Source organism: Poecile atricapillus, chromosome 1 (assembly GCF_030490865.1).
Source record: "Poecile atricapillus isolate bPoeAtr1 chromosome 1, bPoeAtr1.hap1, whole genome shotgun sequence".
Lineage (NCBI taxonomy): Eukaryota > Metazoa > Chordata > Aves > Passeriformes > Paridae > Poecile > Poecile atricapillus.
In genome coordinates, this window is record NC_081249.1 from 128,714,546 (window position 1) to 128,778,954 (window position 64,409).

The window sequence follows — 64,409 nt, forward strand, 5'->3', positions numbered from 1 at the left end:
GCACATTGAACACAGGAAAGAAGTGAACAGCTTCATTCTCATCTCATTCCTTTCCCTTCATGCTCCCAACAGCAAGCAGCCTAAATCAGGATTAAACAAACTAATCCTTGTCACACTCACTTTTCTTCCAGGTGTCTCCATGGAATCTGACTACATCCCAGCCTTTGGTGTATTTTTCAGATCTACAAGGCAGGAAGTAATGGTCTTCATCAAGAGAAGAGGAACAAAGGTTTAGACTAGGAAGTTGCTAAAAGTCAGACATGAAGGTAGGCTTTTGAAAGTAGTTTCCTAATTCAAAGCTTAGTGCTTCACCTGTTGTATCCACCTGCATCCCAAAAGCCTGAAGGAGGTAATCTGGACTCAATGTGGATGCCAGAACCACCTTGTATTAACTCATATCAGCCAAGCATAAGTCACTAAATGATAAAAAACTGGGCCATTGTCAATTAATTGTGGCATTTATTGTGCATTTGATGCACAATATGTTACCTACGTTTGGTTGATTTTCATATTTGGGACAACATAAGTGTGCCATACTGGCATGAACATACAAAAATAACTTCTGCAGGATCACAGCTGCCGTGTGAGTTTCTGACAAGCCAGGGGTATTGACCAAGTGTCCATTGAAATCATGCTCTGCACACTCTCATACCAAGCATTTTATACATTGTATAAATAAAACTGAAAGGATAAAACTGAAGCCTGTAGAAGGAACATAAATGTCTTCCACAGAAAATATGCTCAGCACACCAAGGGTGCCATCATTTCTTCTTAGGCAGTTGCACATTGCCCATAAACATTGTTAGAGTTTATGTGCACACAAATGATCTCTGAATTATTTGCCGTTAAATTTAATTAAAATCTCCTGTCTGAAGGGAAAAATAACAGGACCTGGAAGTGCATTTGGAAGCCATTATGGACAGCTTTTGTGCTCAGTGGAAGGGCACATTGCAGCTGAAATAGCCACGTGTCAGTGCAAGTGTGGAGGAGCAGGGAAACACATGGCACTGCAGAAGGGCAAGGGAAGGCAGAGGAGAGGGGCTGCAGCTTCTGCACTTCCCAGGGACCTTGGATCTTTCTGCTTGACATCAGGTTGCTGGAATTTTCATCGTGGCAAACATTCTCCAAAAGGAAAGAGCAGGTTTGATCCTGCTGCTCACTAAGCCCTGTGAAGCTGATCTGCCTGAGGAAGGACAGGAGGGCACTTTCCGGGGGAAGTCAGGAAAGCACAGGCATTTCCATCACATTTGTAGGAGCTCCTGCCACAGGTATGTTAGGGTCACTGAGAACTTCCTCCTCCCTTCCTTGTCCCCATTCTTCCAGCAGGTCAAGTAAAAGTCTGTTGCCCTGAGTGATCTTTCTTAGCAATCTGATTAACATATGGACATACTCTAGCTTACTAAAAACAGGAAATCAATTTGAAAGGCAAGACAAATAATATTTGCTTTCTTCCCATCTGCTGTGATATGTGAACACACCTGCTTTCAGCAGTGATATGGGATTATTGATATAGGATATTTATAGTGTTTTTGCTGTTATCAGGCCAGTTATCAGAATGCTGTAGGAAAGGCTGTTTGACCCTACAGGCTGTTTAAATATGTAGTTGCTTTAAAAAAGTCATATTTTCTTATTCAAGTTGACAGCAATACTATTTCATGTCGTGCCTAAAGATACCATTTCCTGCTTAGCCATTCACTTTTGTTTGATTGCAAGTCAAATTAAATGTAATTGTTAAAGGTCTCTCCTCTCTGTATGGTGACCCTGATGTGTTTCCAAGCTACTGCTCTGGCCCTCTGGTTCTGTAAAAAGCTGATTTTCATGACACCATTGACTTTTTACCCATAATCAGGCTGAGTCACTTTTCTGGAGGGAGCACAGAAAAGGACCATTTACCATAAGCACAGACTGGCTCTTAAACAGATGAGCTTTAAGAAGTCTCTCCATAAATAATCAAGCAAAACAATTGTGAAGTGGCCAAAGATAACTATCTAAAACGAGATAGCACTGTGTGCTTCCAGCAGTAGCCCAGGCCAAAATGTGAAATATCCAATTGGATTGCTGCTGAAAGCATATAAGAAATATCTTTCATAATATTGCATCCAACCCATAAACACTTCACATTGCTCAAGCCTTACTAGAACAAACACAAGTTGTCAGGAGGGCTTATTTTGGAAATAATTAATGAGAGCCTGTGCTCACAGAGAGATGCATGTAGCAACATGCAGCTCTGTCAAGGGGCATGGTCCACACAGCAATTATTCTTAGGAGAAAAAGCACTTTCTACAGTCACTCTTAGATCCTAGACCTGTGTGCTCCCTGTGTGTGGTCATTGACAGGTAACAGAGCTGGCACTGGAACAGGGATTCAACTAAGCTTGATGGAAGCCTGGATCCTTCAAAAGATCCAGACAGGTCAAACTAAGACAAATCCCCCAAATCTAGAGCAGGGACAGTTAGGATCTTCCCTATCATGAAGGATTTGGGGGCCTGAGGCTTTCACAGGAGAAAGAGTGGGGAAAACTATGGCAAAAATTACTCCAGGGATTCAGACAGGTCAGAGCAGACTAATGGAGAGAAGTACTGACTTACAAAGCTACATGGCTTGAGGTAACTCAAACAGAAATGTAAGCTTAGGAAGCAATTCTGTGTTTAGAATCTGGAGGAGCTACAAGGTCATGAGAAAAACTCGCTTTAGTTCCACCACATCAGCAAACTCCCTTCTGTGGCAGGTGATAACTGGCTCACAAACATCTGGCTGCAGTTCTAGGGAAGTCCAAGGAGAAGGAATTGAAGCAGCAACGGTGGATGAAATCATCTGGGGTTATAACATGTTACAGGGTTACTGAAATGCAGCAGGGATGTTGGAAGACACTTTGCAGCATCCTGGCAGGACAATTCCAACTCTGTGCACAGTGTGCTCCTGAACAGCCAAGGGTTCTGCTGGGAGTTAATCACAGTATTTTCTAATAATAGGCATAATTTGCAGCAAAAGTTACAGAATTAATCTTCGGGGTCGGGTAACCCTCATGTCTCAAGGCTCTAACACACTATCACAGGCACCACTCCTCCTGACCAGAAGAGGCATTTAATAGGAAATAGAACATCTGGAAGAGCACATCTGGAAAACATAATGTTTCCAAACTTGCTAAGAGTCCTTTTACATCAAATTATTATCAACTTCTTTGTGTCATGTTCTTTCTTTACAAGCTGAGCCTGTATCACCCACATTTATCCCACACAGCAGCATCAATTATATAATAATCACCTGTTTATCTGTTGCACAGTGAAACTTTTAAGATATTCCTGGTGCTGGTGAAAAGTCAGGAAGTTTATAGGTAGGTGTCTTTTGGTTGTTCAGTATTACATGGCAGTTGAAAACAACCAGTCCAACCTAATAAAAGGAGCACAGGAAGGAACATAAAATCTTCTGAGTCAGGCTTTAAGACAAGCTCTGTGTACAGGGGATAGGAAGGAGTCTCTTGTATTTTCACATCTACTTGACATGAGATTTCTTGCCCTTTTCTCTGGAGCAGTCTGGGATTGCTGCTGTCAAACGTATCCAACAACATGTCTGTAAAGGAATCCCTATCATACTCTGAAGCATCTTTCCCACATTGTAGGATAAATTCACAGGGGAAAAAGGATGTCTGAACAGTTACAGAGGCTACCAAAACAGTGTAGCATTCAAAAAGATGTTTCTGCAGCCCTTTTGCAAATATAAATATCTTTCTTCTTCAAAGGCACCTCATCTGCTACATTGTTGTGATTTTTCCTCTGTTCAAGTCCTTTCTTGTGACCTTTTCCACTTATCAAACCAAGAGTCTTCCCTACAGTTCTCTACTGACATAACTCAGAGACCATCACCACATAAGGCCTTGGAGCTCTCACTCATCCAGCTTGTCATTGCCTTCCAAACCCATCTTTTCATTCATTGCTGCTCTGTCTTGCCAGTACTTTGCAACTGGAACTGTTTGTTCTCTGCACTTGCTGATTAAAATCTTTTTGTTGGGAAATAGCTGATATATAAAATACCACATAGAAATAATTTTACAGAATCACAGAATCATTAATGTTTGAAAAGACCTTTAAGATCAGAGATTTCAACCCTTAACCCAGCACCATCCATGTTCACTACTAAACAATGTCCCTAGAACCATATTCCCATGTCTCCACTTGCCATGTGCACAGCAACAAAACATATCATTATTGCTCCAAAAGGGTATCAAATTAGGTCAAATCATAATTGGGTTTTCCCACTTTTTTAAACTCTTATTTAATAAGGTTTCGTGTTAAACCAAGAACAAAGTAGAACTTGAGATTGGATGTCTGCTTGTCTGGTCCAACAAAAATTATTTTTCTAGGATGGACTTACACTTAGGGGAAAGGAGTTATATTTACAATATTCTGTGCATCTGTGCAAAATTGCAATATTTTTTTTGCAATACCTAAAATTGCAATAACTATGTGATTCTGACTGTTGAATCACAGAGCCCTGGCCCAAATGTTTGGTTTTCACTCTGCAATCCCAGGTAATTCTACTCACGCATTACCTTCAAGTATCCATGCCTTGATATTTCAAGAAATACCAAGGATACTTTCCCTGACTCAGTGTGTGTTCCCTGTACAGACAGAGGGCATTTCACAAGAGTCGGTGGAACAGAAATATAAACAGACCCAGTGCCCCGGTTAGGCCTCTGATCAGGAATGCCGAGCACCTCCCCCTGCTCCCTGTCACTGATATCTCCAACCCCATGGGTCACTGCTGGTGGCCACAGCTTTTAATCACATGCTGGGCCTCCAATGATTTATCACCCCTTAACAGATTTTGTGTTGAAGATTCCCAGTTGGAAGCTCCGTTCCCCTTCACCCCCACCATGAAGTATTACCCAAGAGCATCAAAACCAAAGCAGGAAAACACACTGCTCATGTGGAAGCAGAGTTAAAGCTGTTTAAGAAAACTATCCGTTACCAACAGGCACTTTTAGCAAATAATTAGTGAAACCGTGGAATATTTTAGGAATTATGCAAAGGTTAAAAAGTTAAAGACTTGAAATCTTGTACAGTATTTACAACAGACTACATGGATATCTGTTTCTCTCTGCACATCCCATTCAAAAACACAGTCAGTCCTGCTTTTGATAAATCCTTGCTATGACATACACCTTAGTTTTCAGCCTCCAGCTGCTTCTGTGGAACTTGCTTCCAAGTTTATCATGAAAAGAAAAACTGTGCACAGGAAAAAAATCCATCACTTAAAGAGTGCCAGCATGTGATGTGGTATTTTCTGGTCTGAGCACATAACCAAGATTTGTCTCATAGGAAACACTGCAGCACTTTTCATCCAAGGTCCACAAAGTTTCCTGCACCTTCATTCCAAAGCCCAGCTGACTTTCAAATTCACAATGTGGGATGCTGCCTGAACCTGGGTTAAAGCCAAACTTTCCTAGTCCCCAGCAAAAAGGCTCTGGGACTGACTTACACAACTCTCAGGAAAAGATAAACTTCCTTTACTTGATCAGTCTCACTGGGAAGTAACAGTGATACAAAGTCCTCATGTCTGTATCTCAGATCCTGGCAGGGATTCCTTCCACTCAGCTGGCAGTAACTCCTGCAGGTGGTGGTGCTGGCAGTGATGAGGATAATATTCATCCATCTCCTTCTATGTTGGAGCTCTGATGGATCCAAACAATCCGTCCAGGTTATTTTTCTCTAAAAGAAAAGAAAGCAAAACAGTAGGCACACTAGTTATGGGCTCTGAACACAGTTAAACTACCCACTGTGGATAGGAGCCACATCATTTCAACCACTGAACAGAGTTTGACCATTTATTACTATTTGTTTCAGTGGAAAAAAGGCGGGCCCTTTGAGCAAATGGGCCACATTTCACTCCTGCTTCTCTCCCTCACACCTCTACTGTCATTCAATGGTCTAATCAAAAACACATAATGCCAGCAACAGAAGAATCAGGTTGGAAAACAAAAGAAAGTGATACCTTTGGGTGACACAAGGAAAATAAAGTCCAAAAGGCAAAAAATCCAACTCATCAGCCAAATAAGGATCTTGGAGGGATGCATGGGAGGCCTCCTGTTGCCCAGGTCAGAGACACAGCCTCAACACATCCTTTCTCCATTCTCATCGAGCTCTCATGCTCATGGAAAGCAGTGACAAGAGAGAAAAAAGGGTGCCAAGAGAGAAAAATGTGGATGGAGAGGTATAGGTGTCATCCTGGCATGGAGCTGTAATGGAGTCAGGGAACACACACTGCTGTGAGAACTGAGAAATACCTGCAGCTGCCTGACTTCATGTACAGCTTTATCAACTCCAAATATTTTGAAGGTTCTTTACTTGTAAAACACGCAAGCAGGAATTATTACGGGGATAAAGTGTATTCTTGATACATTTAATCGCAATCTCCCTGAGCTAAATCATAATGATGCTGAGCACTCACAGCCATAACCAAAATCATGCCATTCTGGGATTATCGTCTCTAAACACAAGGCACCCTGTTATATGTAAAGTTATAATCTGAAAAACGATAGCTCAGTGCATATCTAAAGATGTCCAAATATAAATGTACAATTCATAAAGTACAACCTGCAACACTACCTTACAAACAGGTAATTTACCTGAGAAAAAGGGCAATCCACCACTAAAACAAGGTTACAACACAATCTCTCTTCTCATTTCCTTTACAAAGGCATGAAATGATAATAACCAAATGTGATCGTCCAACATAATTGCTGGCACAGTGTATAAATAGCATTTTTGCATGATGTCACACAACTACCACTGCCCTACATAACAACAGGTCCTTAATAAATAGGTGTCTGTGACAACAAGGGGCAGGCCAGAACCCTTACAAAGCAAATTTCTTCCTTCTTGTAGTTCTACCACTTGCAATAGACTGTGAGTAGAAGTATTAAAATCTAAAGCTTATACACAGGAGGTTTGTTTATTGCACTGTATGGACCAAAGAGGAGTTTCCGCTATATGACACTGAAGGCAGAGGGCACAAAAATTCCTCTGAAATCTACAGAGAGCATTGAACAGACCCTCCTCTGTATTAGACTTTTTCTCACATATCTGTGATTTGAATTCTAACACAGCTGTGAAAGAAAAAAATAAAAGCCCCACCAATAAGCTTTGCAATTAGGCATTCAAATGTCAGAGACAAAGTAAAGTTTGGGGAGGAGATGAGTTTGCTGTGGGCAATGACCGTGTCAGAACACCAATGAAATCACTGCTTGTGCTGTCTCCATCACAATTTTCCAGAATAGGATTACAGCAATGACAGATTCCATTCCAAAACTCTCAGGCAGCTCTTTACATAGATGTTAGCAGAACAAAAGCATTACACAAGATTTCTTCTCTCTGTCAAGCAGCATTTGATGTTCTCTAATCCTCACCTTGGGAAAAGCACTGGAGAACCATATGGACTTCCTGAAATTACACAGGATGTCCTGTCTCATAGCTCAAACTCATGAGTTAAGGAATCTCTGTGGGCCACACAGAGCAGAGGAAGCGTGTTGTGCCTTTTATTTCCAAGAAGAGAGCAGGGATAGCATCCAAAGTTATGCACATCACTTCCAAGTCCAATGGCCACGTGTTGCATAGAAGATTATTATGGTGGCTTATTTGAGCATAATAGGGAGTAGAAAAACAGAAAAAAAAACCATCAACACTGTGGGCTGTATTAGAGAATTCTTCAGTAGCCACAAATAAGTAACGTAAGTTTTTTTAGTTCTTCTACTTTCATCTTTAAAAACCCAGTTCCCCACTTGTATGGAATTCTGACCATAGCTGGTTGCCTAAGGAAGTACAGGAAGTCACAACTCTTGATATTTGGATGTAACCTTTCATTTAAAATTAATAACCATCATTGTCATGTATTTCAACTAAAACTGCCCCAGTAGTTAAAAATTTATGTGCTCAATTAATCTAGTTCCCTTTTCTGATTCAATTATTTTTTTGCTTTCACCATTGGCAGGAAGTTATTAAATTAATATCCTTTTTTTTTGTGTGGAAATTTAATCTGATATGTATCTACTGCTGATTTCATCATCTTAAAGAATATTATAATAATCCACTGTGTTCTGTCTCACTTGTCCCAAGCAGAATTTTTTTCTTCTTCACAGAGCAAACATTTTCAAAATTTGATGCATGCAATTTTGCACGGAGCATTTATCTAATTTGCATATTCTGTATATTAGAGGAATTATCAGAACATAAAAGCATATAAAAATAATAATACACATTCTTTTGGAGTTGCCATTTTTTTAAATCCCTCATAAAATGATATAGTTTTATCTTTTTCCCAGCCTTCCTTATGCATGTACCTCTATGTTGGTATTTACTTAACGTAAAATCAAAGGAAATTTAACAGGTGTTGGTGTAAGGAACCCCTTACACTTGAGATAACAGCTTCATGGTCATTATCTGGTTGGTGGTTTGGAGTCACACTGGAAGGTTTGGATTTCTCACCTAGCTCCATTCCCTGCCTCAGCCTGTTTTATTAATGCCAGTGAAGACCAGGCATATGTTTTAGACAAACTCAGTGAAAGTGCCTCCTTCATAGCTACTCAGGCCCATCCCTGCCTGCTGTATAATCCCTTTGTCCCTTGTTGTAGGCTGGCATTTCTGCAATGTGATGAAATTAATTCAGATGAAGAGCACAGTTACTGACATGCTTCCCACCCCAAGCGACTCAGGCACATTCAGCTTTGTTACTGTGACCTCCCAGGTCCCCAGGATTTATCTTTGTAGACAACACCATCACGAGGCATCAAAAAGTGCAAGGAATATGCTGTGTTTCAGAAACAGTTTTTTTATTTTAACTTTTAACTGCAAGCAAAGGGTTGTAATAAGAAAGTATTACATTGCATTATCAGGCATGTCACTGCAAGCAAAACCAGTTTCACATCTTGGGTAGTTTGAGAAGCAGATAAATACCGTGACTGTCTTTTTCTTCTTGATGTCCTTGTATAATTGATCTTGAACGAGGAACTTTGCATTCCAGCAGAAGCCTGGATTAAAAACCTAGATCAACAACAGTCAGCCATCAATCTTGAGGCAATCTATCCTATCTGCAACCATTTGTATCAGCCATTAGCTATTCAGTAACTCAGGAAGAGATCATCTTTCAAAGAGAATAAACTCTCGGTGCATATCCCTATTCATTCCTCCTGTTCTTTTGCTAATACCCATCTATTACTCCCTCAGCACTTGCAGTGAAATCGCATGCTCGTTGCTTTAGTCATATTTATATAACACATTACTAAGCATCAGAAAAGAAGAAATAACTGCTTCAGGTTTTTTCCACATACAGTTTCCAACAAAGATTTGAGAGAGAATTTTCCAAAAATATTGCAGACCAGGATGCTCCAGCATGCATCCATACCTACGTGATTCTCCTATCTACGTATCTACGTGATACGTTTTATCCATTTCTCCTGACATCATTCCTGAAGTGCAAAGTAGTACCAGGAGCAACAGCATTAAATTAAATTAAATTAAATTAGATTAAATTAAATTAAATTATTTAATTTAATTTAATTTGATTAAATTTAATTTAATTAAATAGCACACCCTCACTGTGAGGGTCCTTTCTCACTGCCAAAACAGAGTAAAATGAGAAGATAGGTAAGATAAAGGAGACAAAGGCTTTGTATTCAAAAAGGCATCTCTTCAGAAAGCATCTCCTCCTCAAAAACTTTGAAGCTGCCTTTCCTGTTTCTGAAAATGCTCTCATTTTACATGCCAACATTTTACGGAGAAAACATTCAAAATTCACCTTGAAAGTCAGTTTTGCTGTGTGTCTGTGTGGGAAAAGGGATGCCCATTGCTGGATCTTTTCATTGTCCCCCTGCCTCTCCCAAGGTAACTTCCTGTTTCATCTACTGCCCCAAAACAGTCCCATCAGACGAGTTTCTGGCTGAAGTTGAGTCAAGATTGCAAACTCAGCCTCAATGTCTGCTCCGCTCCACTCCATACATCAGTACAGAAGAAGTAAGAAACTATTTCCCTTTCCTGGGCTGAGACAGACTTCTTGTAGCCTGCTGGACATAAGCACATTATCCAGTGTGTGTGTCTTCAGAGCACCAACCTACAGCATCCACAGCCTGCTGGACTTCCTAAGTAATTCTGTTACTCAGGACAGTCTTCTTAATTGTTGCAGGTAAATTTTTCCAATTCCACTTTTTCCAGGTTTTTTTCCGTTTCCAGTTTTTCCAATTTCCACTCGTGTGGGGTATTCCCATTAGAATTCTTGTTCCTAAAGACTAACAATAGACTAAAGCAAATTTTATTACTTTGGGACTGGTCATTAAGGCTGTTACATTGTTTTTCGTTATTTTTAGATAGGAATTACAGGCTGTGGAGTTTTATTACTATTTTTTTTTCTTTTACTACATTGCACTGAAGATCTTCCTGACCACATGAAGATTACAATTAATTAGCTCATGATCTTTGACTTAGTGAACTTCAGAAACAGCATCACATTCAGAACTTCAATTATATTTTTAAGCCTTCAGGTTTACAGCATTTTGTATTAAAGCTAACAAATAATTTCAAGACATGCTTTTTCACTTTTTATAAATTGAAGTCAATTTGATCAAGCCACGAGAAATGTAATTTTCAAAGTCCAGGAAAATAGCATAGTGCCTAATCATGGCAGAAGAGTCAACCAATACAGACTCCTCTTTAAATGCCTAGTCTAAACAGTCATATTTGTTAGCCAGAAACAGCAACACTGAAATAAAAAGGTGTAAGTTATTTGAAGGGTTTTTTTCTAATATAAAAAAGTGAATTAGTTTTTTTTTAATATAAGAAGCATGCATTTTCTAGCCAGCTTCACTTTGAAGGAATTTCATATGCACAATTAAGATATTAAACATGGGCCCAACCATGTTATGAATTTAAGTGTGCCAGCACTGACAAATCATTGGCACTTAACTGTTCTGTCTTTAAAATCATCATAATTTGACTTCAGAGCACTGAAAAAAGCTAAAAAAAGATTTTAAGAGCTGGAAAATTACTTTTCCTTCCAGACTGTTCAGAGAACTGTACATTCATTGTACTTTTGAAAGCAATGTGACTCGTGAAACTGGCAACTTTCCCATGCGTAACGTCTTAGAGATGTTTATAGCACATGATATTTTAATTGCCTGGTGACAAAATTATTTGGAAATAGATCCGTTTCACAATGCATTTTCTTCATATTTGAAACAAAAAAGCATGAGGTCTGAATATTGCTAAGGTCTGGACAAAAGCCTGAAAAAACAATGCAAATGTTTGGGGAAGATGTCCATGATCCATCTCCCTTAGTGAATCCATGAATCCATATCCACAAGCTTAGGTGTGGGTAGGAATTCAGTCGGGCCAACTATTATCCAGGTGCATCACAGATTCATAACTCTCAAGTTTAACCCAGGCCATGTCTCCTTAAGGATGATCTTCCCAAACAAACAGTGGCTGCTCCAGACCAGCATTTCTCTTTTTTTTTCTGGTGAGTAACACCACTGTAGTTTCTAAACAACTACTGTCATTTGAAATAGGGAGCTACTAGACAAAGAAGACAGTTATTCAAAAAATGTATCAAGTCATTTTTTAGTCAAATTACAACACTGTGGTCTGATTTACATAAACAAGGCCACAGAATTCCATCCATCTGACAAACTGATTTTTCTTTTTTTTTTTTTTTTTGGTGCATGTATAGAGAAGTATTTATTACACAGAGTCTCTCCCTGAACCTACAGAACTGACTGGATGTGAATGGGGTGTCTTCTGCCTTTCTAGCCAGATTTACCATCTTTGTTTTGGCATATAAAATACTCAAATGATCTTCAATACACCGCTTGGGGGACTGGCTTTGACTCCATGTTGCATCTCCAAACCTGGACTCTTCTTTAATAGAACTAGTATCAGATGTGGCCATGTAGCCAAACTCCTGCAGTTTCAGAATTTGTGCCTCACTTTCTCTAAGCCCATGCACAGAGAAAATTCTATCTGTCAACCACACACCAACAAATTTCGTCTTAAGCAATCCTAACTTTTTAAGAGGTAGTCAGGAAAGTTGATTCATTTGGTGAATACATTCAGCAGAGAGGGAAAAATAATAAAGGGTTTTAATGTTTTTCACTGCAGCTTTTTAATTTGGAAGCTCCTTCAATTTCCCAATATTTTGGTTTGTTTATCTTATTTTTAAGTTATCATTCCAGGGTTCACAGGTAACCTTACAAGGCATTTTGAAGTTAAAAATCAAGGGGAAAAGTCTTCTCAGTACAATCCACAGTTTCAGACTCTTGAAACTGTGTGCGCAAAGGGTAAAGAATTCTCTTTTTATTTTATTTTACAAAGCACACAAAATATACACTGTACTTGACACATGCACAACTCAGGGCATTTGATCCAAGTCCCATTTACTGCACTTGGTAATTTGCAAATTTAGGTCCTGCTGAAATATCAGAAAGCAAACCCTCTTATGAGCATGGATTTGATTTACAGCAGCTAAATTTCTAAGCTGTAGATAAGTCTTTCAAATATCTGTTTATAAGAAAAATGTGGACCCCACTCCTAAATTGGGATTTTACTGGAATGCTGTAGTGGAAAAAGAGTTACACCAGTGTTCCTTGCCATATTAGAGATCGTGTTCTGTAAATGGGGACTAACTAGTGACACTAGTAGGTGTCACTGTAACTTATTCCTTCATGGGATTTCCTCTCTAGTACTTCCCCAGCTCCATGGTGTGTTTATCAGCTCAGTAGTGCTTGTAACAAAACATGCCCATATATTCCACATCACATCCCTACCCCGAGCAAGGGGAGCCAGACACCCTGAAATATGGAATGTGCATTAGCAAGCATGCTCCATAAAATTTCAAAGTCTGAGACTTTTTCACAGCCTGACAGATTTTCCCATATGGCTTTCCACATTCCTGGAATGTAACCCAATACAGGCACTGCAGGCTGAATGATAAACAGAGACTCCTTCAGGAAACCTTGGGAAAGTAGAGCCTCAGAATATTACACTGTGCTCTGAATATTCCACAGGTGACCAAAGGCTGCACAGGCCATTTTTTCAAGGCTGGCAGAAAAAGTTAAAAAAGGGACTTAAAGTATCTGGCAATGACCTAGCACCATCCTCAAACACTATTTTGTGAAAAATAAAAAATACTTCAGTACTTCCTGATCCTGGAAAAAGCAGAAGCAGCATTTCAGCAGAAACATGATTTCATACTAGTTTTGCATTAGGTACATCAATCAATTTTATTGTAAATAAATAAAATTTAACTGCAAATCATGAGACGCATGAAAAGGCATTTCTGCTAATTGACTCACTTTCTTTTTTGCTGTTTACCTGCTATGGCTTATACATATATCCACTGCAGCCCCAGTCACAGGCAATGTGCATTCAGCACTCAGAAAGCACTCAGAAAACATGAGCCTTGCCACAGGCAGCACACACCCACTGAGCCAGGCTCTCAGCAGCATTTAAACCACACAAAAACATCCCAGAGTGGAGCCAGGGCAGGTACACACTACCAGGCTCCTCCAGGTCAAACCCCAGGGGAAAGCAGAGCATCTTCAGAGCTGCTCTACTTCCCATCAGCTGTCAGGGGCTCAGAGCTGGCGCAGGTTTCAGGCATTGTTGGGATATTTTGACCACGCTTATGGCTTTGCAGCCTATGGAGCACAGGAACAGAGGGGCAGCAGAGGATTTCTTCACTCACAGAATGACTTTCGTGGTGCAAATCCAGAGCAAAACCTCTGACAGCACATCCAGGAGTCCTGGACAGGATGAGTAATAAGGACCTTCTGTGCAGCCACTGCACGTAGTGAGAGTACAAAGTACACGGGGTCTTCAAACAAAATAGGGCATAATGGACCCCAGCCACTGTGCCCATGTTAGAGCTGAGAAAGCTTCAGCTGGTACTGTTCGAAGTAGATGTTGGGATCAAAAGTAGGAATGTGTAGCTCCCAATGTTAAAGAAACCTGTCCTATCTGTTAAAATAAAACAAACGTGCAACCATGTTTCTGACCATGGATTCTGGCAAAGCACTGGACAGGGTCATACTTTCATCAGCTGTTATCCTTGTTTATGACTGGATAGCAAAACCAGATCCTATTGCCTCTGCTCCCTCCTTACACTACCCTGTGATGCCAACAAGATGACAGAACAGTATTTCCAGGCTGGATCTTTAGACAGGCAAAATCAGCAGATTATTTTGAAGATTTCTGCCACTCTTGGTGATTTAAAAAAAAAAATGTTTGCAGGAAATAAACTGGAAATGCTGAACAGCAAGAAATGCTGTGCCATGAAAAAAAAATTCATTTTGTGTTCTTTAGCATTCACTTAACTTTAAATTCTATGCAAAAGGAGAAAACAGGTTTGTTAATTAATAGATACCAAATGCAATGTGACATCCACTCTATTGAGGACAAGGTGCTAAATGGCTACGCTGAAATTCTGATACTTGTACAAACCATAGACATAGCAACACTTGATTTAATCTAGGAAATTATATCCCCTGTACTACAAAACAAAACAAAACAAAACAAAACAAAACAAAACCAACAAACAAAAAAAACCCCTATGATTTCCCCTGGTGGAAGTAAATATTGGGAAGTAACTGACAACTGAGGAGACAACATTTTTTAGTAATTTTGTTCACCTATTGTATGCAGTGAGCTATGAGTGGTGCAAGAACTCTCGGGATTTCCAGTTCTCCTATAAATGAAATCAGGGCGATCTGAAGATAAGGAAATAAATATATCTAGAAATGGTTTCTTCCTTTCCACACACAACACCAGTAGCATTGATCCTAGCCAGTGAGGAATTTCAGGAGGTAAAATTCCTAGGTAATGGGCTGAGGGAGAACTTGGAAAGAACCACCACCTCAGTTCTGCTGAAAAAATGTTAATATTTAAGAGAAAAAAAAAAAATTTTTACTTCCCAAACACGTCTTTTACATTCTTGATCTAGAGACATTGATAAAGACACAGATTGCTCAGAACACATCCATTTCTACATATATGGAAAAAGGTATACACTTCACTGTATAACTTCTGTATAGCTTCTGTAGAGGTTATTTTCTTGTTAATAATATTACTCTAACATGTAGATGACAAAAACTGAATTCATCACTAATAATCATGCACTATTTTGCACCAAAAGTAAATTTATCTGGTTTTAAGGTAGAGAACAATAGCTTGAATAACTACATTTTTGGAATCTAGCCTGAAACTTCAAAATTTTTTCCAAAATATAAGTATGTTAATAAAAATCTCAAACTAATCAGCACAGAAGTTACATATAGTCTTAGCTAGAGAAAAACATCATGAGTAGCATTTGAGGGAGACTAGTTCCCCCATGCACACCAGAAATGTGGTACGCATCTTTATCTTCATTTCCAGTAAATCTTTTCCAGTCTTACTGAAGAATAATCATTCTTGCATGATTGAAATAGATTTGAAATCACTTTGGTTTTGGGTTTGTTTGTGGTTTTTTTTGAAGTAGTCTAACACGAACTTTCCAATTAATGCCCAGGAGCCACAAAAATGCCTGATACAACACAATTTTAAAATCATCTGTGGTCACTGAAGCTGACTAAGCCACCATGTGTGCACACAATCTCCATCAGCAGTTGAAGACCAAGCTGCAGAACAGGTGATGCCACCATGTGGGGCCTTGACTGCCAAATGAGGTCAACTGACAGGCATTATTCTGAAGGAAGTGGACAAAATGGAAAGAAGAGCCAAGGCTGGAGAGGAAGCTTTGGGAGGCTGAGCAGCAGCCTCACGAGCAAGCTTCTATTGTGCTCAGAAAGAGAAAGAATTTGACATCTGACCTCTCCTAGGAGAAACCCAAGCAGCATTTCCAGAGTAGGCAGTGAAGCATGGAAGTGCACTGTCCACACAACAAAGAACAGATAAACCAAGACACACTGGATAAACAGATAAACAGGGGCTTCTTGGATGTCTCTGGGAAACCCGCAAAGATCCATGCTTTGAGAAACAGTGTTCAGATATCCTGTGAAAAGTTCTGAAACATCACCGAGACTGCTCCAAAACCCTCCAAATTCACACCTCTTTTTAGAGTTTTGTGACTTGTTTCTCCATAAGACTGATTCTTGTATCAAGCAACATTAATGTTCCCCTTTTCCTCTTTATCAGATAGGTGGCATTTTCTGTTGTGCCCACTTGTGGACAAACAGGCCATTTATATTTCAAAAGAGCAGTCAACAAATGTTTCCCCCCATTAGCATGGCTGCTAAAGACTTCAGTCCAGAAGCAGAGGTGGAAGCATTGATCACAACCATTTCTACTGCAGAGAATGAATCTCCATGACATCAGAATTAATTCAGAATGACTTTTTTCTCCAGATGCATCTACTGAAATGGGCAGCTTTGCTTACCAACTCTCCCATCAGACATTCCCCATTCAACAGATTTGTGCAGTAGGGAATGCTTTCCTTGTGTGGAACACTTTCCACCACATTGTTCCATTTCCTTCAAAGCAATTTATGTCCCATTTTGAGCTTCATCCATTGTATGCAAGCTGAGCATCTTTATCTCCTTTAAAAAGAATCTTGTGTGCCTGAACTCTAGAAACAAATAATACCCGAGCCTCTGGAAGCCTGCTCAAGCATATATATATATATATATATAATAATCTGAGCAGAATTCCAGGTTGTGTCCTTGCCTGGTTTTGGACTAGCAAAGAATGAACAATCAAACCCCATTAATCAGGGCTTTGTAAAAAACAGTCTTCAAAATGGGATGGATTTCAAAGTGACCGGTTTTCCTGCACCGATACCTTCACTAGCAGCTTCTTCTATAAAATACATGAGGGCAATTCTATCTATTATAGGGGCAGGTGAAGGGAATAGACCTGACTGATCTGAGACCACTGATGATGAATCCTGTCAAATGGATATTTCGTAATAAATTTCTCCTCCTTGCATTGTAAATTCTCACATGCAGCCTGAGGAGAGGTAAGTAGGTTTTTTACTTTTTTTCAAGTTGGCAGTGGATCCTACTTATGGTCAGTTGCTTGGTAACAAGTTTCGCTGGCTACAAAATAAATATTCCACATCAGAAATATTTGAGAAAACACTGTTTTTCCTAACTACATTCCATAGTGCTTGGGCCACAGGGTTTCCCAGAATACTCCAAAATGTTAACAGGGTTACACAAAGGATGACCTCCAATTAGATTATCTCTCTAAGGCAGATACAGATCCATCCTGTAATATATGTTGGTATAATTTGCATTTTATTGTAAATGTATAAAATCAGGTATAAAGCATTTTTTTCATGTATAAAACACAAACAATTTGAGATTGCAAAAGTGGCTCCTGGGAACCCAGGAAGAGGAGTAATTTGCAAAAGAACAAAGATAGCACCGAGAAAAGATGGGTCCACACAAGCAAAATGAGCCTACTGACGACCCAGTGATTAACACCTGATACCGATCTAGTTGAAATCCTCAGGACTTCCCAAGGTCCAATTCCCAAAAATCTACTCAAACTCTCTTCCCTTCTTGGAAAACTCATCAACAGACCAGCAGCAGAAATATGAGCACGTAACAACACAAAAAGAACAAAAAACTTAACCTGCATAGCCTCAGGCTGAAAAATCCTGTATAAAACTCGGCTCTCCAAAAGACAGTTGGTGAACTTGGGGGAACCAGTGCGACAGAAGCTGGCTCAGAGTTCACCCAGCGCCAGCCCCAGGCTTGACACTAACTTTGTGGCTGTTCCGAAATTTGACTTTGCAAATTTTTCAATAAAATCCTTATTTGATAAAATTTGGCTGATTTCATTTATAACAATTTGATGCCCCCGACATGATTTGAATTGGGATTCCTGGTCTTCCATTCTTCTGATCAGGGGGTGCCCCCACTAAATTTTAGCGGCCTGTCGGAATTGGGAGATCAGGAGAGCCAATCAAAAAAGAACTAAATTTAGAGAAACATCCACAATCCAAAGAGGCAAAGAGCTAGCTCGGGAGCTCTCCATGAACTCTGGAAGTCTGGGGGACATCTTGAAGATTTTGAGAGAATAGGAGGAAAATTAGAAGATGGGAAATGGAAACTGCCAGATGGCAAGGAGTTGGTATCTAAAGAATATACAAGAAAAAATTTAAGAAGGTTACATCAACAGACTCACTGGGGGGCACAAGAACTAGTGGAGCAATTTTTGAAGTTCTTTGGGTGTAAAGGAATATATGAGATAGCCAAACAAGAAGTACTTGGGTGTATGATATATAGAAAAGTAAACCAGACTCGGGCACGACAAATGCCCCTGGGAGGTGGACCGGTGGCTTACTGCCCATTTGAAAGGATACAGGCTGACTTTACAGAATTACCAAAGGTAGGGAGATATAAATACTTACTAGTAATAGTAGATCAACTGACCCGGTGGGTGAAGGCTTTTCCCAGCCCATGGGCTACAGCACAGGTAGTATCAAAGATAATCCTGGAAGAAATTGTGCCCAGGTACAGAATAATAGACTACATTGATTCCAACCAAGGGACACATTTCACCTCCAGGTTTATAAAACAATTGGCAGAAGCTTTAGGGATTTGGTGGGAATATCATACCCCTTGGCACCCCCAGAGTTCAGGAAGGGTAGAAAGAATGACTCAAACTTTAAAAAATCAATTATCAAAGTTAATACTAGAAACAAAAATGTCCTGGGTCAAGTGTCTTCCCGTGGCTCTCCTAAATATTAGGACACAGCCACACTCAGAGGTGGGATTGTCTCCATTCGAAATGTTATATGGGATGCCTTACAAGCACAGGATGCCAGTAGATCATCCTAAAATAGAGAATAGACAATTGCAAACCTATTTAATAACTATTAACAAAAATCTACAGGAACTGTGAAAACACGGACTGATAACCCAAAGCAACCCCTGGGATTTTCTATACACCAGATTCAGCCCGGAGACAGTGTGCTAGTCAAGACCTGGAAGGAGGTCCCGCTAGCTCCTCACTGGTAAGGCCTGTTTCTCTTTCATCTAACTACCAACACTGCCATTCAAACAGCAGAAAAAGTTTGGACTCATGCAACACGAGTGAAGAAAGTTGAACAGCAGGAGGAGCCTAAGTGGAAAACAACTTCCTCCCCAGGAGACCTGAAGATAAAGCTTCAGCAGAGGGAAACATGATAAGTTGTTTAAAACCTGAATGCCCTTGTTACCCATGTATACATTTTGAGTGTGGTTACTGTCGCAAAAAAGTTGTGCAGTGTAAGAGGGGGTATAGATACAAAAGCTTGTGTACAAAGTGCCTAGAAGAAGAAAAAAGCCTGACCAGCTGTATCTTAGTACTTACTACAAACCTCAGCTTACTGGAGCTAGATTCTCCAGAGTCTACCTTTTAAATTAAAAAGGATAAGGGGGAAAATTAAACTCACAAGCATAAGTCCTAGCAATCAAGTGCCAAAGGGCGAGTAACGTACCCTGTCACACAAATATTGAAAAGTTATTCAAGTAGAGCGCCTTTAAAAGGTGGTATGCAGCTCAGCCTAATCATGGAACCCCTGAAGAATACCCTCGCTGCCAAGAAGATGATTTACCTCGCTGCCAGTTGCAACCTGGTGGGCGCAGGCAGAGGACTACACCTGTGGGGAATCCTGATGATCCTGAGCCTACCTGTGTGCCAGACAAGTGGTCTGCATTCAGAGCAGCTGCCCAGCTCTGAAAAGCAGAGCCCAGTGTATGAGTGTGAGCTGTGCCTCAAGACTGTCCTGAAGGGACAAAGTGAGATTGAAAAGATAGCATACCAAACCCAATATAATTGCCCAGATAACAAAAAAGAGTGGGTACTGCGCCTATAATGGCACTAGATTTTAGACATGTAAATTAGAAAGCGAAACAATATACTATAACCCCACTGTGAGGCCTAAGAGCAAACAGTCAAGCTTTCCAACAAAGAAAAAAGAGACTTCAATCCATGTGGTACAAAAACAAGATGCTACATAGACACCAAAGACCCCTGTTTGTAACCAGCGTAACCATGCTGAATAGATTAAAGATAAAAAAGAATCCACCTTTGTATCATACTTTCAAGTTAACAAGTTACATTATGATAAAAATCAATTAGAAACGTGCATAATAAATGAAAAAACCTATTAAGTAAGAAGAATTTAAAATTTAACAAATTGTCTTTTAATAATGAAACCATAATACTAAACCTTCTAAAACATGATATCAAAAGGGTACACTTAAAGTTTGAAGAAACTTTTTATTTTTCAAGAAATAATGAAGGAGTAAACCCAGAAAAAGGTGCAACAAGTAGTGATAGAACTAAAAAGACAGGAGTCAGAAGCCAGAAAGAAAAAAAAAATGAGGATGAAAAATAGCTAGATGGAAAATAACAGTCTTTTGTTATTATAATAAAATATGACACTGTTCTGAAGAGAGTAAAATTAAGAAATAAAGAAATAGTCAGTAAAGATTCTAACTTAATGCACCTTAAAAAACTTAACAAAATGGTACAACAAAATCACAAATTATAATGGTCATATGGAAGGGGAGGGATTGTAATATATGTTGGTATAAAATCAGGTATAAAGCATTTTTTTCATGTATAAAACACAAACAATTTGAGATTGCAAAAGTGGCTCCTGGGAACCCAGGAAGAGGAGTAATTTGCAAAAGAACAAAGATAGCACCGAGAAAAGATGGGTCCACACAAGCAAAATGAGCCTACTGACGACCCAGTGATTAACACCTGATACCGATCTAGTTGAAATCCTCAGGACTTCCCAAGGTCCAATTCCCAAAAATCTACTCAAACTCTCTTCCCTTCTTGGAAAACTCATCAACAGACCAGCAGCAGAAATATGAGCATGTAACAACACAAAAAGAACAAAAAACTTAACCTGCATAGCCTCAGGCTGAAAAATCCTGTATAAAACTCGGCTCTCCAAAAGACAGTTGGTGAACTTGGGGGAACCAGTGCGACAGAAGCTGGTTCAGAGTTCACCCAGCGCCAGCCCCGGACTCGACACTAACTTTGACTGTGGCTGTTCCGAAATTCAATTTTGCAAATTTTTCAATAAAATCCTTATTTGATAAAATTTGGCTGATTTCATTTATAACAATCCCCATACACAGCACTGCTCACATATTCTTTAAATAGCATGTTAAACTTACTCCAGGGTCTGGAGCTCATGTAAAGTAGTTTAACTGCCTAGGAACAAATTAGCTGGCTGGATCCTGTGCCCTTTTAAACATAGGCGTGGTGGGAGACATTTTGCAGGGACTGAAAATCTGGACGTCACTGTGTTAGGTCTGAGGTGCCTGCCAAGGAAAGCATGTCTAAGGAAAGAGACAAGGAAGTGAGACAAAACCAGATATCTTACCACTAGGTATGCTCCTGGAAGTACCTGCTCTGGAATCAGCCCAGAAAGTGTTAGAGTAATGTATCTGCAGGCAGCTCCCAGTTCTTACTGCCATCCTCCTCTCCATCCTTTCAGCACAATACTGGTTTGTCCAGGACAAAGCCAATTGAAGTCAGTTCTTCCAACCTTCTGAAAACATTTGTTCCAGTGATCTATTCTAAGCACCATAATGGACATATTCTTGTTTTTCAAATGCAAAGAGGAATGTGTCCTGGACCAGCAGAGAGGAACCCTGCAGAATCAGCTAACTCTGCACCCTTTCCCATCATAATGACAGGGGATGTCTTCAAAGAGACTAAGAATAGGACAAGCATTTAGTGATGCTTCTTTAATACCCTTTTCATCTCTCAGCATTCTAGAGCACAAGGATTTCCTGTCCTTAATAGCCTTTGATGAATCCTTCGTCCATGAGTTTGTCTTCATACAATGACTAGGGAGGAGAAACAACTATTTCTAGATTTTATGATTGGTAATAATTCCCAAAAAAGAGCACTAATTATATGGAGATTTTAAAAAACCTAGTGGCAAAGAAAAAGAAATTTTTGAAAGAACAAAACAGAGATTCTCCACCTCATAAGTATCAGTTAGAAACTTGGATGAAGAGTTTTAAGGCTACCATTTCTCAAAGGGAGGCAGTCAGGAAATGGGTCTAAACTCATGCACTATAGACCTAGGTTCAAGTGTTCCTTTAAATACAGGACCCTGGTTTCAAACCCACTGGGCCTTTAAAAAAAAAAAAAATTAGACAAGAACCACTATATGCAGTCTGGGGATCTATGGTCAACAAGACAAAATTGAAAGTTGCCCACACATACCTAAATGGTGTGGATGTTTCCATTCTAATTTATTATTATTATTATTATTATTATTATTTTATTATTATTTCTTCATGTACCCAGAGCACTCACATCTCAAAGCTGGCAGCTCCACATTTGTGGGATAGCCAGCTGTGAAAAGGGTCTGGAAACTAATTGGGATTACACATATCTGGGCACTCATGCGCACCTCAGAGAGAAGGAACTATTGATTTCTTCTCATAAATACAGGGAGGTAAAGGTACTCTCCCTCCATTTTGTTATACTCATTTGCCAAGGAGATTATTTTTCTAAGATATTCCTGCCACATTCACTGGACAGGATGGACAGCGGTTGCTTCATAAGTTTGCCTGTTTTCTTCATTATCAGCACTTTGTTCCCTTTGCAGGAATAATTAATTTCCTCCTGATTTTCCTCCATAATATGTGTTTTGCAGATGTTGATTAACACTTTTGCCATATCCACATTATCTCATTTTGCAATTAAAAAAAAACTAGAAGAATTCCTCATTTTGAATCTGCTTATTTACACATTTTACTTCAGATTCTCAGAATTTGATTTCTCAGTGTACTGGTTAGTTTGTTAAACTGGTACTACTTTATTTGTTAAACTGACAATCTGCAGTTTATGGTGATTGGCAAAGGCAAATAGCAAATCAGCAAATAAGCATATTTGACCCAGGATCTTCAGGTAAACAGCCACGAAGCAAAGGATAAATGTGTTTTCACTTAGAACTCAATGACAGACAAAGAATTAATTTCCTTGTCAGCGCACTCAAAACTTAAGTCTTCCTAGAGCTCTGTATTTCATAGTCTATCACTCTATTTCTGAGATATTCAAAGCATTGATCCTACAAGTTTCAGTCCCAGAGCACTTCATCCTTTTGCAAAAAATGAGCAAAAGAAGCTGTCATACTACTCAGGGGACACAGCAAAAATTGCATATAAATCCTTAATTCTATTACTTTCTTAATGTCAGTGCTCAACTTTGTTGCATCCTGTTAATACAGCCCTGTAGATTCTCAGCATACAGTGCTTCACCAGCAAAACCAGAAATTTGCTGACAGCAAAAAAAAATATGATAATTCAGTTCCAGGATTTATATCAATATTCTAAATGGATAGTGATCCAGGAAATGTTTTATCCAGTTCTTATCCCTTTGACAGATCCCTGGACTTCCTTATTACAAGCTCAAAGCACTTTGCTAAATAAGTCTTAGCCTCCCAAGTCATAGAATCATAGAATGTTGCAGGTCATATAACTCCATATATCATAACTCCACTTTTGTCCTGTCTGCTGATAGCCCAAACTATCCTTATTTCATCTAGTGTGTCTCCACTCTCACTCACTCCTGGAGCCAATTCTCCTACATGGTGCAGTCCAGCTTGCCTTTCATTAACTATGCATGGCTCACTTTTCCTCTTTAGCTAAAACCTCACTGTAATTTCTTTTTTTCCCTGCCAGTTTTATTATCCTCATTTCCCCATGTCATATCTGATCTTGTACCCCTTGAATCTGTGGTAGACAGCTACATAATTTTCTTGATGTGAACAAGAGCTACGTATCCCTGACATGCTGAGTAAAAATTATCTCCCAGAGTGGGACAACTACATCTTTTCAGAAAAAAAATAATTCCAATATTTTTGTAGCATGGGAAAAACAATGTATTTTTCTCTAGTCTTGTTCTTGGAAGACATTAAACTGTTCTGGCTGAAACCTTCTGAAGAGAATTCAGAGAGAGACAGACACCAAATGAGACATGGAAAAATTTAGTTTGAAAAGCTACTTTGACAAAGTTGTGAACAGCTGAAAATAGGTATTTAGGGCTGGAAGTGCCTGGCAGCCATAGCAGTAGATGCTGTTGCAAGCCCTGCCTGCAGTGAAAGGGCCACTCTATCAGGTCACCCACTTTGGTGATAATCAAGCATAACCCAACCACATTTCTGGAGTAACTCTGTGTCCCTGCTAACCAACCAAGACAGGACTTCTGCCATTTAATTGTCCAACTATTTGGCATTTACATGAATCCTGATAGGGAGACCCTCACAATACTTCCCCATTCCCTAGGGCCATCACACAGAACACGAATGCAGGTAACAAGATTTCCCCGGAGCTCCAGTTTATGAGGTGGCAGTTCATGGCATATGGCTGGTGACTGGGCCCCCAGCCGTCCAAATCTCCTCCTTGAGAGTCTGTTGTAGCCCTGCTCGTGTCTTTAGCTTCTCCTCCCCAAATTTGGCTGTAATGGACCTACCTAAAGTAATTAGGCCACCTGTTGCACTGCCAGATCTGTTTCAGGGAGTCTTTGGCACTCTGGTTTACATACTTTGACAGGAAGTGTTTAAGCGGGTACCAGTGTAATAGCACTACAAAATGAAATTGTAGCATTATTTTAATCAATAAATACAATGACGTGCTCAGGTGACCGTGAGCTTGTCTGTAGTTAGTTTTCCATACCATAATGCAGTCTGTAAAATACCAACTTTTTGCACATTACACAGTGTGGGATGGGAACTGGATTTGCAGACGAACAGGATATTTTCAATCGATTGAGGTTTTACAGGTTTTAAAGATTTTACAGATTTTAAAGATTTTTTATCCCTGATTGTTGCCCTGAGAATCAGACCCTCGATATTGTTTTTCTACATGTTCTAGCCACTTTCCCAGGAAAGTAACTATAAACATAGGTGTTTATACATTCCATTAAAGATATGCCTTTTGATGGACATCTCTCATGGCCAGTGCAGTTGGGAAGGTGGTAACCTGACTATCCAATCCCTGGTCGTGGTCAGAAACTTATAAATACTGAAAGGAAAAATAAAGTTTGCTCTTTCTTTCACCGCACCTCGAACTGCATCCGTGTGACTCATTTCGTGTCCAACAGTGACACCTGATTAAAAAAAGAAAAAAGAAAGAAAAAAAGAAGTATCAGTTGTAGAACTTGAAAATGACTGTTTTGGGAGCAAATTTGGTTTTATTGCTACCATTGGTACCACAAAAAAGGTCATCATAAATTAGCACAGTCCTAACAGACCACCTCTGCATCCATACATCATACAGTTTTATTTTTTGTTTTGATGTATAAATAGGATCTATTTTAATCTATATATACACATATATATATGTGTATATATAATAACCATCTTAGAGGTTCTTCAGAAATGTCTTCAGACAAAGAGTGAGATTTCTTCTCAGTAGGTTACATGGTAATTTTGGCCACTGCTTAGCATGTTAATGATATAACTTAATAAAAATATTACAAATATATTTATATACAGTAGATTTTAATCAATATATAAAAATACAAATAATTTTACATTAGCAAGGATTTTAATACCACAGTATTTAATTTTTATTTTTCCTTTTTGTTACACATATCTTTGTTTCATGTCTGGAAAGGGGGATCTACCCTGTAATCTTCATTCACACTGTCCACAGCTCAAAACTAACATTAAGCACTTGTTTATTTTTAAATAATTCTTAAATGCAAAAGAATCAATAGGGTATAAATATCTTTTAAATATCTAAATGTCAGCACAGTGCTCCATAGGATCACACCAGGAAATACCAGTGGATACTTTCACACCACACCATACTTAAAGTGCTTAGATATTTATTATCTTCATGAAAAGAGAGAGGGCAAAGACCTATGGGAATAAAGAGGAAGATCTCAATCTCCTTTATATTATGCACTCTTGAAAGTGTGATAGCCCTGATTTTGTAATGCAGGATAAACAGGATGGCTTCCCACATCCTGCAGGATGGGATGACAACTAATATGAATGCACAGAAATTAACCAAGCTGTTGATCAAACTGCTTTGAACACATAAGGAGTGTAGTAGGCAACAAGACCTAAATGAACTCTACAGTAAAAAAATTTATAATTATTAAATTAATTAAATGTGCCTCAAAACATGGATGTTCTAATAAACTGCTTGGAGTTGCAGCCAGTTTTACCACTGTAGGACACAGAGCAATATTATGCCAATTAATATTTGGCCAAATCACTCTTAGAATAAGAGTGCAACTCATGTGACTCATTTAAGGTCCAAATCAAATGTTTTAGATCCACAAATACCAATGGAGCCAGTCCATAGGATATGGTCCATAACAAGACCACAAACTCTGATTTACAGGGAAACTTGAAATGCTGCCCTGCAGGGAAAAAAAAATCATAGCTGAGAATTCCATACCTGTGTCAGTTCCAATATCCCAAAACATTAAATGCAGTAAACCACAGCCTCACCTATACCACTTCTCATTACATCCACACTTTTAAACAATTAATACAAACATGACACTGTCATATACAATTTCAGTATGATTGAAATAAAGAATTAGAAGATTTATTTCTTAAAGGCACTATCATTTTCTCCACAAGCTTTGTTTTACACACAACAGCTCAGAATAGCGATGATTAACTGAAAGAAGTAAAATAGATCACTGTCGCTAATTTTCCAGTTACTCGTTATAAAAAGTATGTCTGCACATCAAGTAGACAACACTTCACTTTGTGGTTTGCTGGTGTTGGGGAAACACAAAAAGGACAGAATTATCATTAAAATTAAGAATCAGAGAAGCAGACATGAAGTTAGTTACATTTAAATGCAATTTATTGTCATCTGGCAGGATTTCAAACCCGACATGCACCTTCAAGCATTATAGGTTGTTTCGTAGATTGGTCATCCACCATAAATAAAATCACATGCTGAAATCAATTGACCTGACATTTACCCTGTTCCACTGCCTAGGCACATACCAGCTCTCATGTCTGATTTTTAGGAGGCTTTAAAAGACAAAATTATAAGGGCTGATGAGCAGTTACTAATGAAAAGCCTGTAGGAGTTTGTGAGTCATGAATGGACCAGAAACTGTATGGGAATACTGTAGGCTTTTACCTAGATGAACTCTGATATCATCATGTAAGCTACCAAGAGATAAAGAAATAAGTATATGAAGTGGTAACCTTCAGTTTCACATGAGATAGAAAATGATGAAACAAAAAAAAAGGACTTTTTAAAAAAAATCAAAGAGTGACTGAGCTAAGGATAGTGCATTTCTCAGGCAAGGTAATACAATTTTCCTATCTTTAGTGTAGAAAAATTCAGTTTTTAAAAGATAGTATTACACTGAGTTGCAGTAAGATTTAGGTTGTTTGACTTAATACAACACCTATTTCAAAGGAGACAGTTCACTTGGAAAAATTTATTTCTTTCTGCCAGGTAAGTGAACCAAGAAATCCCAAGTCACTTTGTCCTTGGGCAAGCAGTCAAATCTTCCAGTGTCCTAGTAGGGTGCTTATTTCAGGCTAGACATGAAGGTCCCTTGAAGGGCTTTGGCGTTAAAACTCACTTATATTGTCACTGTTGTGGGTACTGAAGCACAACCAGAGTCCATCAGAAAATCTCTGAGACACAAATCTGTCTTCCATGGAACAGATTATCCCAGTGGTATCCACCTTGTACTAGTACTCAGATACATTGCTTGCTAAGCAATGTGAATATTTGGCAGCTTCAGATGAAACAGACTGAAAGTTTCTAGCTGAGAGGAGCCATGAGGAATGTGGTAACAAATCAACCAGCCATGTAAAAATCTGCTCCTGCCAGCCCAGAGCGTGGCACGTAGACACTGAGCACTCTTGGACTGCCCAGCAAGAGGGTTCCTTCCAGCTTGTCCACATCATTTAATTGGTAGAAGTCCACAAATCTGTTCCCAACAACAAATTCATGCCCAAGCTGGATAGGAAGTCATTTGACTCAATCAGTTGTCATTCCTTCCCCTTTATCAGTGAGACTTTCTGAAGAATCTTCATGCAGCTGAAGTCTTAAAAGGTCATTTCTCTCTCATCAGATCCCAAGGTAAAAGCTGCTCTAGCTCCATTTACCTTATCCAGCTCTCCACATTGTCAATTCAAATCTGAATGAGGCTTTTGAAGTCCTTTAGTCCTCTTTTCTTCTGTCAGGAAACCTTTGGGACAGTTTATAATCTATATAAGTACTAAGACAGGACCACAAAATGAATCGTATTAATATAATTGCAACCAGTAAAATCATCAAAAGGACTGATTCCATATTTAAGCTAGAATAATGAGGTAATGTGAAAAAAATACTCTGGGAGATCTAATTATATAATGTAGTATTCAGTTCTGTATGGCCTGCCCAGCAATTCCTCTAACATTCCAATCAAAGTGATCTCACTAGCATGTGAGAGAAGAGTCCAGCTGACAGATTTGGGACATGTAACGTACTATTTAGTCAAGAGGCCCCATGTGCTATTCATAAAGAATTAACAACTCTTATATTGACAATGACAGTATTGTCAGAAGACCTTTGGAAGGGGGAAAAAACCTCCATAAACTGTCTCTGTGAAGTTGGATTTTTTTTTTTTTTGGCCCCTCTTTTCCAATGCTGATGTAATCTCCAAACATCTCCAGCAGCAGCTGCTCAGCGAAACCAGGCACCTTCTCCCTAGTCCCTTTCAGCAGCACATGCAGCACTTTCCAGCTCCCTCAAGACAATCAGGGCCTTTCTTTCACCAATTAGCTATCACTTCAAGAGTCCTGCGCTGTCCAACGAGCTCTTAAGAATGGTCTTTGCAGGAAACAACACTGGAGGAGATTTTTTTCCCCTAGACAAATGAAAAGGGGAAGAAGGGGAGGGGGAAGAGGGGGAGACAAAAAAGCACAAGAAAACAAATCAGAACACAGAAGCTGTCCAAAATGCATCGCTCATTTAGTACATCAACAAATGAAGAAATGTCCTCGACAGCCAAGGCTAGAGCAAAGCACACACACATACACACCCAAAAATATTCCTAATTTCTTTAGGAGATAGTTTGTTTAGTCGAATATGTTAAAAAGGTTTCACAGAAAGAAGTGTTCTTGTTACAGCAAGTCTGAGCTGCACAAACTAAAAGGGAACGAAACTCCTGTAAGATTATGCCATTTCCTTATTTGGCTTTCCAAATGTAAAGCAGCATTATTTGAAGTAGACACTATAGGAAAGAACTCAGTTTAGGTCTTTTAGATGGATTGATGAAATGAGTAATTACTGGAACTGCTAAGATCTTTTCAGACTTACTAACTAGCAAGCTCCCTTCCCCAGAAACCACATTTTCTGTCTAAAAAGAAATTAAAGCCTGATTCGGAGACATAAAGCTTTGGGAATTCTACATTCTTTTCCTCTTAAATTCAGGGTACATACCTTGCTGTCCTTAGAGATGCCAAGTCCTCATTACAACTAGTATAAACTCCAGGACCCAGTTCAGAAGAAAACAAGGAACTTTTATTGATGTTTAAGCAATTCCTTACCAGGGCCTAGACTTGTAGAATTGTGAAGGCAAAACTGGGAAGGATCAGCAGTAAGTGAAATGACTTGGATATGGTTCAAGCAATAGCCCAGTGTCAGAGTTGCTTCCTTGATTTTTAAAAATCCTGCATTAAGCCAAATATCACACCAAAATACTGACAGTATCCTCTCAAAGTGCCACTTTCTGGTCAAATTTGTCCTTGATTGGGGTAACCTCATGAAAGTCAAAATGTTGCCTACTACACAGCCAACAGAAACGTATTTACAATGCAATTTAAAAAAAGTAAGATAGTCTGTTCCCTTTTATTGACTGTGTATCTGAAGCAAAGCCCTGGGCTTTGTAAACAGTTAAATGGCAGAGCAAAGCAAATACTTTCAGGGGTTTCAGGAGTTTGTTTACACTAATGGGTGTTCTCAACTACCACATGGATTCTTTAATGGAGGTGGAAAGTGTCAGAACTGATCAGCTTGCTTAAAAGGCAAGAAAGTCTGATATATAGCCCTGTGTGCATTTATGAAGGAATGGGAATCAACTCAAATTCTTCTGGACAGGAAGGCTCAACCAAGGGATGAGTACACAAAATCAGGATTAAGGAGGAATCTTTGAGGAGGTGCACCAAACAATGACTTTATACCTACAGATTCCAAAAGCTGCTGAGTTTAAAGGGACTGCTCCTTTCAACTAGCAAAGATTTTGCTAAAAAAATGCAGCAGGCTGGAGAGAACATATAAATACACATATATATGTTACTAGGGTCATATATGTTACTAGGGTCACCTACCGCTATAAAGAAAAAAAAGGATAAAAGGGGCCCAAAAGGTCTACTGGCTTGTCCTAAAGCAAAATTAACTACATCATTCCTGACAGCTGTTTCTCTAACCTGCTCTTTTCTTTTAAGAAACCTAGACCCACACAGATGAGACAAAAGGAAATCATCATCTCATCTGAAAGGGATTCCAGCAGGAAAAACAGTTTTACAAACTGTTCAGTGGCTCTATCTGCTGTAACGCAACCCCTGCAAGACAGGGGCTCTACAGTACACACTCAGTTGGGTAACTGGCTCATTTTGTAGCTCTAGAATTAAGTATTGGTTGAGGTGACAATATCTGATTTTTTTCTTTAGAGACGCAGTATCTGTGTACCAGCCCATGTGGATGGATGCAAGGAAAGTTCATTTTTTTGACAACCCTCTTCCTCCAGTGCAGTGCAATCTGCTGTCTATGCTCCAGCAGTATTGCTGAAAACCACCGATCTCAGCATTAGCTGTAATCCAGCACATCCCACGCCTTGGCCACCGGCTCCAGCCCACTCTGTTAGTGCCAAGGAGCCCAGTGGCTATTTAAGAGCACACCAGGGATGAATTGGGGGCTCATTCCAGTGCCAAGGGAACAACAGGTGCCTCTTCCTCCCTGGGCTCACAAGCAGTTCTCAGCTCCGGCAGCTCCGGCGTCCCCTGTGAGGTGTCAAAGCCGGAACAGAGGCAGCACAGCCCTGGCGCCTGGCACCGGGATGTGCCTGGGACAGGCTGACACAAAGCTGGGAGAGCTTCCATGCTGGCAGCTCCCTGGCCCTACATGCCACGGCTGTCAGCTTGGCACCCTGCATTTATTCACATGCAGGAATGCTGTCCAAGATGGAAGGACAGTGCTTTCCTGCTTGTATTTCACTTCTTGGGAGAGATTTCCTCCCACAGAAAATTAATGGCACAGCATGAGCAAGGCAAATTTAAATGCCAGATGAAAACTGGTGTGGCTGGATTTTAGAAAATGCAGTTTAACATGGGTAGCTGTCCTTCTCTTTGCAAAGTATTTTGAGAATGAGTGAGGAAAAGCACTATATAAAGCCTATATACTGAGGATTATTATTTGAATTTTCCCAAATTTACTTTTTCACAAAACAGATGCTCCTAATGTCTGGCACCATTTTAAATGATGTGTTTTTTTTGAAGAATGTGTTCTGTATCACCAATAAAAGCATCTTCTCTGTTCAGAGTTTATTTTGTTAAAATAATTTTTCAGCTAGTCATCTCTCCAGGGAACAATGACATGATAGAACAGTATTTCTGACGGATGATATTTAGTACTAACATGTTTTCATCACATAACCAATATTACTACTCTAGTCTGCTATATTTATTAAAATTCTCTAATTTTAAACTAGTTTCAACACAGATTTCATATTTTGCTTTTAAATTATCACATAATTAATTGTCCTGGTAAATGCCCGTTGAAGGATAGTTTAAAGGAAAAAAAAGGTACATATTACACAGTCTTGTTGACTTTTAAAATGTAAAGCAACAGATTTCACATCTCATTTTTCAATTTGCTTATAAAGAAATCTCATAAAATACCACTATATTCCCAAAATTTTAAAATATCAGGTAAACTTACAAGCAATAAAGCAGACAATACAACAATATTGTACAATAAAACACCTACTGTTAATATCAGTTCAAAATACATCCCACAACATAAGTATACTAGAATTTAAAAAATAGGATATTTCACTTACTGCATTTTCCACACATTCAAAAGTCAGGATATCTACCAAAGGAAACAGCAAAATGTTCCAGGTAGTGGCAAGGCTAATAAGAAGTTCCAAGTTATTTCTTAAAAAAAAAAAAAAGGGAAAATTCAAGACCAGCACTTATCTGTCAGAATCACAATTCCTTCTAAAGTTATCAGAGTAAAAAAGGCACCTTGCTCCAGGTTACATTATGTGAAACCTCCTGAGCAAGCATTCTACATCACACTGAAAACAAAATACCACTTTAAAAGAGCCAGATCAAGCAGTCACTGCTTTAGAGGACAAAATCTGACATTCAGAGTCAATTATTGATCCACGTAAGCTGTGATAACATGTACATATCAAGATCACTCAATGTTGCATTGAGTCAAAGCAAAGTCAACACCTGCCTCACTGGTTTTCTCCTGGAAAATCCCCAGCAAACACACTTCGCCCACTACAGTCAGAGAGCTATGCCCATTTCCATTATCAAAAACAAGGACAGAAAGAAGATACTTCATTTATTATATATTTCATCCCTTAAGACTAACTTCAGCCTCCATAAAACCAGAAGTGTTAGCAAAACTCCAGCACACCCTCAAAGGCATCGAAACTGAGATTTAAACACAACAAAAGAGCACAGATCACAGGAAACAGCAATAAAAGTGAAGGGAAAGGACTAGAAGGAAATGAAACAAAACCTTATAGATCAGTCTTAAAGGTAATTGCATGAAGACAGCTGTATTTCCAAAAAGACTTGATGAGACCTCTGCTGTCATTCCACATGCTGTCTGTTTCATTCCACCTCCATGTGCAGCTGGATGGGGCAATGGTCAGTGGGAGACATCTTGGTTCCCTTTCATTTATGGGAATTTCTTACTAGAAACGTGATCAGAACATTACCCATTAGGAGCAGATTAGATCATATACATGCCACGATACTTAATGGCACCAATCAATTAAAAGATTAGTAATGCCCAAAATGTCCACCTAATTGTGAACAAATATAAAAACACAAAAATACTTCGTAACTCAACAGAAAAAAACAAGGATACATATTTAAGATTGATGTAAAGTTCAGAACAGCTTATTATCAAGTAATTATTACCTCCTTAGTGATCAGAGAGACCATACACAATTTGCTAAGTTTTCACACTCAGCTAGATGCCTAATTTTTGGGGCAGAAAGAACCTCAGGGTTTTTTGCTGGGGAAATTAAGGAATTATCACCAAAACTGACCAGGCACAATGATCTAGCCCTAAACCAAACTATCCTGGTGCTCTCTTTCCATCAGTAAACTTTTTTTTCCCCACTGAATTAATGGAATTCACATCAATACAGCAGAGAATTTAATGAGTACTATTTTTGACAAAACAATGTTTCAACGAAATGCCAGTTTTTCAACCACAGAAAACTGGATAAACATGCTTCAGTTTTGACAAAGTATTTGCCAAGAGCTGCTTTTCAGATCTCTAAAATTCAAGATCAGTACAAACCAGACAGATCACAATCTTCAAACATTATGCAGTCAAGGCACTCATGCATAAAACCACAGTTTGAGCTTTTTGATGAGTTCTGTGGCCACCTATCTCTGGACTATTCCCAAGCCTCCCTTGACTTAAAATCCTTGTTTCCTTTTCACTGTGCACAAACCAGACTGGGACTTTCAGATACGTCACAGGATGAAAATCTCACTTTCTTTTCATCTGCAACTCCGTGTCTTTGGCAGACCAGATCACTTGGATGATGTTCTGCCTGTGCTATACCAAAATGAGTTCAGACCCATATCTGCCTCTGGTTTACAATTAAATTCGTGTGTCCTGGTCATCTTTGTTTTGAAAGCACAAGCCAGTACAGATAGAAGCAAACAATGACACAGCTGCCATTTTCCTACAAGGCCCACCATGTGACAAACTTAACAACTAAAGAAAAACTCAAACTTTCTAAAACTAACCATAAGCAAAATGTGCTTTGGTGAACTACAAACCTTGCAAATTGCTTGAAGATTATATCACCCCACTAATAAAATGCAGTTATTGAAAAGAACTGTTATCCTTTATAAGTGATGGAAGGCAAATATTTCACATGCTGCACTGACACCGCTCCAAACCTCATTTTTTCTATTCAAAAATGAAAGTCAGTCTTTCAGCAAATTACACTGTGTTTTGAAGAAGTTTTTCATTCTACTAATGGGTTATCCTGCTTACTTTTAAAGTCTCTTTGCACACAAAAAGAAGAGGAGCTGGGGCAAAGAAGGAAAGAAAAGAGTCCATTTGAAAAAATTACACTGCTAGATTACAAGAGTTGAAAGCTGGTATGTAACTTTGCTCCGGGTGATCAAACTGCTAATCAGGAATGCTGTCAGGAACAGAATGGAATTCCAAATAAATTAGCCATGTCCAAGAAGCCAATACAACACAGGATTAAGGCTCACAAAGAAAACAAATTTATGCACCCTACTTTATCAGAATTCTTAATAATGTGTACTACTTTTTCTCATTGCATTCTGAGCTCTTCCGCTGGAACAGCATGGAAAAGGAAAAATGAGTCACATTTCATAAATCTCCTACTTGTACAGACACTTGAAAATGTTACATAGAGCAAGACACACAATGCCATTATATACAAATACATATGCTTATTACAGCCGTTGGAGAAATATGCAGATTTACCTCTCCGACTTTATTTCCGAGACACCTGACCAAAGAAAAGATGCTGCACACTTCTGCAGAAATCTACAAAGCTAAAGGAAAATGCTAGAACTTCATTGACCTCCATGCTAAAATGAGGTTCAATACCGTAGTATATATATTGAGTAACTAGCTACAAAAATAAATCTCTCTCCTCTATGACAATCCCATTGCATCACATTTTTTATCAAGCATAACAAGAAAAATTTGCAGTACTGTGGCTGAGGTACTGTCTGCAACTCAGAGCATATTGTTTTCACCTCTGACAGCATCCCAGAGAAACTCTTCACAATTGCTTATGCCAAAATCACAGGAACATTAAAAGATGTGCTTAAGTTTCTGCCTCTCCTTGAATTGGAACTTTAATCTTTATTAGACTGGTTTTCCTCATCTGGGAAATAGCAATTATAATAATGCACTTACTGTACAGTAATTTGGAGACATAACTAAATTTTTGAAGCATTTTTCTAACAATAAAATTTTAAAAAGGAGATAAAATACTCACAAGAAGTACTTCATGTAAATCTAGACACATAGAGAGAAATCACCAGTAACAGAAGTGCATGTATCATCTTGGCTTCTGAAAAAGTTAGGTAAACCATAAACATATTCTCACTTCAAGCCATACATTGTCCAGTACAATTATTCACTGGAAAATAAGAGATTGAGGACAATACCACTTGCATTTACATGAGTCTGCCATATTTCCCTGAGAATCTGTGCATGCAAGGATTTCCTATAACAAAATTCATCAAGCAAACCACCAGCTGAGTGTGAGTGTTGGGGATTCATTTGCCTGGTGGTTCCCAGCCATGGTACTGCCCTGCTTTCCAAATGACCAAACTGCATGAGCCATTTCATATCCATGGTTGGTATGTTAGATAATTTATAAATAATTAATTTATAAATATAAATATATATAAATATTTTTTGTACCTGAAAAGTTCCTGCACTGTAGCTACTATTTTATTCAAGCACAAAAGCATGTTTTATCAAGTGTGACTTACATTTATTTTTTTTGTCAGTGTGTTTTCTCATCTCTGTAAGAAGGTATTTGCAAAAATATGGAAAGAAAAGCATCTTCTCTGGAATTGCACCTCCGAAGAGTGAGGGTCAGATGATGAAAGCCATTGCTGTACCATCAAGACATGTGACTGGAAGGGTTCTGTCTATACCTCAATGCCTCCAATAAATGCACATAAAAAATGTGTGATTTGAACAAAATATTTTAAATTAAATATAAATGATGTTGTTTCCTCAGAAAAAGAAACAAAGAAAGCAAGAAGCACAAAAAAAACTTTGCATGAAGACCAAGGAAAAGTGCTGATTTTAATTTTCAAAAGGGTCTCCTTGAATGAAAACCAAATTTTTATGATTAACTACTGAAAGAAAAGTTTTGATTCAGGGAACAACAGAAAAGGACATTTTCCCAGAGATTTAGAACACATCAAGAAACTGTTTGAAGTCATTTGAGACAACAATTGTGGCAAATGAACTACTGGTGTAAAAAATGTTACCCTGTTTTATCTTAACCTGCCAAACAGTGCTGTGTAAAGTCTGCATGAATGTTCAATTCATGGGCTCGAGCTGAGCACATGTGTTCAGTGCATGAAGAGTTGGGGTGGATTTCTGCATTTCCAGGATACAGACCCTGGATTTCTGAGGGAAGAAAAGGAGGATAGCTGCTGGCAAGGAGCAATGCTGCTCCACTGACTCACTCTTGGCTGATCACAGGCCAAGCAGATACATGCTGGGTTACCACACTAATTATTTTGCTTTATAAAATAATGTCCTAAATTACTGTTTGATCAGAAAGTGCAGTCCTCTTGTACCCTGAAAACAGCATGCTTGAGGTACATCTGAGATTTTTTTTTTTTTTAAAACACAGAAAATAAAGCAAGTAGGTGAAAGGTAACTATCCTTTTACAGGCACAAGCTATCCTCTGATTACAATTAATTGAGATATTCAGCAGCCTTAAAACAATACCTTTTTTTAATCAATGTACCCAGACAGCATTCACAGCTTTTTGTGATGACAAATGCCCTTTGAAAGAGTTAATAGGCAAAGGTTTGTACTGGCAATGAATAGGGCTACCTTTAATTGATCCAAGAGCCTTAGAGAGCCGTCTTATAGCGTGATGATGTATTTGGGTTGCAAGTAGGCCAAAATAAGCATAAAGAAAATCTGTAAGACCATGAGACCTTTCATTTTTTCATTGCAGGGAGGGAGGGGGGTGGAACTGCTGGGGAAAATGAGAGAACTATGATGGGGTTATCTTTGTGCTCTGGCACTTAAAATAGATAAAACAACAGAAATTTTGAGGAAAAGAGAGGAAGTGATCAGGCCATAATTCTTAGAATAAACATCAAGATGTACGGAAATGTACAAAACAAGGCTTCTTCAGAATAAAAAAAAGCCATGAAAAAAGAGGAGATGACTTAATGGTATAAAGAAACATTGATTAAAAAAATACCCAGAGGGAGAAAGATATTCCATCAGCTTTAACGAACACTGCATGGCCCTGCATTCCTTCTTTTAACTTCGGAAGTAAGGGGAGAAGAAAATGTCTGTAGAAGAGGCAATGGATGAATTTATAATTTTTCCCCTTATTCCTTGCTCATCTTTTGCATGGTTTTTTTTTTTTCAAGATGTACAGGAAATGTGAGGACTAAAAGTGACTCAAAAAATTAAACATGATAGATTAATTGTAAATATTTTATCCTGAGTAGCTAAAGAAGAAACAAAAAAAATCATTTTTATAAGGAATATTTTTCTTTATGAGGCTGACTATACATTAATATAGCAATGAAGGAAGCACTCTATCCATGCTTATACTAGTCTTTCATATGAAACTCAATTTTGGCAGAATCCCTCCATCACACAGAAAAAGCTAAACAGATTTTCTTGAACTTTCACAGGTGCAAACTTTATGTCAAGGTAGATTTTTTTCTGGAAAGTCTGAGGCAAATAAATTCCTAGTCTAAAGACCATTTTCAAATGGAATTACTGTGCAACAACTCTAAAAAAAAAAATCAATAGAAAATCGTTGGCATCTGAGATTTTCTTAGAACACAAATATGGGAGGAGCTAGGAAAAAACAGCTGACGTTGCTCCTTAAAAATAAAGAAGCAGAGTAATAAAAGATCCTGCTCCAATATATTCATCCAGATGCATTAGGAAAAGTGAGTCATGGCACTTTCAATCTGGAACAGGGAACAGACAAGCTGTTCTCAAACTCTGCTCATCCTGTTAATCCCAGAGCCATAAACTAGTCCTCTTCTCGCATCCAGTCAACAGAAAAAGGTACAGAGCCTTCATTGTGGTCTGGGTAAAAATGAGGATTGAACTTACCTCTCCAAAGCAAAAGAACTCATATAGGATTTGCAAAACAGCAATACATTCCCTCATTAGGAAGATCTGCCTCCTGTGAGTCTTCCCCTATGGTACAAAGCTCTGACGAAAAGAACAGATAAAAACTTTCAACAACTTCCAGACATTTTCCCAATTAAACATTCTAAGCCCACAACACCAACCACCACAAAATTACAACCATACCAAGATGAGCATCAGCTGCACCCTTCAAAAAAACCCCTCACTTCAGGGCACAAATATCAGTAGATGAGGAGAACCAGGACAAGTGGCAACCTACTGTGGAAAGTAGGAGATAAGCTGTGCACATCCTTGCTTACTTCTGCATGAAGAGACTCAAAATTCTCTTTGCATTTTGTCTTTTTGAGTTGCTTTCACTTTTAAAAAAATAATAATAATTTTGAGAAAGTCTTCACTTCTTGTTCCATTTACTTTCAATTCAGACTCCCGGAATCTTCTTTAGTAGTTTAAAGCAAAAATATTTCTTTCTACCTTATCAGATAACATGTAAATTGTAGCTACCAATGAGTTTTCTGAAAAGTAAACAAATAAAAAAAAATTAGGATACGCACGGAAGTTTTAGGGATATTAAGTTCTTCAAGAACAAATTAAAATCAACTGCCTTTTGTGCAGGGGACAGCAAGTGGTTTGCCCATCCTACTCTCCCCAAGCATGGTGAAGCATCAGTATTTCATAAAATATAAGTCAATCATATCACAAAATAACTCTGTCCAGTAGCTTCCTATTTGACAGGAAAAAAATGGCCTTTAAAGGTCCCTTCCAATCTACTTTATGATTCCATTCTATGAACTGGTACAATCAGCTTATTTGTAGGACACTCCATACTATTGAAGATGGTATTTCTATTGCTACCCCTGGGGACAGCCTACAGAAAAAGAACCAGTTTCAAATCCTGTTCACACACGTTTAGTTTCATCAGAGAACACTGAGAAAGGCACTTTGATGGCAAATACCAGCAAAATCTGAGCCATTTTCCCAAATGAAGTATATAGGGTGTTTACAAGTCTGTTTGTTTACATAGAGACAAAACACATCCCACCTGGAAGCATCAATGGGAGCCAACAGAGCCCCACCAGGATGGCATCTCTCTACTGACTCAAACGGACCACCAATGCCAAAAATTGTAAGAATGCCATATCCACGTGCTTATCTTTGACTAAGCAAATACTGTACTGATGAGAAACTGAGGCAGAGAAAGTCTGAATAGAACTGAACCCAGATTTTCCAAGGGGCATCTATTTTACCGCTGCCTCATAAAGCTAAGAGAAACAACATTTTAAAAGCCGGTTCATGTTGTACTCTTAAAGGAATTTCTGTGTTGGGTTAATTTTCACCCCTGCTCACACATGCACACGCACACACCTGGAACTGTTGAAACAAAGACTTGAAGGTGGGGAAAGCTGATGAAGATAGAGAAACAGGTTTTCCAGTGCCAGAGATGGACTCAGTTTCAGAGACAAAATTAAAACACATCAGTTTTGGCCCTCATGCCAGTGCTCAGACAAAAGTTTCCCAGGTTCCTTATAAACTGAAATAACCCTCCTGAATAATTTATTTTATAAAAGTGGTCTCCAGCAAGCTTTACCTAAGAGCTAGTTGAGTCTCCTTGCAAAATCTGTCATCTACAATCCCAGGTCCAAATACAGGGAAATAACACCCACAGTGTTTTCCCAAAGGAGGCAGAAGGAGTTTTCACACTGCATTCTAAAAGGCAATAGGCACAGATAAAGTTGTTCTTTTAGCTCCACCAGTATAAATCCTCAGAAACTCCACGTTGACAGACACCTCCACCCTAAACTCTCCAAGGACTCTCCTCAGCTCAGCTGAGGGCACTATGGAAGCAAACTTTGATCCTCTTTTTTTTCTGGAAATCTGTTTCACAATTCGCCATCTTTGATGTAAATCTTTTAAAAGACTGTGATGGCATCAAGTCAGGGACAGGATGGAAGGAAATGTGTTTCCGACTCCTCAGTGGGGGGACCATTAGGAGAAGGGTTAATAGGCCTGGGCATGAGATCAAATTAAGGTTTGTGCCAGCTCCCCCAGGCTTTCTCTTGCCATCACCAGCTTCCCCAGGCTGGGCAGCTCACCCTCATCTCCTCACCAAAGGCAGCTCTTAAACAGAAGCACAACAGTCTGCTGGGAGGAAACGGAAAGGTAATCACACAACTAACTTATATGGACAAAGTATGAAACAGGCTGAAGGAGGGGAAGAAGGGAGGGAGCCTTTGATATCTTCACCTTTGGAGCAATACAAACTTAAGGTACATCCAGCTTAAAAGCCGGGAGGTGGGGGGAGCTGGAATTTGGACCTTCCCAACGTGTGGATTGCAGCACTGAGACAGCCCTGAGTCTAAACAAGGCTGGAGTTAGCATTCAGAGCACACAGCCCAGCAGAGTATGGGAAAGGGATAGAGCAGCCCAAAGAGCTGGCGCCACGAACTGACGAGCAGAGCGCAAGTGATAAAGATTTACTGCGAGAGAGGAGGAAACAGTCCGCTGGCCCGATTAGAGCTGTGAATACCGAGTTGTTCAGGGAGGATTTTGCAGCTGACTGATCACAGGCTGTCAGAGCAGGCCTCGGACAACAGCTGCAAGGCTTGCTGGGCTGCAGAAACAAAAGGCGCCTAGCACGGTGCAAAGAAAGAGCTGACAGGTTGTTGTTAGCAGAGGCAAATGTGTGAGGTATGTTACTGTGTGTGAGACGGGCTGGGCTGGGGTGGTGGGGAAGAAGGAGGGCAAGAAGCACAGGCAGCACTCAGAAAAAGAGGGGGCGTCGCGGGGGAGGGAGCAGGGACACAGGCTTGGTCAAAGCGTTTTCCTAAAATCAGGCCGGTGTTTGTAAGGAGGACAATCACAAGGTCTGTTTACTGCTGCCAAGATGAATTAGCCCATCGTCTCATTTATAGGACGAATCCGGTGGCACAGACTATAAGGTGCATGGCATTAAAGGGACTAATTAGACAATTCTGGCAAATCTGAATTAAGACCCTTTCTTTCTTTGAAAGCTGGAAAGCATTTCTCAGGACTCCAGTCAGATGGCTTAAGTTTTGTTGGGCCTTTTCTTTCTGTTCTGAGAAGGGATATCTTGTGCAATTCCCTAACTCACAAGGGTCTGCTCTAAATTCTGCTCTGCGCTTCAAGAACAGTTGTAAGGAAGCTGCTGGCATTTATATCATATCTAAAAAGATCCAAACGAAAATCACAGATTTTGCAGGAATTCAGCTCCCGGTCCAGAGACAAACTTTACAGCTGGTCTCTCCTATTAAGAGCAGGCTAAACCAGAAGCCCACATGAGAACATACCTGAGCTAAGAGCCCGCAGCTGAATTCTCATTCACACACACAAAACAAGAGAGGTTTTTCAAAAGCTGGCTTCTAATCTGACATCCACCCCCTTCAAATCCAGCGCCTGCAGCCAAGTGCTTTTCCCAAGCAGCTCTGAGCTTTCTGGAGCCATGGTTCACTAAGCATGTGAGTGCTGGGCAGGAATGTATCAATGAAACTCCAGAGATGATCAAAGAAGAGCTGCAGAACAGGAGACCTTACTTTCAGCTCCCTGTTTGGCGAGTTTAGGATTCAGTTCTTGAAGTCTGGCAACATTTTACTCCAATTGTGACCAAAACAAAGTGTTCCAAACACCTCTGAAGCAGTGGTGCATGCTGTTTGCACACAACCACTATATTACAGTGGTCACTATTAAAATGTTTTACAAGCAGTTAAGGTTACCATGGCATTCACAGCAAACTCATAGAAGGGAATACCATGAAAATCACAGAAACATCCAGCACTGCAAGCTGCTAATATCAGATGTTTCATAGTAATTAGTGACACTTTGTAAAGCCATAGGCTTCTTGCATTTTAACACACGTATCTATCACCAACAAATAGGAGAAACTAAGAAAGCACAGTGGCCTTTATAATGTTCAATCAATTATATAAACAAACTTTATTTTGATTTTTCTCTTCTAAATGGTCTCTGGGACCCAGTTAGTCTAGTCCCAATGGGCAGCACTTGATACACTGTAAAGGGAATTCAAAACAAGAGGCATTTCAAGTCTTCCAACACAGCTCCATTCTCCCAAAATACATATTAAAAAACCAACCCAGTGTGCAGAATACTCCATCTAGGGGCAGAAATGTGACTCCGAATTTCCTTAGCCTTTGCTTTGACATGTGTTAACCTCATTCTACCAGGTCTGAGTGGATTATAAATAATCAGACATTTCACAACAGTTCCAAATAGCTCTTCCTCAGTATGAGTCCATAGATTTTTACTTTTTTATTATTTTAAATACAGAGCTTCCAGTTTGAGTTTCTGCTTAACAGTGATGAAGAACATAGGCACCATTTTTATGTCTACTAGCAACTGGACCATACTTTAAACAACAATTATCTCATGAACAATTTACAATCCTGGACCATACTTTAAACAACAATTATCTCATGAACAATTTACAATCCATCATCCCACATGCTCTAAGTTTTCAGCTGAATTAGGGTGGCCAGTGAGCTAAACTAAAAAAGAATAATGAAATGCCTGAAGGACTACTTGTGTAACTATATTTTTTGTATGTAATTGTGCTTCTACTGGAGTCAAAGCAAAGTCTGAATTTGACTGCAATGGGAGCAGAAATAATTTGTGGCAGAAGTATATATTTCTGAATCACAAATTCTCTCTGTAGCTGGATAATTCAATATCATTTATTATTAATGGACTTTGTTCACCAAAAGTATTTGAGAGCAATGTATACAGTAGACAGAAGCAACAATTCACAGGCACAGAGAAAACCCTGAAAATATAAAATAATCCCCTTTAAGAACTTTTTTCTTTTTAGGGAAAAATTAGTTGCAGAAGTATATCAATCCTTGCCTTCCAATGATGTTTTCTTTATACAAATTGCTTTCAGCTGACAAATCCTCACTGATTTTCAATAGTCAGCAATCGGGTTACGGATTGTCCATAATGTCAGAGCTTTCCACTGAACTGTGTCTTGCTCTTTGTCTCTCTGGTACAGAGAGGCTGCTTCTAAGGCTGCTGTAACACTTTGGAAAATAATCAAATTACTTCCTACATTTGCTCTCCTTAAACACCTCTGCTTGATCCCCTCCACTCTTCCTGTTCAGCCTCCCAGTCACGAACTTCGTACTTCATAAATGCAGAGGTTAGAATTTTCTAGACACCACTTTAATTTTTCAAATAGCAATCCAATTACTGAGCAAATTGGCACATGTGCCTGGTTACATAGTGACTTGGCACTGCCCCCACTCACTGCTGGCAGTGATGAATGTGTTCCCCCTCAGCCCTCCTCGTCTATCTGCCCCAGCCTCCGAGCCAACACCAGTGACCACATAAGGAGAGTGCCTGGCAGCTGCAAGCCTGAGGTGCCAAGAGGCAGATTGTGTTCTGTAGCAGCAGGATCTGGGTCTGTGACTGGCTTCCTGGCTAGTCTTTTGTAAGACCCTTTCCATGGCCTCTAGGTTGGCTCTAATGAAGCCTGTAGAAATGCCTGCAGGGCGCTGGTATAGAAGTGAGTTAAGTCAAAGGTTTAATTTAGTTTCTAAAGTGAAGTGAATGTATATTGGCCTTCTCTTTCCACCCTGCAATTATATTCCTGCCACATTTATGTGAAAATACAGTATTCAGTCAACAATAGGAGTGCATTCCTGGGTACGTCTGCACCGCAAATTGGGGCAAAGATCCCCAAGCCAGTCTCAATTAACTTTGCTGCAGAACCAGGAGCAATATAGCCGTGTTTGCTCGCTGTGACACCCGAGCTAATTAACTGTGTATGGCAGTAACAGAGCTTTACTGTTTCTGGCACCGACACTGAAGTAAGTCCCTGTGTGTTAAACTGCTACAGACATGCCAGCTCACTTGGAGGTAACCAGAGGGCTCCCCAACCCAGTGCTGCTTTGCACTGCCCAGATAAATTTAGGAATACTCCGGGAACTGGCAGGAATTTGTTGGCCATCATGTGAGAGTGGTGAGGCTACAGATGTCATTACAGTAAATGTTCCATTTCCATCCCAGTCACATTCTTTTATTACTCACAACATGATGGTCACAGAGCATCTTTAAGTAATGTGCTGAGCATCTTGAGCAGCATCTGTCACATGTGCTGCTTTCTACATATCTCACTTCCTCCTCCAGGGGCAAAACACCGGATAAAGATATTTTAAAGTATTTCTCACATTTGATTTTTTTTTTTCCTTCCCCCCAGGAAATTTGGGTCTTAGTCATAAGTGAACTTCTTTAGACTATTTAAAAAGCCATTTTCAATTATTGCAATGAAGCAGATAAGGACCTTCCCACAACCGGATAGCTTCTCCCCATCTGGCTTTTTTATGATCCCCAAGAAATTAACTTTCTTGAAATAAATGAGTGCAGGTTCCAATGACCAGAATTGCACTATGATCCCTGTAATTCAAACAGGCTTTGGTGAGGGTAAAAACAAAACACAACTAGCCAGATAGTCCTCTTTTGGAATTCCACCTCAGGCATACCAAGGAGCTACTGGAGAGAATCAGAGTTATTTGTCCAGCAAATTTCTGATGCAGATGGTAGTCTGGAAAATATCTGAGTGGACTCTGAACTGCACACACAAGAATATTTCACTGAGTTTGCTTGATTGGACTTTACTGTATGACTTTATCACTGTATGACTTCATCACTTTATGGGTACAGTTATTTGTTACTGATGAAATTTTCCCTTTCCCTATATATTTTTTCCCCTAAATCAGGTACTTCATGAGATGTACTCAGAAGTACTCAATGAGCAGTTGGATTATATTTAATTAAATCATCTGCATTTATAATTCAAGAACCTTTACCAGTGTTCATCTGTGAGTAGATAAGAAGTCCAAGGTCTTCTATTGGCTTCCTAGACAAACAAGCCATGTTGTAACTCCAAGAACCACCATAAGTATACAAGAACTTTCTCTTCAAACCTAATCAATCACCCCAGCTCGCAAGACTGACTTTTCACAAGACACCGAACACACTCTTTGAGCTACCCCTCTAGATAAACACCCACAGCTGTGATGCAGCAGCATGGATTTTAATGAACTGTTTGATATCTGAGCATGACGTTTTTCCTCTGTGCTCTCAGTCTTTGCCACAACTTTGCATGGCTTACTTGGAGTCACTTTAAACAAACACCACTAAATTCTGCACAGGCACCAGGCAAGGTAAAGTTACACGCATTGCTGGTAGGCTTCACACCATTTTTCAGGAGTCCATACCTCTGCATTCCAGTGATGTCCAAGAGAAGGATAAAAACCCCGGAGCTGTAGCTGAAGGGCAACCCTACTGCAATCTTTACTTTCTATGGGAGCTGGACACGGGACCCACACTCCTGGCCACAGGCCTGTAGGACACACGGAAGAGTTAGTTATTCAGAAGGGCACACGAGCATGTGCCTCTCACCAAGCATGTGAATGCCCCAAACATGCCAAAGCTAGCAACATTGCTGTAGCCAAGCTGTGCAGGAGCTGAGCATGCACTTAAGAGCTTTGTTGGATGGCAGCCATTTACAGATGCACAATCAGTACAGAGACATGGAGGCAGAGACTTCCTTTAACTCAGGTTAAATTCCTTAATTCAGGTCCTCTGAATTATCTTCCTGTGAAGACACATACTTGGTTATTTTAATTAACACGTTTAGAAAACAAAATAACTCTTCTTCTCATTACATCTCAGACACTGGAAATGTATCATTTTTCCTGGAGTCCTTAATTTACCACACTTCTTAAAGATTCAGGGCCAGGCAAACAACTGAAAATCAAACACAGAAAGTAGCTGGATTCTGATAAGACAGAACTTTCCCAGCTCCTGTCTGCCTCTTGCTTTATCTTTGATTTTTTTGAAGATGCTGGTGGGTGCTTGCCTGCATGTAATGATAATTATTAACAGCAGCTTGATGAATAAGAGAAAAGAAAGTGGAAAATAAAACAATAGGAAAGGCATTAAGGGCACTAAGTCATTCTTTCTGGGATGGGCATTAGGCATATGTTCGCTACTCCAGTCCCAGTGCAATCAAAGCTGTCCTGTGCCACTGCCAAAAACTGCAACAGGTGCCAGAAGATTACAGCATTGGTTAAACCCACTCTTAAGGCACCAGCTCAGGGACTGATCCAAATCCCAGGAGCCAATTAACATCTTTCCCCAGATGTCAACTGTTTTCAAATAGCTCCCCTCTTACTTCCAGTGTGATGCTGGGGAAGGGCAGGGGGATAAATAATATTGGCTGCCAGGAGGCAATCCTCTGATTTCACCACTGCTAGTCTGGACAGATGCCAAAGTCATGTACAGCTACTCAAACACATTTGTAAGGTAATTAATATTTTATATTCACAACAATAAGAGCTTCATTCACACTGAACTATTAAGACAGCTTCTGGTTCCATTCTTCCCAGCACATTACAATGACAATTCCATGCCAGCAGCAGCCACATGGCCTAAAGGTGCCAAGCTGGCAAGGATACTCTCTCTCAGCACTTGGCATCTAAACCCTTTGGCAAAGCTCTCAGCAGTTGTGCTTGGCTTCCTTTGGATCCATCATGTGGTCAGGCTGCTGATAGCACAGGAGGGTAATGCATCCTCTGGGCACCATTTCACTTTAACACCTGTCTGATTCAGAGGAATGCACGCATATGCAGAGCGAGATCCCTGCACAAATCCTTCTGGAGACCCATAGTACATGCTGCATTTGTTAATGAAAGGGGTCATTTCCTCAGAACCACTGTGCCTTCTTTTTCTTTTTTTTTCTCCCCTCTAGTCTGTATCTGTATACAGCCCTTAGAGGGTCCTACATCCTGCCATGCATTCCACATGTGTTGGAGGTTTCCTCTGTGAACAAGGAATAAAAAACATAGCCTTTTTGTATATAATGAAATTTCATATTTTACTGTGCTCATACATTTCTTTGTGACTAAGACTTTTTATTTGTGACATTTTAATGTTCTACAAATGTTTGGTATAGATGAAAGGAAATTATTATTACCAGGTCACCTTGCAGTAATACTTTTTGATAAGCACCATAATTCCAATTAAATCAAGTAATAAGGGAGGGGGAAACCCTTCAAACATTTAAAATGCCACTGAAGCAAAAATATTTTTAGGGTAGAACAAAACAAAAACAGAAACAAGCATACATCACTTACCACAAGCTACAAAATATCAGAGGAGCATAGATAAGAAAGCTCAAAGCCCTTTTTCCTCTGGGGACCATTCAAACAAAGACCATAAGAATGTGACTCTGTCCCCCACAAACATCTTGTCACAGAATTGGGGCTGACTTGTGTCATGAATAAAATCTCTCAAGAAATCCACTCCGGTTAAAATACTGTGTTTGGTTATGTACAGTTAATGTTCTTATCCCATTTGTAAACCTTGTACCCCTTGTTTACTCCGATGGTTATTAGTAATGTTAATTACTTACCAGTTTCTGAAGTGTTTTAAAGGTTCTTATGAGACATTCCTGTACCCTTTCCCTTACTTCCCTGCTACTATGTAACAGAGCTGCTCCCATGGGGGCTAAATCAAACTAACAAAAGCAACCCATTAGAAAGGTATGCCACAGAGCTAGCAACTCCCATGGATGCTGTGCCACACTAGAACAAAGAAACTCCCAGGAAGCTGTGCAACCGAATAATATGCAAACTAAGGCATGCAAGACACCAAAACAACGAGGTAACAGAGGAATAAAAGGACAAGGAAACATATTCTAGCAAGCTATGTTGAAAGATCACCTCCTTGCATCACCTAAGCCTGCTTAGAAACCATCTTCCTACATCACCATGACCTAAAGAGGACTGGAAAGGACTGACCACCCCTAGACAGTGAACCAGAACAACAGGCCTCCCGGCTACTGTCATGAGGATGGCAGCCCCAGCTCTGTAGTGTGTGCTGCAAGGCTGCATTGTGCCTCCTCCTTGCAGGTGCCAGTGTGGGAACAGCTGTGGTGCAAGCAACCCCTTGGGCCCCCCACCCCAAGAGCTGAATCCTAATAAAGGCATCAAGCAGGAGTCTTGTCTCCTGGCCAATTTCTTTCAACTTGGGCACAAATTTACTGAAATATTCCCCACATCTGGTCCCACAGAGGTACCTGTCAAAAGCACAGCTTCCACCCCAAGCTTGGCAGTAGCTCCCTCGGATCTGAGATGTCACAGAGCACCTCCCCAATCCCTGCCTATCCCAAAGCACTACCCTCACGAGCCTGGACTGGTTCTTCTGGTACATTCTGAGCCTCTGAGCATGGTTATCTTTGGGTCAGACACCCTGAAGCATGTGAAATACATGCAAGCCTTGGGTTCTTAAGATCACATCACAAAATAGCTGCCATCCCTTACTCTGGAGGGAAGGTTCCGCATGCCCATCTGACCCCAGCTGGAACATCCAAACACAAGCCATGACTCCCGTGTTCCCCCTCAAGCCGTACCCTCTGCCTGTCACCTGCTACTGTAATTTTTGGTTTGAATCAAGCTCAGGGCCCACAGACACCAGCCAAGGCCTCTCTGTTCTAGAACAGAACACAAACCCTGCTTGCAGCACATAATATGTATCTATCAGTACACCTGTGCTTACCCACATGAGCTTTGCTTTTTCAAAATAAATTTTTTAAAACATTGTTTAGAGGGAGCTGATTTTTGTTGTTTTGTTGGGCTTTTTTACCTTCTTGAACAGTTCTTCACTATTCAATCAGGAAAAAAACTTATCTCCCCATCCTCTGATACACGTTTTTTTCAGAATACTAGGGCAACATATAGGATGGACACTGGAACCATGACAAATTTAAGATCTACCATCTTGAAGGCTTTCCTGACCACAAGCCAAATCTTTCTGGAATGGAAAAAAAGCTTTTAATAAGGCATTTTCAGTAAGAAAGTCACTATTTAACCCTGGGGAGGTAAGGAAATACTCCAACTTAAAATTATTATTCAGTTGCATATAAAAATGTTATTTTAGATCATTTTTAGGACTTGCTGTAATTGCATTATTTTCCACTTCTTTTCTCTGTGACCTGGGCAGTGGATTTCATTGCGATTAAAGCACCTGGCTTTTGGAGCAAGTGAGACGAAAAATAAGTACCAAATGAATATATAAAACTCTCAAGCAACATTCCTGGAATAGTTCTGTAAAGTGCATGGCATGCTCAGAACACATGATTTCCTAGTACAAAGATTTTATTGGCTTCACTGCTCAGTGTGGTTATCTCAGATTCATGCCAAATAAACCTTCCACATCATATTGACATTTTATTTTTCATCTCTGGCTACACCTACTCATTCTAAAAAGCTAGCTCCCAACTCCTCTAGGAATTCCCAGGCTGAAGGCATGTATTTTCCCTTTAAAATGATAACCTAGAAGACAGTGCTGCATGTTACTCTTGGCAACTAAAGTGGAAAGTACAGGATTTCAGAAGGTGCAACAAAAGAGCAGGAGCCGGGGAGCAGGATTTGCCTCCATAAGGTTCATGGCACCTTATTTTGGCAGCATCTCAGTGCCAGGTACCAGGAGCAGACTTATTCTCACACAAGTGCTGGTCAGAGTGAGCCCTGGAATGAGTACACTTTACAGCATGCCTTGTATACAAGTCATGTGGAAAACCAAGGAAAGGGAAAAAAAGTTTATGTCAAAGTCTGTTGGGGTTTAGATGTCCTTCCTTTTGTTCCTTCTCACCTATAGAATTTTGTCCGTTAGTTTCGGGGAAACCTGACTGCTGGTGATTATTGGGTGCTTGAGAAGACAGAGTTTGGCTGGGCCCAGGGGGGAAAGGGGGCAGGTAAGAGAGGGCAAGGGCAGCTGCTAGCTGGCTCGCTTCTTCAGCGTCAGAGCTTCACACACTCAGAGCTGTCGTTGCTTGATGAAAGGAATTCGCCATAACCCAGATGGAGCTGCTTCTTCTTCAGGGGCTCCGCACCCCCTCTCCTGCCGGGATGTGCCAGTGCCAGGCACCACTGTGGAGCTGCTGATACACCTCAGCCACCGGCTCAGGATCTCAGCTCATCCCTGCTGTTCCAGCTGAGTGTTCCTCAGAGCCCTGCAGGAGCACCGGGACCGACTGCCCGAGGGGGTTTGTGAAGCAAAGCCTCTCCTCCATCCCTTCCCGTCTCAGCCGAGAAAGCTGTCACAGGGTCCCTGGTTCTGTTTTGTTGTTAATGCTGTAGTTATTGTGGTTTGTTTGCCTTGTTATACATACTAGTAAAGAACTGTTATTCCTATCCCCAGATCTCTGCCTGAGAGCCCCTTAATTTCAAAATTATAATAGTTCAGAGGGAGGGGGTTTTACATTTTTCATTCCAAAAGAGGCTCTTGCCTTCCCTAGCAGAGACCTGTCTTTCAAACCAAGACAAAGTCAGAAAAGACTCCAGTTTCAACTACATACACATAAACCGACATGGACAGACCCTGCCAGGTGTTTCCTTATCACAATCCACTTGCCCTTGTTAATGTGACTAAATAAATACAACTTACCCAAATCAAATCCTGACCATTTGCCCATATCAAACTTAATGAACTTCCTCGTGTTTATGCACTTTTTCAGCATGCAACATAAAGTCAAGAGCTTCTTCATGAGAATGTGCCTGACTGGGAGATTAAATTTTTAGAACAATTACTGTGCCATGACACAAGGGTAGAATACTGCTTTAAAGGGCTGCTGGCTCTAGACAATTTATATGCTAATTTCAGAAATGATTCCTCCTACATTAAATAAGGAGCTGAGGAATGTTCCAAAGGTCTAGACAGACCATGCCATTAACAGATTGGGTAAATCAACATTAATACTGCCCACAGCATATTACACTGTGTGAACTTTCTTCACTGCCTGCACTTTACTAATTTTAGTTCCACGTGGTTCCTCAGCTGACTGGCCAAAATATAAACTACACCACCTCCCTAAAGCCTCCCTGTGCCAATCTTGACCTTGGACTTGCCTTTAATATTAAACTTGAGAAAAAGTCCTGAATGGTCACACACTTCTTTATTCAGGGTACATTTATAAATGGTTTATAAAGGGTTAATAATGATTAATAGATTATGAAAATGTTAAAGACGCATGGACAACTACAAATACTAAGAATAGCTGTTTGGCACCCAATACTAACTGATCAGCCATCTAGAACATACATTCTAGCCTAAACTCCATCAGTGTGAAGGCCAAGTCTGGCAAATAATCCAAATACCTTCAAGCTTGTTTGAGCGTTGACAAGTTCTCCAGCATTTATTAGCAGTATTCTGAGGCTATTATTCTTAATTACAAGTCAAATCTGTCTCTGAATTTAGACTTTGAATAAACAAACTGTTACAAAGCCTTAGACTAACAGAAAAATGTCCAGTTTTTATTTTACTTTCAATAAAAATGATCTTTATACAATTTCTCATATGGCATATGTAATGCTAATAACAGAATTGAAATTCTTTTTCATTCCAAAAGAGGCTCTTGCCTTCCCAAACTCAAAATGCAACAAGCATCACTGGATGGATAATGAAGTACTGAGATCAATTGAATTTTTAAAATTCCTTATGTCTTTGTATATCAGCTTAATAGTTACACTGCTAAAACAAGGCACTGATGCAAGGTATGATGCTGGGTTTAAGTGCTTAGCTGCCACAGAAAAAAATAATTAAATCTCACTTGGTATGAAATTTTGAGTTTAGAAGTAAATCAGCATGCAAAGCATTTACAGCATTTTGTGTATTATCAGGATGTGATGAGTTCTTGCAGTGTCACTTACTGGTAAACCCTAAAGCAATAAATACTGTGAGGTACCTTCACATGACAAAAATCTGATTTCTTTGCAACTGAAGTAAGAGTTGCTGATAGGCTTTTCTTTCTTCCACCCTCACCTCTCTCCCTCCCTCCCTTGTTTTTTTATCTTTCTGCTTAACTGAGGATTATATAAAGTCTAAGTGAATGACACAATCTCATAACTTTCTTAACAGACATTGGAACATTTTGGGGGTGCAGAACTGAATACTAAGTTAGAAGAGCACTGAGCAGGCACCTCCTCTCATTGAATTCAATAGCTGAACTTCCACGGAGTGCCAAGGGATTGAATTAGGTCTGTTTATAATGTGGGTGGTAGCAAACTCTTTGTGCTTCATCACACACACACACACACCCACACACACCCCAACCAATCATTGCACTATGACTTAATTACTTCGTAGAAGCCACCTCTTAGCAAACTACACCCAGGTGTGGAGTGAAAAAACCTTCCAAAAACCATTACAAGCAGGACCCCAAAACCTGATACAGGTAATAAATATATCAGACACAGCAAGAACATGCTTTGCTATACCTGAGATACCTCAGCCAAATGGCTCCTGATAATGATCAATGATGGCAAATTGGCAGCTGGGCTACTGGAAAAATTCCAAGCTTCACCTTCCAGCTACAGGAATGAAGAGGATATATGTGAATGTGATCTTTGGCAGGGAAAGCTACATTGTTTCATTGCTGTGGGAAAAATGCTTAATGCATGAACATTTCCTTAAAATAAGATTACAATGAAACATTTGAGGTAACATTATTAACAATAATCAACTTTCCTGACTAACTGGAAAAAACTTTTGACAAACCCATCTCCAAGCTGCAGGAGAGAAAAAAAAAGAAATCTAGTGTTTCACTCCTCACTTTTTTTTCTGAGCACTTCAGCACAGATGCTACTGCAAAGAGAATAGGCCTTTGTGTGCTTTGGGTTTTAAAAATCAAGGCAGCTCCCAACTTTGCTGCTCTTTTTTCCCATCAACAAATGAGGAGGAGATTAATCAAAATTTTGGGGTTAGATGATAACACTTGATATTCTGAAAACAAGAACCCTCACACACCTCAAATTAATTTCTGAATGGTGAACCTTGTGCAGGAAATAGCTTGTCTGAAAAGAGACACAAAATGCATATAGCTTTAAAAAGGATTTGGGGATCTCAGAATCCAGAGCTGCTGCTATGCCTCATGGAACAGAGAAAATCTTAAGGGGCTTTATAACCTTTGTATCAAAACCTAGTCATAAGAATGTTGCTAAATATTCAAACAGGTATTCTTCCTGAGAAACCACAAGTGAAGCTCATGCAGATGTCTGCTCTTGAGTACACATAATATATGTGCTAAACACCCTATGCTTTTCAACAGGAAGGAAATTGTTACCAAGTCAGGGCTCATCCAGAGGGTGAGTTTAGAGACACCTTTCTCCCATCCTTTCTCAGTCTTTTATCACAGACTCCTTCCATCATTCTTTACCTCCTGTGAAGGTTCAACCACCTCCTTTCCTCCACCAATACTCTTAGTTTCCCCCAGAGCATACCTTATCTCAACAAAACAAAACACTGGAATTAATGTTACTTTATTATATCTTTACTTCTCTATATGCCCCTCTCCTCATGCTGCCCTTTTAGGTTAGAGTTTCTTTATGAGACAGATTATTTACTGTTCAGTGTAATCATACAACACAGCCTCAACTGTGGATCTTAACCAGCCTCAAGGCACTACCATAAGAAATTGAGAAAAGAGACTGCCGTTGCCCTAGGTAAACGCTGTCTAGTTAAATCCTATTTATCCATCTGTGCAAAAGGAACCCCAGAAAGCACATAACAAACAAGCCAAACATTACAGAATCTAAATCACCAGTTCTTTTGAAAACTATGTATTTTAAACAATTTCTATAGCATGAAATGGAATCACATTTATTCTATGCATCTCTGAAATATTAAACCATGGTGGAAATTTTATTTTTTGAGTGTTATTCATGTATATTTTTAGGGTACTTTGGAGTAAATTTTACCTGTTCACAGCTACTCCTTTTTCTCCATTGAGCTGCCTCAAGAGAATGAGAAGAACATTGAAATTGAAAAAAATTTCCTATGAAATACCATAATTGGATATAGAAAAATTTCAAAACACTCAGGAAGATACCCACAAAAATACTTAAAAATTGTTTCTGAACACATTTAGCGTCTAAATATTTTTTACTGATTATTTTACAGAAACCATGTACTTCATTTTCTTAGTAGCAAAGCTCCTGGAAAATCCAAGAGATTAGACTATAGGTATGTTGCCAATCTGTGTTTATCATAGAATCTTAGAACATTTTGGGTTGGAAGGCACCCTAAAGATCATCTCGTTCCAAGCTCCCTGCTCTGAGCAGGGATACCTTTCACTATCCCAGGTTGCTTAGAGTCCTGTCCAACCTGGCCTGGAATAATAGGCGGGGATAGGGCAGCCACAGCTTCTCTGGGCAGCCGATGCCAGGGCCTCACCACCCTACAACAAAGAATTTTTTTAATATCTAATCTAAATCTACTCTCAGTTTGAATCCATTCCCCCTTGTCCAGCCACTCCATGCTCTTGTGAAAAGTCTCTCTCCATCCTTCTTGTAGACTCTGCTCAGGTACTGGACACCACAGTTGGGTCACCCCAAAGCCTTTTCTTCTCCAGGCTGAACAATCCCAATTCTCTCAGTCTCTCCTCACAGGAGAGGTGCTTCATTACCTTGGTGGCCTCCTCTGGACTCACTCCAACAGCTCCATGTCCTTTCTGTGCTGGGACCCAAAAACTGGATGCAGCACTGCAGGTAGGGTCTCACCACAGCAGAGGGCCAGAATCCCCTCCCTCTCCTGCTGCCCATGGTGCTTTCGATGCAGCCCAGGACAGAGGTGACTTTCCAGGCTGGAATTACACATTCCTGGCTCATGTCCAGCCTTTTACCCACCAGCACCCCCAAATCCTTCTCACAGGGCTGTTCTGGATATGTTCATTCCCAGCCTGGATTGATACCAAGGGGTAACCTGACCCAGGTACAGCACCTGCACTTGGTCTTGTTAAACCTCATGAGATTCCCATAGGCCCACTTCTCGAGCCTGTCCAGCTCCCTCTGGATAGCACCCCATCCCTCAGGTGTGTCACCACCCTGAACTTGGTGTCACTTGAAAATTTGCCTTAGGGTCAAAAAAGCCACAGTGATAGTCCATGTTGTTTTCAGAACACATCCCAGGCCTGAACAAAGGCCATTGAAATCAGAAGAAGTCTTTCAGACCTTTAAGTGGAGTTAGAATAAAGATATAATGCACTCTTCTGAAGAACAGCTCAAAGGCAACTTAACCACAAATTCTGCGTGGTAGGAGCTGAATTTCTACCACTCCTAAGGAAGTGGGAACTCAGAATCTCCATCTTCCCATTCTGAGAAAAGCAAAAAAGGGGGTTGTTGCAAGAACTAACCCATTCTGACATGCCAAAAAGAGATATTTTCCTTCCCATGAGCTCAGGTTTCTACCTTTGGCTATGTTCTCAGAATGCAAAGTTCTGGTTTTAACCCAACTCAGCAGGGCATGCAACAAGAAGAGCAGGAAACCTTTCCTGAATGTGCACTGAGCAGTCAGCCAAGGCTTCTGTGAAAAGATACATCGGTTTCAGATCAAGATGGGCCATTACAGCCACCTTATCTATTCATCATCCCTCACACAGACCATCAGAAACCATCAGACAGATCTAAAAAGCTTAAAGCTGCACATTCCAGAAAGGCATCCACTTGGCAGCTCTGCAGTAAAACAGTAATGCTTCAAAATGCCACACTTCCTTGAGAAGGGACATCTGACAATTTTGCTGTGAACATTACTCAGCTCCAGGGAGGATGGACTTCCAGAATCAGCAAGTTTGCAGCCTGTAACATGGATTCAGATAGCACAGAGTGACAAACCCTGGTTTGTGGCAGGAACAGCATAGTTTGAGTACTTTAGCTGTGAATTCAAGCTAAATTAAGCAGGTGATCAATCCTTCAGCCCTCTGCTGGTGAATTGAGGGAAACAAAAAAAATTATTGAAACACTATTTCATGAATAATACATAATCATTTCCTTTTATATAGAAGCACATGAAATTCCAGAGGTCTATGATACACTGGAAAAGAGGTGTAAACCCCTGATTTGTAACAAAGTGTCCCAAAAATGCATGAATGTTTTGATTATTTCAGGTGCCCTCCTTCACAACAGCAGTACCTTCTTTCTTTGTTTGCTCAAGAATTTGTTTAGGGTCTTTCCTAATTGAACATTCTGAAGCTTTCTAGCTAAAAGGAACTTTCATTAAAATGGGCAAGTCACTGAGCCCAAAATTCAACCCTTTAAGCTGTGTACACTTTTGTCGAATCCACAGCAGATCTAAAGGAACCTTCAGAAATTCCTGCTAGCATTACTAGCAGGAATAGCCTTTGGTTGCAGTCACTGAGGCTGTAAGGGCTCTACAGTCACCACTGACCTTACAGATGCTCATGTTATTTTGCTGACATGATGGTTTTATGCCTCTTGGAGATTTGCCCAAAGATACATCCTTTGAAACAGGTACACATGGAATTATCAGCCTGCAAACTGTCCTTCTCCACCCACTGGAAATGATCAAATATCTTTTACACTGGGAAGCTGAAGTGGAAGGAAATGGTGGTCATTCTCTTAAAGTAATGCTTAGAGAAGATGAGGATGTCATTGCAAACTTGTGGGAAAAAGTTTTCCCATTGTCAGCATGCAGAATAGCACAGGACAATAGGCACCAAGATTTTTCTGCAGTCAGGTTGGTAAATCCTTGAATGTGAAAAAAATGAAAGCCAGAGGCAGTGTGTTCCAAAGAACTATTAATTAACTAAGGGTTATATAGCTGAGATTTAGAGAGCTGACTCCTCAAAGAGACAGAAGCAGCAAAAAGTCTTGAAAAGAACATGAAACTTCAGTATTAGAACAGTATAATAGATTTCTCTAATATAAGAAGTTTTTGCAGTATCAGCTTCTTGCCTCAAGCAGCGTCTTTGTCCAAAAGAAAATAGGAAAATTCTGCTACGTATACTACAAATGAAAAAATGAGAACATTCCCATTAGTCACCAACATTTTCCTCCGCCATAATCCTGAAGTGGCCTCTAATCAATTCCCTACAGATAAAACTCTCAGATGTTGTTTCTACTGTCACATTTTCACTGATGACTGCGTTCCTAGGTTAGACATTAGTGCCAAAGTGGGGTATCCTAGGAGTTTGTACATTTGACCTTCAGTACCACAGTTCCTGTCATTTCCAGTCTACCACCTCTAATGTTCTGCAAAAGGTACACAAAGCATGGAAGGAAATAATGAAACACTGCATAAGGGGACATTTCATCAGTGTACAGGCAAATAAAGACAATCCCAGAGCTGTGTGGGTGCAACAATTAACAAGTGAATTATTTAAACTAGTAAGAGAAATATTCAGGAATTAAATCAAGTCAGTATAGTTAAATCACTGCAGATAGGAGAAAGACGATCTAATGTAATAACCTCCAGACATCCAGTCCAAATACAAGGAAGCCTCCTATGACTGAACAGGTTTCTTTTCTCACATTGATTCTTGCCTTATTTTCCAAACTTTTCAAGACAAGGGACATCTGATGTCTTAGTTATTAGAAATTGAGACAAGAGTTGAGAATCTCTTGCAGTAATCTGTACAAACAAAAGAGCAATACAATTTTAGAGATACCTTTCTTCAGAGAGTTCCCAACAGTACTCACATGTGGTATAAAAATAGGTTTTATTAAGCTCTGCAGGAGCCAAAAGCCTTTATTCCTTGAAGAGGCCATATACCATGAGCGAACAATGGTTTAGGGCTTCCAGGGAGCTGGGATCCAGAAAATGCTGCCTCTTACTCATGCAAGATCGTACCTTTTGGAGACACAGAATCAAGCACTGAATCCTGAGCTCAATGAGAGCTTCAAAACAGAGCAGCTCTTGTTCAGAGCTTGCTCTTGTTTCTGTGGGTTGTGGGCCTTGGGCTTGAACCAAATAGAAATGAGTTCAGTGCGTTCAGAAAAACCTCAGCATTACTAAGGCAAGACCTTCAGGTCAGACTGTAAGGACTGGTACCTGACATTCAGTGCTCAGCAGGAGCAGTGAACCACAGAGGTCCCTCCCTACCTCAGGGACAAACAATTCCTAAATTCAGCCCATCCCTGATGCCTGAAGGAAATCTATGGAGACAGTTCTAACTTTCTTATTCTCAGGCAAAGTAGCAAAAGAAAGATGTTAAATTCCTTCCAGTCACTGAGTTTGCACACTACCGACAACATTATCCATTAAGTAGGCGACTGATGTCATTTCCATGGAGGTGATAGTAGAATGGGCAGTTGGAAGTTAAGAGATTTACTTACAATAGCAGCAACTCACAAACAATTTTTAAAAAGACAGCAAACAAGTATGTGATTCTGTAAAGGAAAAAGGCACATTTGTATGTATGCCTGCTGCAGTTTGTATTCTCCTTAAGGATATGACACATCCCTTTGTGTGAGCTACACCATGAGATGTTAAAGGAAAACAGAAAACAAAGAAAACCAAATGCTCTATCTCTTCACTGAAATGAACACACCCCAAACAGACTTATCTCCTAGCTCCAAAGAGGGACAGATTCTCGAAGTCTTTCAAGCACTATCTACATTATCCAAAAAGGCCAAATACCCTGTAGAAAAAAATATTGAGACGTTAATTTCTTCCTAAAAGGATACTAAATACTGTCCTGCTTCTCATATTTTTACTACAGAAAACCAGAAATTTCTAATAAAAACTATCACTTTTTCTGGCCACATTCACATACCCACTTGATGCTTTCCAGTAGAAAAATTAATTTAGAATTTTTATATGCTTTTATTTGCACCAAAATCTTGGGAACAAGCATGGTCTGCCAGGGACATGGGATTTAATTTGGGAGCTGTTAGTTGCAGTCATCACATTAAAGCTCCTCAGTATCACAGAGCAAACCCACCTGCAGAGACACAGCTTTTATGTTTACAGGCATACACGTTTATATATATATATATATTTATATATATATATTTATGTATATATTTATATATATTTATATATATATTTACATATATACACATGCAAGCACACTTTTGGAGAGAAATCTTGTGTCCCAAACACAAAAGGCTGTCACACCATAAATGCCATTCTGAGATCTCATCTGCAGTTACCTGTATCACAAATATGCAGAACTGCAGTTCTTTCAGGCTTTATTTTGCTGGGATGCCATGTCAAGTGGCAAATGCTCTGCTGCCACCCAATGACGTTTCTTGGGATTGTCCATTTCCCAAGACCCTTTTCTCCTACTCTACAACTAGGTTTAAAAAAAAAAAAAAATCAGGTTAAATTAAAGGCAGCATTTAGAGATAGAGCACTTTGCCTACCTGTGGTGCCTTGGCCTCTGGGGAACACAGGACATCACCACCTCTCCTCACCTGTATGCAAATGGCCCCAGTCCTTTTCATCATTCCGCCAACAGCGGCAAAACTTTATCTGAATTCCCAGTCACAAAACCATCATTGTGCTGTGGCGGTTAATTTTTACTGGTTTACAATGTACTTTCCTTTGCACAAGAGATAATGCCAGCTAAGCACAGCAAACCTTTCACACAGCTGTTATTATGCTTTATAGGCCATCAAAGTGTTGATTTCATAGCACTGTGTCAATGCCAGACATGCTGACTCCCCACACTGTTTTCACTGCTCAGTTCCTTTCTTCGCTTTCCTGACAAAGCACAATTTGTTTCAGTCCTTACTACTACATGTAAATTTAGTTTGCAATGCTGTATAAACACTAGTGGTAGCTCCTCAGGTTTAAGTGAAAAAGGGGAAATGCTGTAATGTGGGTCTTGAAGTTCACCCCACCTAAGTAAGTTCTCAAAAGTTTGAACATTTCAGCTTTTCTTGCAGTAAAAATAGACATTTGTATAGTGCTAGTTTAAGGAAATCCAAGAAACTAGCCAAGTAATTATTGTCAATATGTATTTGCACACAAGAACAAACTGCTCAGTTCTGAAGAATCTGTCCAGAATTCTAGGGCAACAACATGTGCATCTGCTCAAATTAACATTTAATGTTATTTAACATTTGTCATCCCAGAGTATACAATGAATTACTTTAAAATGTGGTTTACATTTTCAGTTATCAGCTTGAGCTGGTATAAAAGACCCTGACTGCTCAGGGGTGAATGCTCAGTTGAGAGTTTATTGTCACAGAGGAACCACAATTACAGGTTTAAAGGTAGCCCAGCAGTGCTTGATTTATTTTCACCTATTTAATTACCACTTTTGTTTTGGAACACAAGATGTAGCAGGATGTTCCTCTCACCAGAACATACAGGCTGTAGAATAATACACTAAAAAGTTAAAGGATGGAAGAAGTAACTTCTTTCCCAATAACCATCTACAAGAAAATTTGATCACTGCATTAAAAAAGTTATTTCCAAAACATTCTGTCCATTGCTGTCCTCTGGGGTTCTCAAAGATCAGAGATTGTTCTGAGACTCATTAATAGTTAATGGTATTTAACAAAGAGGTAAAAAACCCCTAGATTTGGCACTTTATCAGAAGCGCCACTTTCATACCCTTATATTTTCATACCTCAAGCACAGTGCAGAAGTGTTAGAGATCCATATACCTTGGTACAAACAGATGGGTATTACTGATAATTCACTGCCTCAAAACATACCTTTTTATGTTTTGCCATTAAAACACAAAACCTGATTGTATTCCAACCTCCTTGATTCAGGCCCCAGAACTTAACTGTGCTGAGAATGTTCCCTTAAGTACATCCAGAAGTGCTGATCACACAGCCCAGCCCACATGGTCATTATAAAATGGGGGCTTAAACTCCCTCTGCTGGCTAAAAACACAGATAAAGAGTTAAAAACCTCTCATGTCAAAAAAAAAAAAAGAAAAAATAGTACATAAAAACTTTTTAAAAAATAAAATAATCTTTATCTCTTCTTTAGAGGTTTTCATCTTTCCAGTTGTTGGCACCTCAAAGTGATTTTGCAGTACCTGAAAGGAAAACTCCTGGCCTCCCGTTTGTTACTCCTATGAAACACAAGTCTGTGATGGGAAAGCTCTGCAGATGAGTCCTGCACAATTTCCTTCTTAAGCACTGCCAACAGATCACAAAGAGGACAGTAACTGTGATGAAACACCAACCAGTCTGTACAAAAGAGATGGGAGAACTGCTGGAAAAAAAATACACCATCAGAGTAGCAAATTAAGATGTAGTTGACAAGGACCAAAATTAAAACTTTAGGTCAAATTTACTGTGGAGAAAGGTCTACTAGAGATCATGGAGTGGCAAATGAGGTTCAGTCCCCAATCCTAAAATAATTTTTTGTGCTCCAAGTCATTTTGGTTCAGTTTCTTCCATGCAACATGTTCCTTCTCTTCATCTATGTCAATTTCCAGAGAGATGATTTCTGCCCTAATGAGCCTACAGAGCAGATTCTGTGCCTTCTGTGATAGGTCAGATACTTTTTAACTTATTCCAAAATTATGTTGAAAACATTGTGTCTCACCTACCCCTACCTTGCACAGGAGTATTCATTCCCACACCACAATTAAGCAGCCAAGAAGATATTGTACAGTCAGAAGAACTGTGACAGCAACCCTATAAAATGACCTGAAGCATAAATGGCAAAGCAGCCTTTGCCGGTGAGAGGGCGCTTTCCCATTAACCCCACTGGTAAGTCCAGCTCTGCAGTGACCCAATTCAAATGGCAATATTTTACACATATTCTACTTAAGCCTAAACACCACCACAAGTGGGATTCAGACATACATTGATGGGTCACAAACTTTTAAATCCAAACTACCATTTTAACTATGTGGGATTAGGATTTAATTTAGTTCTTCCTCATTTAATGAACTAGACATGGTCCCTCCTAAACACCTGCTCATGAGTGTCTGGTAAAAAGCCAGTTAACACCTCTCTGTGCAGATCAGAAATTACAAACATGAAAATTCAGTGCAGACCTGCATATGAGGTGCCTCAGACTTACATTTCACAAGGCCCACCTATGCAATGCATGTGAGCCTTAGACTATTTAAACCTGAACCCAAACTTTCCTCATACCTCACTTTGCAATGTCTACACAATTAGGGAGTATCCTGCTTTACAGATCTCCAGAGGACTGCACCAGGGTCAGTCAGGAGATGAGAACAGAACCAAGGGCTTTGGAAAATGTCAGAGGCAAAAGTTAAGAGTCACTGTGTAGGGTCTCAAATACACAGATGTTTCAAACATTTAATTTTTAAGTACTGAGTTTGATGGCAGTAGATATTACAGTGGGCACCAACCCAAGACAGAGCTAAGGAGGAAAGGCTAGTGAACAAAACAGGAAGAAAAGCAGAGCATGAAAAACAATAATTCACATGCTTTGTGCAATCTACCCTAGACAAGCCTCAGCAAGCAAGTTAACTTCAGATCTCAATTACAACACATGGGCAACTTTATTGCCCAACAAAAAGTACATTAGACATTTATAATCTCATTTTATTAAATTTTCCTTCTTGTGATATTTACTGTTGGGTGTGTATGTGTGTGAGGTTAATACAAAAATCTGTATTTGTATATTACAAGATTGAAAGCTCACCTGTGTGGCAGGTGTTGCTGTTGGCACATGCTTGGATTATGGATTAACCAACTCCTATCAAAAAGTGGGGTCTATCACCAAATCTAAAGCAAGGAAGGCAGATGTTTCTCCTGCTGATCATCTAGCTGATCTAGCGATCATCCTGCTGATAGCCCTAGCTGAGGGCTCTGATTGAATTGGCTTTGCTTCCTTCATGAAATCTGATTACAGAAAGAGAGGGGTGACACCTCACACCTTTAAGTGAAGCTTAAAGGACAACCCCTTCTGCTGGCTACTTTGATCTAAGTTTTATTGTCTGGGTTTAACACCTTCACCTTTGATTTCACAGGGAACTTATTTGGAGGCTTTTCCTATAGCAATTGTCCAAGTCTTTTCACAGAAACTACCAATTATCCAGGACACTGGGGACTAAACACTTCTAGGTTTGGTGAAATACAACATTACTCTCACTGGTATTAAACACGTATGGGAAGACACATTAAAGAATCAAGTTTTACTTTCTAAGATCAGTACTTATTAGGAAAAAAAAGAGCACTGTCAGCAGCTCAGCACATCATGTGAGGAACCAATTCATTCCTAAAGACAAGGAGACCTAACATAATAACACAGTACAGGCCAGACTGGCCTCCCAGCTCACCTCAGAAGAATGCTCTTTCTACAAGGCCATTGCTACACCACCACCACCCAGTTCAATGTTATACTGTTAGTTTTGCAGCAGACACAAAACAGTTCTTTTTGGGGAGCTAACAAATCCAGTCTGCTTTCAGCCAGAATCCTACACAATAGCCCTAATTTTAAGCATAAAAATAAAAATCCATTCTGGTCTTACCTAATGTGACAGGCTGTGTAACACAATCCTTACAATTAAATTCTAATTTCTGCATCCACCCCAGCAACCTCTGGTTGTATTAGAGGTCATATTTCACGTTACACAGACACACACCTGCTACACAGTAGAACTCGATCTTAAAAATGCACTCAATTTTCTATTTTGACATGAGTCTCCACTCTCTCAAATGCTGATGATCCTTTGCCAGTGAGACTGTGCAGGGCAATTGGCCTGGGCAGTTTTCCAAATTCAGTATGACATTGCAAGCACTCATCAGCTCTGAATATTCACTGTTCACTCACCTCCAAGAGCAAAATACAAGAAATACAAAGGAACATGAGGCTAAAAGCATTTTTGAAGTGTGTTTCCAGTACAACAGAAGGCTGGAGCTGTTGTTTAGGATGGTCATCCTGTATTTTTCCTCTAGTTTGTACAGTTGAAGTAGTGACTTAACTAGAATCTATCAGTTTATTTACACTTACCAAACTTCCAGCACATGTGCCAGCCTCACCTCATCCCTCCTAAATATTTATAAATAAGATAGCAAATCAGCAATAGTCCTCCCTCCTTTTTTGATAAGATAGAAAATAAGTAGATTTAGATGTTTAGAGGTTCCAGGATTTTTTTTAAACTTTTAAACAAAGTAAAAAAGTTATATAAAAGAATAGGCAGCAACAAAATTATAAACCAATTGATGTGGAAAAGTCAACATCATCTTCTAAACCTGCAAGTGAAGCTCACAGCTGGTGAAAAAAAAAAAAAAAAAGCAGCATTGTGGGTTAGCAAAGGCTGTGAGCAAGGACTGCAGGTTTTTCTTAACTCTCCCACTGATTTCAAGCTTGGCTGTAGGCAGATCACCAAATATCTCAGCTGATCATCTACAAAATAAGGATAGCAGTATGTTCCTATCCCAGCAGGAAGTTTTCAGAAGAGTGCTTAGGAGGCACTCACTGCAGTGATGTGGTCCATGAAAGTCTCTGCACAGAACAAAGACAACACCTGCTCCACTAGTTAATGGGAAAAAGATGAGTGAGACTGTTACAAGGACT

The 64,409-nt window shown here is 39.7% G+C and overlaps 1 protein-coding gene and 1 long non-coding RNA gene across 3 annotated transcripts; both read right to left on the reverse strand.

Annotated features, from left to right (window-relative positions):
- Positions 1-5,496: 5,496 nt before the first annotated feature.
- LOC131585166 (uncharacterized) lies at positions 5,497-26,456 on the reverse strand. Of its 2 annotated transcripts, none has more exons than XR_009278876.1 (3): positions 26,252-26,456; positions 25,068-25,112; positions 5,497-5,708 (listed from the first exon to the last, which is right to left on the reverse strand). It is a non-coding gene; the product is annotated as an uncharacterized LOC131585166 (long non-coding RNA). The 2 variants fall into 2 exon arrangements; XR_009278887.1 differs by lacking the exon at positions 5,497-5,708 and adding an exon at positions 8,797-9,035.
- Positions 26,457-27,349: 893 nt separating this feature from the next.
- On the reverse strand, positions 27,350-28,294 carry SMIM38 (small integral membrane protein 38). Its single transcript, XM_058850941.1, has one exon. It carries the CDS (start codon positions 28,292-28,294, stop codon positions 28,163-28,165), a length of 132 nt encoding a protein of 43 aa, XP_058706924.1. The 3' UTR covers positions 27,350-28,162.
- Between the last annotated feature and the right edge of the window lie 36,115 nt (positions 28,295-64,409).

Coding starts and splice junctions, on each gene's coding strand:
- SMIM38 (XM_058850941.1), bottom strand. CDS start 28,294: ATGGAATCAGTCCTTTTGATGATTTTACTGGTTGCAATTATATTAATA.